Source organism: Vipera berus (assembly GCF_964194415.1).
Source record: "Vipera berus genome assembly, chromosome: 4".
Taxonomy (NCBI): Eukaryota; Metazoa; Chordata; class Lepidosauria; order Squamata; family Viperidae; genus Vipera; species Vipera berus.
In genome coordinates, this window is record NC_138206.1 from 51,740,669 (window position 1) to 51,812,757 (window position 72,089).

The 72,089-nt window shown below is 36.8% G+C and overlaps 1 protein-coding gene across 1 annotated transcript; it reads left to right on the plus strand.

Moving 5' to 3' along the window:
- The first annotated feature begins 11,604 nt into the window (after positions 1–11,604).
- On the plus strand, positions 11,605–59,470 carry MAP3K7CL (MAP3K7 C-terminal like). Its single transcript, XM_081327741.1, has 5 exons — positions 11,605–11,867; positions 16,887–16,995; positions 30,234–30,295; positions 55,235–55,350; positions 57,494–59,470. The coding sequence occupies exons 2-5, from the start codon at positions 16,926–16,928 to the stop codon at positions 57,672–57,674; spliced, it is 429 nt and encodes a 142-aa protein (XP_081183867.1). The 5' UTR covers positions 11,605–11,867; positions 16,887–16,925; the 3' UTR covers positions 57,675–59,470.
- The last annotated feature ends 12,619 nt before the right edge of the window (positions 59,471–72,089 follow it).

Sequence of the window (72,089 nt, forward strand, 5' to 3'; positions counted from 1 at the left end):
GACATATTCTTTAGCTAGCATAACTTAAAACTAGGAAATGCACTTTTTATTCCAGAGTAAATTAGCCAATCGGGTTTTCCTCACAGATGTATTAACAAGCATTTATCCTATCTATATTGTTAGTAGAAAAATATGCTGGCATAAATTGGGCTACCCTCATTCTGGGCATTATGCTGGAAAGAATGCTATTCTGGAACAGTGTTAAATCCATGTTTAAACCCATAAAAATGATATGGAGGTATCAATTGTGAGGTGATTGGGAAGGAAGAGTTGTCCTATTTCAGTTTATAACACTGCTCTTTATGTCAGCTGCATTACTAGGCAGCCCCAACCTCTCCATGGGTGAGACAATGGTGCTTATATGCAGGATATATGTTCAACTCATCTGGCAGCAGACCCAGATCGCCAGGGCTGAGGAGTGCAAAAGAAACAGAAATGGCAGCAGACAAGAAAATGAGGAAAGATTTATGAGAAGAGTAGATAAGGTGATGAAATACTCTCTATTTAGATTGGAAAGTGAAAAAGAAGAGAGATATGACATATAGCTACCTCTGTTAAAAGAAAGCTCCTGATGTTTATCAGAAACAGGACATATTGTATAAAAATCACAGCGGATTGTGCCTTTGCACAGAATCTAAAATGTGTATTCACTATAAGCTGTGAATGCTGAATTAGATAAAATGTTGAAGAATGGTTTTATTAAAGAAGTAATTAAAGGTACAGATTCAGTGTCCAGCATGCTGACTGAACCAAAAAAGATAGTAATGAAATCTATCATTGTATTGATATAGCAATAAACAAAATTATACAGGAGCATTACATAAGAATGATATACGAGGGCAATTTGGAAATATACCTCCATTTGGTTATCAATGACAGACACTCGCAGATGCAGAACTTTTATTATACACAATAGAAAACTACAACATTACATTACTTTTTGACATAATCGCCATTCAAATTGAGGCACTTGTCATAATGTCTTACAAGGTTGAAATTCCTTAGTAGTAGTCGCTCAGTGCCAAATCTGGGCTATGGGGGGAGGGGGTGATCAAAAACATCCCAAACAGAACTGCTTCAAAAGTTCTTGGGTGTGTCTAGCGGTGTGCGGGCGAGCATTATCATGAACCAACACCTCACCAGAAGTGGTGCCATAGACCATCCCTCCAAATGTGAAGATGCCAAAGGAGTATTGCTAGAGAAGTTCATGGAGTGTGGTTCAACCATTAATTCAGAAGTCTACTGTGAAGCATTACAAAAACTCAGACGAGTCATCCCTAACAAGTGTCAGGGCATGCTGACTTTCAGTGTGGTGTTGGTTCAAGATAATGCTTGCCCACCCACTGCTAGACGCACCCAATAAGTTTTGAAGCAGTTCCATTGGGATGTTTTTGAACACCCTCCCTATAGCTTAGACAAGTGCCTCAATTTGAATGGTGATTATGTCAAAAAGTAATGTAACGTTGTAGTTTTCTAATGTGTATAATAAAAGTTATGTATCTACGAGTGTCTGTCATTGATAACCAAACAGAGGTTTATTTCCAAATTGCCCTTGTATACTACATTGCATCCTAGCTGAGATACACAGATTCTTGCTGAATTAGATGCCACTGAGCAGTTTTGTCACAATACCATTGGTAATACACAATGGTTCTCTAAAATTCTTTTTGAACTCTAAAATGTGTCCCTTCTTCTTTTTCTTCCATTTAATCATGTCCTTTTCCTATCCCTGCAGTTTTCTTGGCAAGGTTTTTCAGCAGTGGATTGTCATTGCTTTCTTCCTAGGGCTGAGGAAAAATGACTGGCCCAAGGTTACCCACCTGGCTTTGTGCCTAAGGCAAGACTAGAACTCATCGTCTCCCCATTTCTGTTCTAATGCCTTAATTACTACACCAAACTGGCTCTGAAAATGCTTGTGAGAGTTTTCAACACTCTCACTCTAGACTGCCGGGCCTTCAAGGCACTTTCTGATATATGGATGATATATTGCTTATGCAGCAACTATTGAATAGTTCTGTAATACTTACATCTTATGAAAGAAACCATAAAAGAGGATTTAAACTAAATATAGATACAATTCCAAGAAGGGAGAAGCTATTTTGCATTGCCCAACTCCTGAGAATCTGAATTTGTCGCTTTTTCCCCTAGCTACCTATGCTTATAGTTAATTCTAATTATATACTGTAAATAATTCAGAAGCACCACCAGCTGACTAAAAAAAACCAGTTGTCAGTATTCTGTAGTTACTTTGCATGTCAACTGAAAGACACATTAACTAAGAAATTTCTCTGATTTATTATAATCTAAACCCACCAACTTTTGTAGTGTCTCATGCCAGGCCTGTGGATCTCATAGCATCTTGCTATGAACACTACCAGACACTACCTATTGTATATGCCAGTCATTCACTTTCTTCTCTGAGCATGGGATATCCCTACATTGAGCATAAAATATGGTACTGTATATGTATGGACTGTAGAATTTTTTTTATGCTAGCGGATCATAAACCACTTATTCAGAGACTTAATATTAGTCATCTGTCTTGAGAGGAAGGTTTATATTACATAATAAGAAATATTAGAACCAAGTGAAATATTATGCTGATATCACACAAACAAGAAAACTTGTTTAAAATTTGGGAATCAAGTGTACGTTGCTAATACAGCATGCTAACCTCATAAAATTATAATTTGACATTCTTTGAAAGTCTGTGTGGAGTATGCTTTGAAGCATTTCTGAGTATTCCGTTCAACTATTTAGCATTAAAGATAGTAGTGTTTTCATTACAAATAACAAGCATCTGAAAAAGTTCGGTCTCAAGTGTAGTGTAGTGTGCAGTGAGCCTTTATAGATATTTTATAAGGCAGGATTTATTTCAAAGTGCTTCTACAATTGCTGGTCTCAGATGGGCAATGTCATGCTGATATGTAAATAATAAATAGGACATCTTCAGGAGACAAATGCAGCCGATTATATATAAGAGGCAGAGCTTGCATTGTGATTCCAATTCCAATTCCAATTGTTTCTTCTGAACATCTCTCAATATATCCATGTGAGAATCAGTGGCGTAGCGTGGGGGGTGCAGGGGGGGCGGCCGCACCGGGCGCAACATCTGGGGGGGGCCGCTTGCACTCGCAGCTCTCTGCCCCTGCCTGGCTCACTCACTCTCTCTCACTGCAGTGCTGGCTGTGCGAATCCGATCCGGGCCGCTACCCACTGTGAAGGGGGGGTACCAGGCGTGCGGTGTGGTTAGGAGGCGCAAATTACTTGCCGACAAATTACGTGCTGACAACCCACGCTACGCCACTGGTGAGAATTATAGAACAGGAAAGCAGGGAAAGCAGCATACGCAGGAATAGATAGAGTGAGAGGCAAAAAGCAGGCACTAAAAAGAGGAGTTTTGAAATAATTCATCAACAGATCCTTTTTTTCTCTACGTAACTTTTTCATATATGCTTGCTGTTTAGTGAAAGTCTTTATCCCACTGTGATTGTCAAAATAGATTTTGGTCAGGATAACTTCTGCAAAAATTAATTTGCCTCGAGTGAAATTCTTGATAAACAATATTGCTAGGCTATTCTGGAAAAAAAATGGTTTTGAAGGTTTTTGTTTGAAATGCACACTCATTTTAACATTTTAATTTATGCATACATGACTGTTAATTCATAAGCAAATTTGATCTTTACAAATGAGACCCATGTATTTTTTTAAAAAGTATTCAGAGTTCTTGCTGAAAATAATTAGCTTTCTTTTTGATATCTTATATCAAGAACATATTAAATATGTTCTCTTGGTGGCAGTATTGGAAAGCAGAATGATTTTGTAGGATTCTCTCTCTTTGGTGTCTTATTTATCTGGTAGTGTTAAAGAAACTGTTACAGGTGATAGCAAATATGTGCAAAAAACTGTTTGTTTGGGATTCTCAATTTGTTTTTGAATCTATAAAAGTGTCAAAGGATAGGAGAGCCTTGTTGGCTTTCTAGCAATGTAAACATGTTGTAACATTTTCAGGCAGTGTCCTTCAAACTATTTTGAGGGATAGCCTCATATTCATGACAGCACAAAATTTGGTACTAAATTGCTGCTGGATTAAAATTCCCCATTGATTTCAGTTTCACAGAGAATGAGTTCAAATTGAAAAAAAATCCATATTTTCGGATGATAATAAATTACTTCCATTCTCTGCATTCATATACTTGTCCTGAGATATACAAATCACGTATGATTTTAATCTAAACAATAGCATTTAGCTTACCAGTTTGCTATTATTGTGTTATTGTTAGTCATGATTATATTTTGTTATATTGCTCATTTTTAAGCTTGTGTTTAAGTTGTGTTTGTGAAATAGACAGCTATATAAATTGCTAACAAAATAAAATAAAAAACCTCCCCTTTCTCCCAAGACTGTTAGAATTTTTTTTAAAAGGATATTTAACTGACCTTGACTTATTTACGACTGAAAGTCTTGTTTCTTGTCCTGTATTATGGAACAACTATGAATTATTTCCTCCTCCATCCCTTACTCAAAACTTTATTCTTTGTAACAATCTATTGCAGTAAACAGAGCTTTTCCGTTTCAGTTTTAGTGAACATGGTATATTTCTCACTGAGAGATTCACTGTAGAGCAGCTTCTCCCAATGTAATGTTTCTTCAAGATATGTAGAACTACAATCCTGATCATCTACATGCTAAGCAAAGCTAATGACAGTTAGAATCTAATAAATGTGGAAAACAGCAATTTGTGGGAAATACAGGCTTTCGTGTATTCTTTTCAGGTAAGGGACAGACATTAAGCAGCCTTTTGCGTGTTAGCATATGGTAGCAATAGATTTTTGTACTTAAGTTCAAACTGGGTCCCTGCGGCATCGCCATAATTTCCCTTGGATCAAAATACCTTTTTACTCTGCATGTATGGTAACTAGTCTTACAGTAGTTTTCTCTACCTCATTTTGAAAGGCATCCATGTGTTTAGAGCATTTTAAAAGCTCATTTTACAGGCTAACACAGGGGTGTCAAACTGGCGGCCCGTGGGCCAGATGTGTCAGGCACAGGCCACGCCCACCCCTGCTCCGTAAAGGCAAGAAACATCACAATACATCACATGATGCAATCGAGTTTGAAACCCATGGGCTAACACAACAAACATCATTTTCATGTCAGTGTCTTCATCTGCTTTACCAAAATGCTGCCAATCCTAATGAGGTAAAAGTAGGGCAATTAAATCAAAGAAAAGCAGTTGTTTCTTATATAGAAGATAGTTCCTTTTATGTATATATTCCAGATACTAAATGATTCAGGCTAGGGTAAATAAATGAATAAAGTTACAAGCTTTACAAGCTTTTTCTAACTCTAGGGTGTAAATAAGTTGTAATGTTTCTAATTCAGGGAATGATAACATTGGAATGTGTGATGACCAAAACATGATATGTTGTATATTAGAGAGATAAGTTTCATAATCCGATCCACAATTGAAATATTTTTGCTTGACATTGAATGAGTACAGTGCTCCAGCAAGAAAGAGAACATTCCCATCCTTGTGCTTACAGGGGAAAAAATAGGAACTCGCAACTTTTCTGTCTTTCCCCTAGCAGAAGGCGTTCTCATTTAATTCAATTTATTATATTCATTTAGTTTCTTTAAAAAATAATCTTTAAAAAAAGACCTTAAATGTTCTATTGTTGAACATTCACAATAGAAATTGAACAGGTTTGGAAATGGTTAGATAGTATATGAAACTATACAAATATAAAGTGTATACCAATACTGTTATTTTGAAGCATAAAGGAAAAACTATAGGTCTTTGATGTAGTTAATGCATCAGGCTAGAAACTGGAGACTGACTTCTTCTACCACCTTTGCACAAAGCCAGCTCAGTCCTAAAAAGCAAGCAATGGCAAATCACTTCTGAAAAATCTTGCCCAGAAAACTTCAGGGACTAATCTCAACAGTCACCAAGAGTCAATACCGATGCAAAGGAACAACAAAAAAAAGAAGAAGAAAAGAAAAAGAGAAAATAAAAGAGAATTCAAATGTGGGTATCTTATTTCACATAAAATTGACAGTTTTGTCTTATTTTCTATAATTTAATACAATTTTGATAGAACAAGTAACTTTAAAACTTAAAAAACTGCTCTTAACAGGAATTTAGTTAATAGTCTCTGTACAAAAGTGGAAATCAAGTTTTATATTTCAGAAAAATTGTATGCATTTATAACATCCTCAAACAAGCCTTAGGAAATTGCTTTTAAAGAACCAGGATTATCTGAAGTTGACTTCACTTGTACATTTGTTATTGGTTTTGCTTCTGTTGTTATTGTACTGATTAGCAGGAAAAATTACCTATATTTAACTGTGTTAACAATCTTCTGGAAAAGTCTGGAAATCTTGTAAGTGAAGCTGCTCCAAAACAATTGCTCAAATTATTCAAATTCTTCTTCTTTACTCTTTTGTTGAAAAAATACTGCTGCAAATGCTGACAAACAACACAGATAGCAACTAATTCTGTAATGTAGATTTCCGTTCCAAAAGTAATAATAATAGAACAAGTCATACATTAATATTCCAAATCCTGATTGGCCTCTACATTAAAAGAGCAATTGCATCTATTCATTATTAATAATTTTCTGAAAAGTCTTGTTGTTAGCTGCGAAGTCGTCTCCGACCCATCGCAACCCTATGGACAACGTTCCTCCAGGCCTTCCTGTCCTCTACCATCTTCTGTAGTCCACTTAAGCTCACGCCTGCTGCTTCAGTGACTCTATCCAGCCACCTCATTCTCTGTCGTCCCCTTCTTCTATTGCCCTCAATCTTTCCCAGCATTAGGCTCTTCTCCAGTGAGTCCTTCCTTCTCATTAGGTGGCCAAAGTATTTGAGTTTTAGCTTCAGGATCTGGCCTTCTAAAGAGCAGTCAGGGTTGATCTCCTCTAGGACTGACCGGTTTGATCGCCTTGCAGTCCAAGGGACTCGCAGGAGTCTTCTCCAGCACCAGAGTTCAAAGGCCTCAATTCTTTGGCGCTCAGCCTTTTTTATGGTCCAGCTTTCACTGCCATACATTGCAACTGGGAAGACCATAGCCTTGACTATATGCACTTTTGTTGACAGGGTGATGTCTTTGCTTTTTAGTGTGCTGTCTAGATTTGCCAAGGCTTTCCTCCTCAGGAGCAAGCGTCTTTTAATTTCTTGGCTACAGTCGCCATCTGCAGTGATCTTTGAGCCCAGGAAAATAAAATCTGTCACTACCTCCATTTCTTCCCCATCTATTTGCCAGGAATTGAGAGGGCCGGATGCCATGATCTTGGTTTTCTTAATGTTAAGTTTCAACCCAAGTTTTGCACTCTCCTTCTTCACCCGCAACATGAGGCACTTTAGTTCTTCTTCACTTTCTGCCATTAGAGTGGTATCATCTGCATATCTTAGGTTGTTAATATTTCTTCCGGCAATCTTAATTCCAACTTTTGATTGATCTAGCCCTGCCTTTCTCATGATGTGCTCTGCATATAAGTTAAATAGGTAGGGCGACAGTATACAGCCTTGCCAGATTCCTTTCCCAATTTTGAACCAATCAGTGGTTCCGTGTCGTTCTCACTGTTGCTTCTTGACCCACATATAGGTTTCTCAAGAGACAAATAAGATGGTCTGGTATGCCCATCTCTTTAAGAACTTGCCACAGTTTGTTATGATCCACACAATCAAAGGCTTTAGCATAGTCAATGAAGTAGAAGTAGATGCTTTTCTGGAACTCTCTAGCTTTCTCCATGATCCAGCATATTTTTGCAATTTGATCTCTAGTTCCTCTGCCTCTTCGAAATCCTGCCTGTACTTCTGGTAGTTCTCGATCCACATACTGCTGGAGTCTAGCTTGTAGAATTTTAAGCATAACTTTACTAGCATGAGAAATGAGTGCAATGGTGCGATAGTTTGAACATTCTTTGGCACTGCCTTTCTTTGGAATTGGAATATAAACTGATCTTTTCCAATCCTGTGGCCACTGTTGAGTTTTCCAAATTTGCTGGCAAATTGAGTGTAGTACTTTTACTGCATCGTCTTTTAAGATTTTGAATAGCTCAGCTGGAATACTGTCACCTCCACTAGCTTTGTTGTTGCTCAGCTTTTCTAAGGCCCACTTCACTTCACATTCTAGGATGTCTGGCTCGAGGTCAGTGACCACCTCATTGTGATTATCAGGGACATTAAGCTCATTCTTGTATAGTTCTTCTGTGTAATTTTGCCATCTCTTCTGCCTCTGTTAGGTCCCCGCCATTTTGGTCCTTTATCATGCCCATTTTTGCATTAAACGTTCCCTTCATCTCTCCAATTTTCTTGAAAAGATCTCTGGTCCTCTCTATTTTATTGTTTTCTTCCATTTCTTTGCACTGTTCATTTAAGAAGGCATTCTTATCTCTTCTAGCTATTCTCTGGAATTCTGCATTCAATTGGGCGTATCTTTCTTTTTCTCCCTTGCCTTTCACTTCCCTCCTTCCCTCAGCTATTTGCAATGCTTCCTCAGACAGCCATTTTGCTTTCTTGCATTTCTTTTTCTTTGGGATGGTTTTAGTTGCTACCTCTTCTACAATGTTGCCAACCTCCGTCCATAGTTCTTCAGGCACTCTATCAGATCTAATTCCTTAAATCTATTTGCCACCTCTACTGTATATTCAACAGGGACATGATTTAATTCATACCTGAGTGGCCTAGCGCTTTTCCCTACTTTCTTCAGTTTAAGCCTAAACTTTGCAATGAGAAGCTCATGGTCTGAGCCTCAGTCAGTTCCTGGTCTTGTTTTTACTGACTGTATAGAGCTTCTCTATCTTTGGCTGCAGAGCATATAGTCAATCTGATTTCTGTGTTGACCGTCTGGTGATGTCCATGTGTAGAGCCATCTCTTGGGTTGTTGGAAAAGAGTGTTTGCTATCACCATCGTATTCTCTTGACAAAATTCTATCAGCCTGTGACCTGCTTCATTTTGTACTCCAAGGCCAAACTTGCCTGTTATTCCGGTTATCTTTTGGCTTCCTACTTTAGCATTCCAATCCCCCATGATGATAAGGACATCATTTTTTGGTGTTAGTTCTATAAGGTGCTGTAGGGCTTCATAGAACCGGTCAATTTCATCCTCTTCAGCACTGGTGGTTGGGGCATAGACTTGGACTACTGTGATATTGAATGGTTTGCCTTGGATTCAAACTGAGATCATTCTGTCATTTTGAGGATTGTATCCCAGTATTGCTTTTCCTACTCTTTTATTGACTATGAAGGCTACTCCATTTCTTCTGAGGGATTCTTGCCCGCAGTAGTTATTAAATTCACCCATTCCTATCCATTTTAGTTCGCTAATTCCTAAGATGTCAATGTTCAGTCTTGTCATCTCTTGTTTGACCACGTCCAGCTTTCCTTGATTCATGGATCTTACATTCCAGGTTCCTATGGAGAAAAAATCTTTACAGCATCAGACTTTCCTTTCACCACCAGACACATCCACAGCTGAGCGTCCTTTCGGCTTTGGCCTAGTCGCTTCGTTCTTTCTGGCGCTACTAGTACTAGCCCTCTGCTCTTCCCCAGTAGCATATTGGACGCCTTCTGACCTGACGGGCTCATCTTCCAGCGTCATATCATTTTGCCTTTTGGTACTGTCCATAGGGTTTTCATGGCAAAGATACCGGAGTGGGTTGCCATTTCCTTCTCCAGTGGATCACGTTTTGTCAGAACGACAAGGCAGTAATCCATGAAGGGGAGAAAAGTCTAGTATACCCCAAACCAAAAATGTGTGTTATATTAGTTTTATTTTATTAACTAATTTCACTTTCTTCAAAGCAACCTTCCACTAGGGTATAAGAATCATACCTGTCAGTTTGTTTCCAGTTTAGCATCTTCATAGAGAAATTGATGCCTGAGAGCTGCTTCTGAGATGAATGAAAAGAAAATGCAAATCAGTACTTTAAGGTACAAATATATAGCTTTTTAACACACATACACATTCTTTTCTTCTTCTTCTGTTCAATCATATCCAGTTCTTAGGGTCTGCCTGAAGAAGTTCCCACAGTTTTCTTGACAAGTTTTTCAGAAGTGATTCTCCATTGCTTCCTTCCTACGGCTAAGGGAAAGTAGACTGGCCCAAGGTCATCCAGCTGGATTTGTTGCCTAAGGCAGGACTAGAACTCATGGTCTCTCTGTTTCTAGCAACTTAAATGTTTGTTATAATGATAATTATAAATATATATTATAATTAAATAATTATAAACCAATTCCCAAAATGAACAATTGGATCAAGAATTATAGAATTAGTGTCAGAACAGTAAGGAAAGAAAATGTGGGTTAAAATACAAGACCAGTAGATAGCAAAATTAAAGTGAAATTATTAAAAGAAGCCACTCAATAGTAGACATTGTCCTGAATGTTTCAAAATGTATCAGGAAGCATGGGACTTCAGTTATTCAAATTTGAATACTGTTTTTAAAATATAATCTTGTGTATACCATCTTTTTTCCAACATATTTTTAGGAATATCTATCTATCTATCATAGGAATGCGGTGGCTCAGTGGGTTAGGATGCTGAGCTTGTCGATCAGAAGGTCGGCAGTTTGGTGGGTTGAATCCTGAGTGCTGCGTAACAGAGTGAGCGCCTGTTACTCGTCCCAGCTTCTGCCAACCCAGCAGTTCAAAAGCACGTAAAATGCAAGTAGAAAAATAGGGACCACTCCGGTGGGAAGGTAACAGCGTTCCGTGCGCCTTTGCTGTCTAGTCATGCCGGCCACATGACCACGGAGACGTCCTCAGGCAAGCACTGGCTCTTCGGCTTTGAAACGGAGATGAGCACCGGCCCCTAGAGTCAGAAACGACTAGCACGCATGTGCGGGGGAACCTTTACCCTTTTTTTATCTATCTATCAATCTATCAATCTGTCAATCTATGTATCTCCAAATCACTTGGCTGCATTTTCAATAGTTTTAACATTCTTAGGTGAAATAATTAAGTGTAAGCAATTTATTTTAGGGAAAGTATATAACTTCACTTCAGAACCAAGCTTATATTAGACATTATTCCAAAACATCTATGAATGGGGGCTACTCTATTTGGATTGCAAAAATCCCAGCAAGCAATAGACAACAGCAGAAATAAATAGAAAACCCCAATTCTCTTCTCTCTGTAGATGTAAATCTGATTTGGACATCCCAGGTTTGTTAGCCCTTGTCTTCTTTAGTGCTGCAAAGTCTACTTTCTAATTTACTGGACAGTGCAGTATTGTTGATATCTTCAAGTGTCGGCAAGAAAACTGCTAGTCCAGTTGCTTGGCTTGCAGCAGCAGTGATCTTGCCATAAGCTCGCTTGCCGCTTGTTCAAATTGGCAACCTCACCCCAAGCTGATCGGAGCAGCAGACATTTTTGCTGACTGGAGTCAGGCTATCTTTTCCAGTTTGCTGGAATAGACACAGACACTGATTGGGTCATGCTGAAAACATTCCAGTCCCATGAAGCAAGTCACTTTGTATTTTAGGTTTGGCAGGACTAATGAATTAAACATCTTGGCCTCCAGACAATTGGCTACTTTAATACGGTTCCTGAAAAGGGGGGGGGGGTTGCTCAGGAAGCATGACAATGCTGTAATCTTTCATTGCTGGGAAGGGAAGGGACTGTGGAATTGGGACGGAAAACAGAAAAGGGTGGTCCTGATGGCGTAAAAAGCCTGTGGGAAGTGCAGGTAGCAGCATGTTGTCCTGACAGCTGTTTCAACTTCTCAGACCTTGTCAGTTCACTGCTATGTAGCAGGTGCAGCCTTTTCTTTTCCTGAATCTTTACTCCATAAAGGCAACAACAAGTCAAGGCAGAGGCTGGCCCTGGATTTATACAAGTGCAGACACCACTAAGTGAGGTAAGGCAACAGGTGTGAAAACTGGACTAACTGATTGAGTTGTAACCACACTCGGGTTCGGAAGCTGAAGTTTCTTAGATATAAGCAAAGTGCATGCAGATTCACAGATAAGCCAGCTAAAGAGCTGTTTCCTAGATGACTATTTTAGACAAAGAATACAATAATCAAAGCTGTCTGTCTTACACAAAAGAAAAGATCAAGGTGTATGCTTGAAGCAGTTTTATTTAGTTCATTTTAGATGATACATGCGGATTATATCTTTGTTCTGTTATTTTTATAGCTTCCCTTTGCTTTGTTTTTCTAAGAGGGAAACCTCTTGGATATATGCTAAAATTAGAGAAAATTACATCTGTATTGAAGAGGTCTCTCTGGAAAGCTTAAAAATGGATGTTTGAAAATTCTTTTATGGGTTCATTTAAAAGAACTTGGTACACTATTTCAAGTTTCTGGTTAAAATCTTTGTATTTTTTTAACCAGTTAATAACATAATTTTTCTAAGAATTAATGTAATTAAAAATAGAACTCATGTGTTTTTAATATGCAGTACTTCATTTTTTTTTAATTTTTTGGTAAGTCACATAATTAATGGAATAAATTAGACCCTACATTTGTAGCATCACTGAAGCTTTCATCTGTGATGTGAAGTCAAAAGCTAGACTTTGTACGCAGTGAATAGGAAAGCAAAACATAATTGTATTTTTTCTAATCTAAAAATGATATATGAGGTTTTCTTTTCACAGTTTGAAATTTAGTACTGTATTTCAGATAGACCATTAATCCAAATTTTGTTTATATAATTTTATCTAAAGTATGACAGAATTCATATATTTATTTGAATTTTATTTTATTTGAAAGGCTAGCAAATATAAAATTTTGTCAAACTATTTTCAGAATCAACCGGATCTAAAACTGTACTATTTAGCATCTTTATCTGATTTAGGTATTAATATTCCAGTACCCAACATACATGGGCAGCAAAAGTTCAGAAACCAACTAGTGGCACAAAGAGATATAGAACACTAACTTTTGCTTTCCATCTAGCATCAGCCTGGATTTTTGCAACTTTAGTAGCCTTATCAGTATTTGAAAGAAAAAAAAGGGGGGGGGGACATCAGCAAGCTACTTTAAAAGCATTTTACCACTTCTTGTTCGTTACGCACAAAAAAGTTTAGCATGATACAGTACAATAACATGTATTCTGTTATCCTATGGAGTATAATAAACTATGAAATGATTTCTATAGTGGAAAAATGTCAAATGTATTAGTTCTCCAGTACCTACAAATTACATTAGTATATTATCCTGAATTGAATGACAAAGATTCCTGGATTAAGAATATAATTAATTAATTATTTTCATAATCAGAATTCAAGATAAATTGGAAATTATATATACATTGGCCAACAAGTAAAAAGAGTGTCATGCTCAATTTAAATTCAGTTTACATCTCACTAGTTTTAACCAGTTTTAATAAGGAATACAGAAAACTCTAATTATACACTGTTATTTTTAGCTATTGAGTTATTTTTACACTTATTCTACCAAAACTGTAGAGAAAGCTATACACAATTATATTCTGACACCCATGAAATTGCAATGGCCTGGTCAGCATAGATTTTGCAGAAAAAACTTGCACTTATGGATATAAAAGCATACTTGATATTTAATGATAGGAGCAATATACAGAGTAATATATCTAAGATATTTTTTACATAACAGTTATAGCAGTACCAATTGTCTGTATGACACAGTTTCCAAGACAAAGTTTAAACAAAAATTAAATTGTTGCATTTTAAATTGTATCTCAAAAACTCTCCCTCCCTCCCCCACCCCAAAATATTTTGGGATTAATTTAAAGATCTGGTCTTTTCCATATCCTTCTCCTTTCCTGGAAAACAGTACGTCTAGACATCAAGATAAAAGTGTAATTTTTCAACCCCATTCTTTTTAGATCCAGGAAACCTCACCACTTGGGAAGTGCTTCTTGTCTTATGTGGTTGGAGTGTTCCTGGAGCTGCCTGATCTGGCAACTGTGATTATTTGCTCTAGTCATTTGCCATTACAATTATAACAAAGTGCCCCCTGGGGATGTCTTAAAAGAGATTGGGAAATTACAGCAGATTCAAAATGCAGCAGCAAGACTCTTCTCAGGTATGTCTTGGTGAGAGCATATTATACCTACTCTGCCTAAGCTGCATTGGCTCCCAACTGATTTCAAGAACAAATTCAGTGTGCTTGTTATTACTATAGTATATAAACCCTTAAACAGCTTGGAGCCTGCCTAGCCTGTAGAACAGTTTCCCCCATAATGGTGGTCTTCAGAGAAAAGTGCTGCCTCAGAAGGCTGTAAGATTTGGAGACAATCATTACATGATCAGTCTCCCTTTAGGTTTACTTTGTGGGAAGTACTTCAGGATATAGTTCTGTTAAATCAATAAGTAGATGTTACAGACCAGTCGGAATTTCCAAGCATCAGATAAGGTGTAAAGGCTGCAGTATAAATTCACACAGTTGCATGTACATTCTATCACTTTCCATCTGTCTGACTGGACTGAATTTTGTTTAGGAATTAAAACTGGAAGACCGTACCGCCATCACTTTACAAGATCATTACCACTTTCAAAGTAAAATTACAATATGATGAGTGGGTAAATGATCTAGCATTAGAGATTTCCCTACCTCCATTGTTTCCAGTTGTACTTTGTTTTGTGTTTTGCAGCAGACAATCTCTTGAATCAAGAGCGGGCAGCAAAAGATGCTCTCTAGGTTTTCTCTTCATCATCTGTGACCAAGCTAAATAACTTTCTTTTAAAAACAGAAGTCCAGGGAAATGGATTGTGGAGAAGGAATAGTTGGGCACCTGCCCATCTGTTTGAAGGATATGCCTGTGGAGGGAGAACAAGGAGATACTTAGACTGGACTTTTTTTTAGAACTATCAAGAACTATGGTTATATCTAACAATCAACATATGGTTTACTGCTAGAGCATTTTCATTTCATGACAGTGTAGCCCGGAATGAATATCAACTAAAGATACCTGTGCAGTAAAAGCTTTAGGCTACTTCCAGAAAGTCAGTTTCTTGTGATGCCAATCCAAAAGTCATTTAGCACATGTGTTTTCTCTCTCTTTCTCTCTCTCACACACACAAACCAGAATTTCCATTGTAAGTTGCTGTGGTTGTAAGTCACGTCTGACCCAATTTTATGACAATTTTTACAAAGGTCATCAAGCAAGTCATATGGTCATTAAGTGAATCCAGCTTCTCCAATGGGCGCTTTTTTGCTGGAAAAAAGCAAAAATGTTGCATATTGTGACCACATGAGTACAGGATGCTGCAATCAGTCATAAATGCAAGCTACTTGCCAAGTGCTCCAACTGCAATCACATGAACATGGCATGGTGTGACAGTCATAAATGAAAGCACAGATTGTAAATCCTTTCTTTCAAGGTTGTTGTAACACTGAACCATTGTTACACAGTCATAAGTCAAGGACTATCTGTAAGCTTCCCTAAAATGTCATGACTCTGTCCAGCAGCAGTTAAAATAAAAAGTGTGGCTTTAGTTAGGAGTTGGGAAGAAGTTATTTTTTTACTATAAGTCACTGTTGGAATATGAATTATAATTAACCCTACTGGCATTGTATAAAAAGTGGTGTTAGTCTATGGTAGCCCAAAATCAGAAGGATTTGGTAGCTTTTTTTCAGAATAATTTTTATTAAAAAGGATGTGTTTTCGTGAACTATAATTCATTTCATCAGAATGATTCTGTGGTTTCCTACATTTGTATTAAAGTAACCATGATGAACTTCAATGAAAGTGCATAATTTACATAGGAATTAGAGGCTGTGATTACAGCTTACTCACAGATCAGCCTAACCTAGTAACCTAATTTTTGGAATGGTGCTCCAGAAAAGCTATGCTAGCTGTCTGCATAGTATAGAGTAGGTTTGAAATGTCCTAAGCTTTTTTTTAGCCAGCTGCTATCATTAAGAACTAATGCAAGTTAGTTGTTCTCATGCAATCTGTTAGCCTGTTTATCTATTATAGTTGCATCTACTGTATTTACATGCATACCCATAATACTATTCCCTTTTGGGAACATTATGCAAACTACAGAAATGTATTAAGAAATAGAAAGTCACTCCCTCAAAAGACATAAGTAAGAAAAAGCTACATCAATACCATCCACATTGCCCATTTTCATTCTGCCCTTGATTCTACCACATTCTATCATGAAAGTCAGTATAACAGCTGCTGGGTTGCATTCACTGACTCAGATTACACTTTGTGCTAAACTAAACTATGGTGGTTTGTTTTAATCCTTGCTTCCATTGTAGAGTTAAAGTTAAAGCAAGTCAGTTGCATCAGCACAATGATTCATACGGAAAGTCTTTTCTTAAAAAAAGGAAACACATATTCATAGACAGAAAACTAAAAATTTAAAAAGCATAATTCACAGAATTTGATGAGATCAGCATTTCTATTTAATTCAAATACTTGTATTAGAATTATATCTGTCGCAGTCATTTGATACAGCAGTCTAATTAACAGTTGCTGGAGACAACTGCTTTATTCTGTCTAATGATAGGCTAATCTAGAAAAAAAAGGCTGATCCATTTGTCTTTAATTTTGTAAAAAAAATAAATACGAAAGGTCATTGTGGGAGGAAGGGACAGACTTGTCTAAACCAATAAAAATTTCTGATGATCATCACACACAACCCAATTCTATAACTTGCTCTGCATTTCTGTAGAGTATGTCAAATATTTAAATAGACCCTCTTATCAAAGCAAGCCTGTTTTGCTTTTTAAAATCTCTCTACTTTGCATTTGAATATGACAAAGTAGTATGGGGCTATAATTTCTTTAGGGAAAATGAAGAGAGCATCTGAACTTGTTGAAAAATCTGGATGGAAATCTTTCCTTGAACATCATTTAAAACATGTTATAGGACCTTATCTGATATGCACCATCAATGAATTTGCATGACCTATACAAATTTGCTATTTTATTCTCTAGGTGAAACATACAACTAGGCGCATAGGTTCGAGTGCCCACATGATCACCACAGCAAGGGTACCTGCTGATAAAAGGATACGAATTGCCTTCAGTCTAAATGATTCCCCAGGTAATAGTCTATGGAAGTATTCTTTTGCTTGCCTTTGTTTCTTCCAATTGTACTGTCATTACTCTTCAAAGGAGTACTTGATTTTTCTTAGATGGCTTAAATTATTTGCTTTGTTTTTCTTTCTAATACATGGGGACAGTATTTGGTATGTTTAAGAGGTTTCCTGTAGTATTATTTAAAACATATTCAACTCTAAATTTTCTGAAATGTTTGTTGGGGACAAATCCTGTAAGGAAGGCCAAGCTGATAAACACCCAGGATTATCTGGAGAGTCCCATGCTTGAAAGTGGAATTTGCAAGTAGCCTAAATCCAACCGTCAGACAGAACTCCTTTCTGGACATTGACTGGTTTAAAAAAGACAGTTGAAGTAAAAAAATAAACCGTGTGAATTGTACCAATGAAAAAGCTTGTAGAAAGTATTTTAGGAAGAAGTTATGAATAATAAAAGCAAACCATTCAGAATCCTATGTATGTTTAGAAGTAAGTTAGGAGTGCCTAATTTGAACTGCTACTATTTGAACTACCCTTACAGGGCAATAAAAATAGCCACAGAATTCTTAACTCTTTGTTGCCCCCTGGTAATTTAGTTTAAGCGGTCCAGGTGCACTAAATAGTTGGTAAGATTTGACTCTCTAATAAGAGAGTTTCAGATTCAAGCATTAATGTAAATGGTTGGCAGTAAATTTGGTAGTGTTTTCTGCCATCAACCTTCCTATCTTTAACCATTCCATGAAGTAGCAACTCGGCACTGCAAAATTTGTGTGTTATAGAAAGATGGTCACATGTTGGACCTCTTTTCTGACAAAAACGAGCAACATGTGCCAGGGAATTGACATCCACTCATCCATTTCATTTCCCTTGGATTTTGTTGGCACCATGATTAAACTCCACAGGGGTAATATCTGTTCTGACTTGTGAAACTAGGGCTCTCTTCTAATGGAACATTATATATTTTTTATCATTTTCAGGAAGATAGTTGTTAACACATCACTACACTTTAAATTAGTTATGATTCCTGCTCAGATAGAATTACTATTTGATTCATAAACAAAAAAGTAAGAAAATTTTGTATTAGTTCTTCTGTTATATCTAATGTATCTTAAATCATAACAATATTCCATGCTTAATCAAGGAAATCCAAGATTTATGTAATTATCTTCTGTCAAGGAAGAAAAAATCCTTCCAGGCATGTGCTCACTTAAAACATTTATCAATGTACGTGTTGAAGAAATGTGAAATTGAATAGGGACGCAATAGCTCAGCGGTTAAATACACTGGAAAGCTGACAGCCCAGGTTCCTGAATGTGGCGTGATGGGGTGGGCTCCCATTACTTGCCCCATCTCCTTCCCATATAGCAGTTTGAAAGCATGCAAATTAGAGTAGATAAATAGGTACCTCTTTGGTGGGAAGGAAACAGCGTTCCATGCGGCTGGGCACATATTCATGCTGGGCACAAAACCATGGAAGTGTTTTTTGGACAACACTGACTCCCTTGGCTAAAAACCAGAAATGAGCACCATCCCTTAGACTCAGACACGACTGGATAGGAGAAACCTTTACCTTTACCTTTTGAATAGGATTTCAAATATTCATTTGTCCTTCAGCAAGGATAACATATTTTTATTATATTCTCTCGTACACAAAAGTGTCTATATATTAACGCAAATATATATTGATTTATCATATTCCTGCTCTTATCAATTATTTTAGCTAGGACCAGATCTCCAATAGGAAAAAAAAATAAAAGTTATATTACGCAACAGTTGCTGACAGATGCAGCAAGATACTGGAGAGGACGCTTCTGTGCCAAGAAGCTTGCTTTGCATGCTTGCTTCTTGGTCCCAGCCATCACCTGTGCTGAAAACAAATTCAAATATCATACAGATAGTCCTCGATTTACAGTCACAATTGGGACTGGAACTTTCATCACTAAATGATATGGCCATGCTCAATTTTACAATCTTTTTTGTTGCTGTCATTAAGTGAAACTGGTTTTCCCCATTGACTTTGCTCGTTGGAAGTCATCTGGGAAGGTTGCAGATGGTGATCACATGACTCTGAAGCTGTTATAAATACATGCCAATTGGCAAGCACTCAGATTTTGGCCACAGGATCATGGGATCACTGTGAAGACTGTAAGTACAAGAAACATCATAAAGTCACTTTTTTTTAGCCCCACTGTAACTTTGAACAATCATGAATGGTAAGTCAAGGACTACCTGTAGGGACATCAAGGTTAAATTCTGATAGAAATAGAGGTTTGTATAAACAAGCCATAAGGTAAAGGTAAAGTTTCCCCCGCACATGCGTGCTAGTCGTTTCCGACTCTAGGGGCTGGTGCTCATCTCCATTTCAAAGCCCAAGAGCCAGCGTTTGTCCGAGGACGTCTCCATGGTCATGTGGCCGGCATGACTAGATGCCAAAGGCACACAGAACACTGTTACCTTCCCACCGTAGTGGTCCCTATTTTTCTACTTGCATTTTTAATGTGCTTTCAAACTGCTAGGTTGGCAGAAGCTGGGACGAGTAACAGGCGCTCACTCTGTTACGCGGCACCCGGGATTTGACCCGCCAAACTGCCGACCATCTGATCGACAAGCTCAGCATCCTAACTCAAACATAAAACTTATACAAATACATGCAGAACAGAAGCTCTGTCAGTAATTACTCCAAACATTACTGTGTGCTTTGTTTTAACAAGCCAGTTTTGGTATTGTCTAGGAAAACTGAGAGAAAGTGACATAGTGATTTAGCTTTACAAGTGCAAGTTAGGTTACAACAGGGGTGTCAAACTTGCCGTGTCACATGACTTGTCACGATTTATCGTGACTTTTTTCCCCTTCCACGTGATGCATCCGGCCAAGAGGCCGGCAGTTTGACACCCCTTCGTTACAAGTATAAAACCGGAGCTCTGCATAACCAGAATCCTGGCTTTGCTCATTATTTCTCTTGTGCAAGCCAAGCCAGAACTGTCATTAGTTGCTGCTATAGGTTTTCCTTGGGTAATTTAGCTATTGGCTTGTAGGCAAAGCAGGGATAAATTATGGCAGAGACTTTGTTCACATGTGCAAGTTGCCCAATACCCAACAACCCCCACAAATTACAGCTTTGTAGGGATTTGTGGTCCACTCTTTGAAAATCCTTAGCTTAGCATGTTAGGTAGCGTAAGTATTGTCTCTGGGTGTCATAACACAATTTTCTATGTGTCATTTTTCCACATTAGTGATTAATTCTATAATACATAGGTTGGAAAAACTAAAAAGCAAACCTCAAAATATTTTTTTAAAACAGCTAATTGACATTATAGCTTTTGAAAGTATCAAAACGATGGTATGCAATATTACCATCAGTGCATTAAAAATGTTTTTTGTGCTATTGAGGTATCTGTCTATGACATTTACAAGCAAGCAGTGTATATCTGCTTAAAAGAAAAGGTTGCTACTTCACATTTGTATGAAATGGGTAAAGAAGTTTGGACTGATAGGATGGAGGACATTTGAATGGGAGGCCCTTAACATTAATAAAAGATCTAAATTGCAGAAGCTTTTTCTGGGTAGCACATCTTGTGGCATGCTCCTCAGATTGCCAAAACAACCCTTAGTCCTATACAATTTTGATCCTGTGACTTTGTTCAAGCATTTGACAATTACCAGTCAAACATTATTACAGCAGCTGTCCCATTAAGGAGATTGAGTCATGCTTCTTAGTTCCTTTTGGCTTTTCTAATGATTCATCTTTCTTCTTTTAGAACAATGGTCTTTCTTTAACAAAAAAAACCCTAAAACTGTAGGAGGCCACTGGCATGTAAAGCAAAATATGTACATTCAAGTATAAAAGTATGTAAAGCCTAAACACTTTTGAATACTTTTGTTGAGATACAGACAGAGATAACATCAATTTTGCATAAGCCATTAACATGCATTTTTGTTGTGGCTGTTTTTCAATGGTTGCTCTAGGGACAGGGAAGATAAAATTGAGTGTTTCCTCAACTACCATCATCTCAGTGCAAATGTTTTACATCTGCTTTATTAGCCACAAGTTTTTCTCTGTGGCTAATAGGAACCAGGGGATTTGATTTTCATAAGATTATAATAGAGAGGAAAAAAGCAAATCTTTGTCTTCATTTACCATTCTTCTCTCATATTATATTTAAATGTTTGATAATATACATATTCTATATTAATTCGGTAGACTTACGTTCCGCCTTTCTTGAAATAGAGCACATAGTTCTCTTTTCTTTAATTTGTCCCCAGAAGATTTGGGCTGAGAAGAGTTATTAGTGTAAAGTCAGCAAGTGAGAGGAATGGTGAACTTGAACCTGAAGCTTCTTGTCCTTGAGCCATATCTTAACCATGGCACTACAACTATTAGTTGCATTTAACTGCTAGAGTTACCCTATTGGAACTGCAGAAAAAAGAAGAACCATTAGTTAAAAGCAAAGACAGTGTTTAATATATTATTTCTGTGCTGTTTAGTTGTTGCTATAGTCAATGGTTAGTTATAGTTAGGGACGCGGTGGCTCAGTGGGTTAGGACGCTGAGCTTGTCGATCAGAAGGTCGGCAGTTTGTCAGGTCAAATCCCGAGTGCCACGTAGCAGAGTGAGCGCTTGTTACTCGTCCCAGCTTCTGCCAACCTAGCTGTTTGAAAGCACGTAAAAATGCAAGTAGAAAAATAGGGACCACTCCGGTGGGAAGGTAACAGTGTTCCGTGCACCTTTGGCGTCTAGTCATGCCAGCCACATGACCACGGAGACAAGCGCTGGCTCTTCGGCTTTGAAACGGAGATGAGCACCAACCCCTAGAGTCAGAAACGACTAGCACGCATGTGCGGGGGAAACTTTACCTTTTTATAGTCAATGGGGAAGCAGGTAGAAGGTCACAAATGGTGACCATGTGACATCCTTGCTTAATGTTCAACAGTGATTCATTCAGCCGGAAGTGTCAGAACTTCTGTCACTAGGCTCCATAGTCATGTGACATTGTGCTTTTTTAACCACATAACTTAGTGACAGAAATTCTAGTGCTAATTGCTGTCATTAAACAAGGACTAACTCTATGCTCAATGTCAACAGAGTATTTAGTCCATACATCCTGAAGTCTCTCTAGTTTAACAAAATAGGAATGTGCTAAAATAATCTTGCTTGGTTAGTTTTAAAAATTTTCAGTCACTTCATTTATTCTAGGCTATATAGACTTGAGGATTCAGTATGTGCTTTTTTTCTACAAAAACCTAGTACTTACCAAGTAGAGTTTTATGAACAGTTAAAATGAAACATTCTAAACCCAGGAATTTATCTGAGCACTGAAAAAATGTGATCGTACATTTAAAAAAGTACTCCTGACTACCGCAAACTTTCTTAAATTCAAAAATTCAATTCAGGAAAGAAAATATTTTTGTATAGTTGCTGTGTTTTGCATTGCTAGAAATCAGAAATTCTTGGTAGTGTAATCCTACATCCATAAATCATTTATTTTTATATCCATTTATAATTTAGACAGTGCAATTGTAATTTTTGCTATGTTAGTCTTCATAATTCATAATTCATTATTTCATATCAAAAGTTGCAGAGATTTAATTATCATCATGCTTAAGAGTGCCAGTTGAACTTTTTCCAAAGTATTATTAGGAACATCTGAACATTTATTTTTGGTCAAAATATACTGTTTTCAGACTTTAACTTGCTGCTAAGATTAATCAAACAACCTATCTATGCTTAGTTGTAAGCCTAAAGGTGCTTTTTCATGAGGCATTTTGCTTCTCATGCAAGAAACTTCCTAACAGTGAGGATAATTAACCAATGGAAAAGCTTGCCTTCAGAAATCATGGGTGCTCTATCACTGGAGGTTTTTAAGAAGAGATTAGACAGTCACTTGTCTGAAATGGTATAGATTCTCCTGCTCAAGCAGGCGGCTGGACTAGAAGACCTCTATTCTATTCTATTCTAAGCTGAAGAAGCTTCTTGGATGAGAAATGAAACATCTTCAAAGAAAAACAAGAAAGTCCAGTTGCCTCATGAAAAAGCACCTTTGAGATAACTATGACGTGAATGACTGAGAATCTCCATAGACACTTAGTTGTAAGGCTCAGTTTCCATGTGAGTAATATCTTTGCAGACCAAAGCAAACAGGATGTTAATTCATAAGCAGTGGGAAAATATTCCTGGACCATGTATGGCTTCTGTGGTCTCTTCCTTACAGCCCACTCCTGGTGCTCTTTTTTTACATGTCCAACTGTTGTTACAAGGGCTTCTATCCTACAAAACAGATGATTGAGTGAAAAAGATTTATCCAAAGGAAAGAAATGTGAGGAGAACACTGCTTATGGTCTTCTCTTATGGAAGAACTCCACAGCAGCCTGCTATTCGGTTGCAAGTATAGATGAATAGGGGAGAGGGGTGTCTTCCCCTTTCTGTTTAACAATAGCATTATCATTTCCTCTTCCAAAGGGTCAATACATTTTATAGGCAAATTATTGGTTCAGAGATGCATAATTAATACAATATGGCATAAATTCTTACATACTAAAACACATCCTACTCTCAATATTATCAGAAACCTGAGCAAAGCTTGAAGCACCTCTACTTTTTGGCAGAAGCTTGTAGGAGATGACCAGGCTGAGCCTGAGGGAGGGATCAAACATGTCACAAGTCCTTTTGGGCCTGCAAGAAATCTAAGTCCAGCCACCCTCTCTTATCTTTTCCACATTTCCCTTAATGGTCAGTTGGCCAGATTCTTGTAGAGGGCCTAAGCTTGCAATAAATCTTTATTTGAACTCCTGGTTTCCAGGGCACTTGGCACTTGGCTAAGCTTGTAAGCTGCCCTGAGTCTTCGGAGAAGGGTGGGATATAAATGTAATAAAAATAAAAATAAATAAAATAAATAAATAAAATTGCTATTTTTGAGATGAATTTTGAAATGAATTCTCAAATTTTGACATTTCTCAAATTTTGAGATGATTAGTTCTGATGTGCCTTCCTAAGATACTTCACTACATTATGCTAGTGTGACATGTTTTTGTTCAATAAAGCACTTCCTGAGGTATTATTACACAAGAGCCACATGAATAATAATCACCCAAACCTAAAATAAAGATGTAGACAAAACATATGGTTGCCACATGGAAACTGCTTTTCTAAGAACAGTCATAAAGGCAATTTCAGTCAGTCCATGTCAGTTAGGGAATTGTCAGAATCCATTTATATCATATTCATAAATGTATGTTTAAAACATTGTTCCTGGATTCTGCCATCTCCCGAGGAGGAGGGAATGAATGTGTATTGAGCCTGTATTAGGCATTTCAAAGGAAAAGAGAAGCCTTTTGAACTGGGGGAACAAAAGGGAGGGTTTAGGGTAGATAGCATCTGGCTTGTGTCAAGGAAGAGAGCAATAAACATAAAAGGTCCCTCTTTCCCACAAGAGGGATGATACGAGGTAAATGATGGGGGACTGACCAAATGGAATTAAGGGGGGGGGTTGAACCAGGAACTCTTTATAAGGGTTTAGTTTGTAGAACAATATTAAGTCCTGTCTTGTATTCCTACAACCAAGCATGTCATAGTAAAGATTCCTTTTGGACTAGATTTGGCTCCAAGAGTTTTGTCTTCCTAAGACGTGGTTTGGGGTGGGTCCTGACAGGAATTTAACTTTTTGAAAATCAGGACCATGACTTGTAGCTATAATTAAATAAGAAAAAAAAATCTGATGGATATCCTCCTAAGAAACAGCAGTTTTGAGCTATATTGTACAATAGTGAATATATGTCATCTATTTATCTGTCTGTCTGTCTCTGTCTCTATATCTATCTATCTATCTATCTATCTATCTATCTATCTATCTATCTATCTATCTATCTATCTATCTATCTATCATCTATCATCTATCTACAGTGCATTCAGAAAGTATTCAACCCCCTTTCACTTTTGTCAATGTTATGCTACAGCCTGATTCTACAGTTGTTGGAATTCATTTTTTTTTCTTAATAATCTACACTCAGTATCCCACAATGACAAAGTGAAAACAGAATTTTAGAAATGTCTGTAAATTTATTAAAAAGAAAAAACTGAAATATCACATTAGCAAAAGTATTCAGACCCTTCACTCAGTACTTTGTTGAAGCATCTTTGGCAGCAATTACAGCCTCGTGTCTTTTGGGGTATGACATGACAAGCTTTGCACACCCAGATTGGAGGATTTTCTGCCATTCTTCCTTGCAAATCCTCTCTAGCTCATCAGGTTGGATGACAACCACCTGTGGACAGCCATTTTAAGGTGCCTCCAGAGAAGTTCAACAGGGTTCAAGTCAGGGCTCTGGCTGAGCCACTCTAGGACAGTCACAGAATTGTTCCTAAGTCACTCTTGTGTTGTCTTGGCTATGTGCCTAGTATCGTTGTCATATTGGAAAGTGAACCTTTTGCCCAGTCTGAGATCCTGAGCATGTGGAACAGGTTTTCATTGAGGATATCCTCGTACTTTGTTCCATTTAGCTTTTCATCAACCCTGACCAGACTCCCAGTCTCTGTTGCTGAAAAACACCCCCACAGCATGATGCTGCCACCACCATGGTTCACTGTTGGGATGATATTTGGCAGATGATGAGCTGTGTCTGGTTTTCTCCAGATATAACATTTAGAATTGAGCCCAAACAATTCAATCTTGTTTTCCTGAGATCAGAGAATCTTGTTCCTCACAGTCTGAGAATCCTTCAAGTGCTTTTTTGCAAATTCCAATTGGATTTTCATGTGTTTTGCACTGAGAAGAGACTTCTGTATAGCCACTCTACCATACAGATTGTGGAGAGCTGCAGTGATGGTTGTCTTTCTGGAACTCTGTCTCATCTCTACACGGGATCTCTGGAGCTCAATCAGAGTGACCATTGGCTTCTTGGTCACCTCTCTTACCAAGGCCTTTCTCCCCCAATTGCTTTGTTTGACCAGGTGATCAGCTCTTGGAAGAGTCCCAGTTGTGCCAAATCTCTTTCATTTGAGAATTATAGAGGCCACTGTGTTCTTAGAAACCTTCACTGCAGCAGAAATTTTATTGTAGTCTTCACCAGATCTATGCCTTGTAATAATCCTGTCTCCGAGCTCTGCAGGCAGTTCCTTTGACCTCATGGCTTTTGCTCTGCTACAGTATGCATTGTCAGCTGTGAAGCCTTCTATAGAGAGGCACGTGCCTTTCCAAATCATGTCCACAGGTTACTCCAATCAAAGTGTAGAAACATGTCAGCAACAATCAAGAGAAATTGGAGGCACCTGAGTTTAATTTAAACTGTTGTTGCAAAGGGTCTGAATATTTATGCAAATGTGATATTTCAGTTTTTTCTTTTTAATAAATTTACAGAGATTTCTAAAATTCTGTTTTTACTTTGTCATTATGGGGGATTGAGTGTAGATTAATGAGAAAAAAATGAATTTCAGCAATAATCAGGCTGCAGCATAACAAAATTGACAAAAGTGAAGGGGGTCTGAATATTTTCTGAATGCACTCTGTCTGTCTGTCTGTCTGTCTGTCTATCATTTATCTACCATCCATCTTTCTATCTAGCTATTTTTCTATCCAGATATCCAGGCTTGATGGAGATAACTGGGATTGGCCCACCCCATCTGTGCTGGCAGAGGAGGCCTGCTGCAGGCCCCATTGGCAAGGGTATTCGGTTGATAGGTTTTGGGAGAAGAGCCTTCTCTGCTACCGCTCAAGTCCTTTGGAACATCTTCCCAGGTCTTTAAGCTCTTTAAGCTCTTGTGGAAGACAGGAGGGTTGGAGCCAAGCCCACCAGAGTGAAGTCATCTCCAACCCTCCTGACCTTCCATAAGCACTTAAATACCTGGCTCTGACAGTTGGCTTGGGGCTCCAATAGGGGAGCTTCACATTGGAGGTGGTTGATAGATTCATACATTAATAGCAGATCCCACCTCTCCCCCCTGCTCATCCTGCTTCTTCCCTCCCCATGTTTTAGTTAGGGTTGAGTATTCTCAGTGCTTTTTTTGTAAAAAAAATAATAATAATAAAAAGTGCCAGAACTCACACACGTCATACAACCCGCCTTGCCTACCCTACAAGGTGCCATCCAAAAAAGGTGCCGGAACTCTGTTCTGGGTGTTCTATGACAAAAAAAGCCCTGAGTATTCTTATGGTATTTTATTTATATTATATATATATAGGTTTTGTATGGTTTTATCCTTTTCAGCATTGTAAGCCACCCAGAGTTATCCTTGGTAAAGTGGGCAGCTCATAAATTTAATAAACAAACAAACATATAAAATATGGTACGCTTCCATAGAGAATAATTAAGGAGCACGGGCAGCCTTATACTTATGTCAAAATCTCTGCTGTTACATTTTGTCAATAAAATAGTTAATCAAGTAAATGTTAATTTTTAAAATTACTGTCTTATTGGCATATTTGGAATAAACTATGTTCAATGCACCAAGATTTCCTTTGAGCGAACAAACTGCTAACAGCTTCTACCTCTCTTCAGAAAACCCCTGGCATTAAGAAAAAAAATCTATTTTTTGCCTTGTGTATGAGGAATTTCCTAGTCAATGTTATTTATAAAAATAATTTAGTAAGCCAAAGGAATGATGGTTGAAATACCTTGTTTTATTAGCCAAAGATTAGATACAGTTCCACATTTTTTTTCTGTTCAATCATGTCTGATTCTCGGAGACTGCCAAGACAAGTCCCTGCAGTTTTCTTGGCGAGGTTTTCAGAAGTGATTTGATTAGATACAATTCTGTATAACATGCGTAAAAACATGTCACTGAGGTGTAGATTAAACTAATCACTGGAAGAGTAAATGTAATGCTGATCACTGAACCCATCAATGTTTTCCCCTTACCCAGACTGGTTTGGGCTGCCTGCCATATGGCAACTTGCCAGAGAGCTGCTCATTCCATTCTCATTCCAGAAGAAAAAGAGGATGTTACTATTGGCCAGCTGTTCATTCTTGACATCCCAATAGTCTTTCCTGGTCCTCCTGGAGCTCTTAGGACACTTCAGACAAGGCTTTTTTGTATTGCGACATAATCCCAGAGTAGAAAATACATCTGCCACATATCTTAGTATGAAGTGGGCACATACATATTTTTAGCTCTTCATCTTTTTATAATAAATGGAAATAATGAAGCAAATATGAGGTCACCATTCCTTATTGAAGGAATCTTTATAGTTTCTTCCTTTACAGGAAAAACAACTTTATAGGCAGTGTGAGCAAAGGCAGTCCCAACACCAGGAGAACACATGTTAATGGGAAAGTTATAGCAATGAATTAAAGCTGAACAATGCCTGACCTCACATTGCATATTGGAATGAAACTGTAGAAATAACATTAGGGCTTAGAGTGATATCTATGTACATGAGGCCTATCTTTCCGCTTATGTAAGCAAACATATTTCAACAAGTCATATTTTGGCAAACTGTGTAAATCCAGAATACTATATGGTGCCATTAAGATTCAAGAAGAAATAATATTTAGTTTTATAAAAATTACATAGGCCTCCAGTGTAATTGACTTTTGAGACTATCAAATTTAAATAAAAAATGGCAGCTGGGAGGTTTTCTGAGAGTAATTTAAATTAAATTACTAATATTATATAATGTATATTAATAATCAATAATGGATTTAGGGGGAAAAATCAAGGGACTTGATATATTTTATCCAGGGAAAAGAAGCCTATCTACAGCAATGCAAAACAATAAATGTTATACAGGATAAATGTAAGACAGAAATGTAAGACAAGCTAATACATGGCAAGCAAAGACTTCAGAGTTTTTAGGGACCCTTTTAGTGTCAAAATCAGGGACCAAGAAGTCACCACCTTGGTCAGACATCATGTCCCAGGAATCAGTGGGTTGTTTTTTTTTAACAGATCTCTGTAGCTGCTGCTTCTCTTGATACTCTCTATTAAGATATACTTTATACAGTATATAAACAGAATTTGACTTTTTACCCAACTCGCTAATTATTTGTTTACAAATAATTGCTTGCATTTTGTTTTGCATATTATAAACATAATTGTGGATTATGTAAACCATTATCTTAGAACACATGAACACAGATTGCTGCTTCGCTTCTGATCCTCTGGCAGCATTATTCGGCATTATAATCTCTAGTGTTTAGCATTTGGGGACTAAAGAAATTTTAGTGTTGCATTGTAAAATACATTATAACCAAGGGGGTTACAACAATGGTTTCCCGTGACTGGAGACAGACTTGGTGAATCCTCAAATATGGAATGTTTGTTTCTAGTACCCCAACAACTGTCCTTTCCATTTATGAAGAAGCACCTAAGGCAACCTCTGTCCGCTAAGGTGCAACATCACAGGGGAGCTTGGTTCACCTCACTCCTCTCCCCATCTTTAGTGGATTGCCAATTGTGTAATTGGAATGGAAAGCTTGGTTAATAAGTAATATCAACTACAATGAGAAGAGAGAAGTGCCTAACCTTCTTCCAACACATGTCACTCTGAAATCAAATATGAGTTTCAGGGTGTAACCGGCTGTGAAAAATTCCAATGATGATACTTTCAGTGATCAATTATATTGGATAGACACATGTACATATCTTTGTTTATATATATATATGTGTGTGTGTGTATATATATAATGCTTGTTAACTATTTAGATTACCTTGCTAGGCCCCAAACATGGGACAAATCTTTATTTCCTGTTTTGGCCTAACCGAAGGCCATCCACAGGCAGTAGTCACAACAGTGACAGCTCATATTTGTGTAAATTTTAGATTGCTAACAAAGAATTAAAGGGAGACTGATATGCATTTCAAACTTATTTGTTTTCATCAGTCAGCCATACCCTTCTGAGATTCGAACCTGGGCTGATTGCACATTAGGCAGTTGTTTTAACCTCTAGGCCACAAGCTCTATCTCACTTTGTTAGCTGAGAAGCAAGGGAGATATGTGTTAAATGCTTGTTAAATGCTTGTTAACTATTTAGATTACCTTGCTAGGCCCCAAATATATATATATATCAATATATATATCAATATATATCAAAAAAAATAAAGGGAACACTTAAACAACACAATGTCTTATTTTGTGTTCCCTTTATTTTTTTGAGCAGTGTATATATATATATATATACAGACAGTCTATATATACAGTCTATAAAATGTGATAAAATGTCAATCAAAATGTTATTTCTGTACATATAAGGATACAAAAATAAGCAAACTCTAATCTTTACATCATGAGGTCATAATCCTTATGTTTTTATTTCAGATGATTCACCACCAGAGACTGCCTTTCCTTTGGCTTTTCCAAATCTAGAACAGCAGCTCCAGGTGCCTCTGTTTTGCTTTTTTAATATTCAAAGCTACATTATAGAACATATTTTTAAAATTATCAATAATGTACTATTGTTAGTGGGAATCCACACATATATGCAATTAAGATGTTCTCAGATACAAAAAAATGATAACAATAGAATTTATAACAGGTAAAATATAAGGAATAGAACTTAAGTGTATTCTTCTAGGGCAAAGGCTAAAAGAAACTTAGAACAATTATGAGGTGATACAGTTCTTCCTGAGGCAAATGAATAAATTCTAAGCGTTTCTGATGCCACAGTGATAAAAAAAAAGCACAATTCAGTCCAAGGAGAAAGGGAGCAAGAGAAAGGGATATTAGAATCTCTTAGTTTCAATTGTGTAGCACTATTAGACCATTATTTGACATCATTGGGAAATTAAAAAAAGAGGTCTGTTTGGATTGTGCGTGTCATTTAAATATATGTTGGCAGGTAAGAAAAGGAAAGACAAAGATTTTAAAGAAAGGAACAATAAAGAAACAGGATTTTAACTACAGTTCCATACAATTCAAAATGTTCAAAACATTCTGACCAACAAAACAAGCATAATATGTGGCACATGGGTTTGTACTCTAAGCAAATGATATCCTGCAATGCACAAGAATTTCTTAAGGGGAGAGTCCTGAAAAAATGTTGGAATCACTTTTTCTTGGACTAAAGAACTAATAAAAAATAAATATTTAAAATCTTCTAAAGCCATTAATTGCATAAGGTGCTTTATATCTGATATTACACCATTGTTGTAAAACACTGATCCTAACTGTGATATTAGTATTGCACAATTTGTTCAGTTAGTGCTCTAAATATTGTAAGCAAAACAGACCTTTTCCTCATTGGTCTTTATCTTCTTATTAAAAGTCCACTAGAAGATATTATTTTACATTGTTGCCAAGGTGTGCCAATGCTTAGAATGTACTACCAAGTAGGCATGTACAGGCATATTTGTAGGACTATCAATTTTTTTTGTAAATTAAAATTTCACAAAAAAATTAAAGAGCTGCATATTTCCTCAGGGATTATGATTTTGTAGTAATAGAGTACAGTATTTTATCTTTAAACATATGATGTCTCTATCATTTTTTTTTCATTTTAGTTTGAGATTTGACATATTAATACACATTTTATAAGCTCCAGGAGGATTGTGAACTTTGTTTAGTATAGATGAACTGACGTATACTCAAGTGCTTCATTAAAATATTAAAATAAAATCCAGATTCAGACTGAGACCAAGAAATTTTTTTTTTAAAAAAAGAAATATGTCACCCAACCCTATCTGACATCCACATAAAAAAAACAGACACTTTCTAACAAAGTGCTCTTTATTTATTTAGAAGAATTACATAGCCAATCATTCGGGCAGTTCACAACAATAATAAAACCAACAACTATAAAACCATAATAAAAATATGGTAGTCCTCAACGTACGACCACAATTGAGCCCAACATTTCTGTTGCTAAGTAAGACATTTGTTAAGTGAATTTTGCCCCATTTTACGACCTTTCTTGCCCCTGTTGCTAAATGAATCACTGCAGTTAAGTTAGTAACACGGTTATTAAGTGAATCTGGCTTCCCCATTCACTTTGCTTGTCAGAAGGTCACAAAAAGGGATCACATGACCCCAGGACACTGAAACAGTCACAAATATGAGTCAGTAGCCAACCATCTGAATTTTGATCACGTGACCATGGGGTTGCTCCAATGGTCATAAGTGTGAAAAACGATCATAAGTCACTTTTTCCAGGGCCATTGTAACTTTGAATGGTCACTAAATGAACTGTTGTAATTTGAGGACTACCTGTGGTAAAATAATGAAACAAAAACCTTGTGCCTTAATCTTAGGATGCCCCACAGCAAGCTCCAGTTGCTCTCATTCCATACTTTTAATCTACGCAATCTCTCCCAGCATCTCAGTTAAGAGCCAGATCTCAGTGGCCTTCTGAAAGGCTAAAGGGGAAGGGCCCTGCTGAATTGTCAGAGGAAACTGTTCCATATGCAACATCATGCTTCTGAGGACCCACCAGTTGGCAGGAATTCAGGGAAGGGATGTGTGTGCATGCCTACCCTATCTGATCTCGTGGGATGGGCAGATATTCTCAGGGAGAGTCGGTCCTACAAATAACAGAGTCTTGTGCATTTAGGACTTTAAAATGAAAACCAGCTATTTAAATTGCATCTAAAAGGAAATTGGGAGTCAGTTCAACTCATTCAATAAAGGTATAACATGGACAAATCTATGAGTACCCAATACTATACATACTGCTGCATTCTGGACCACTTGTAACTTCCACGTGGTCTTCAAGGGCAGCTCCCATGTATAAACAAAGGTAAAGGAGTCCCTGGAGATTTTACTTCACTGGTCATAGCTCATCTCTGTTTCAAGGCCATTGTGCCAATGCTGTTCAAAGACATTTCCGCAGCCATATGGCCAGCATGGAGCACTGTTACCATTCCACTGAAATGGTACTATTTATCTACCCGCATTCGCATACTTTTGAACTGCTAGGTTGGCAAGGGCTGGGAAGAGTATGGGAGTTCACCCATTGCGTGGTGCTTAGGTCTTAGGAAAACCTGAGCTGTTGGTTTTCCAGCTGACAAACTCAGCATCTTAACCACTGAGCCATTGTACTACCCCATTGCCCGATGTAAAGCACGTAGCAATAATCCAACCAGGAAATAAAGAAGATGTGGGGTGACTATGAACAAGACTAACTGCTCCAGAAAAGGGTGCAATTGACTCAGAAAATAAATCTGCCCAAAGGCCCACCTAGCTATGGCTGCCACCTGCTCATCAAGCAGGCGCCAGGAGTACAGGGATACCCAACTTGCACACCAACTCAGTGTAGGAGAGTACATCCCCTTCCAATAGTAAAGATAAGCCACCAGACCCAGGAGAGCCAAAAACCCAAAGCCACTCTGTGTTGTTAGCCTTGAGCTGCAGTTGATTTATCCCCAACCAATCTCCAGATACTTGTATAGCACTGCAACAGCATCACCTGCATGGCCAGCAGTAGAGATGCATACCTGGGTATCATTAACATACTCCAGTTGCTCTGCTGGCCCAGCTAACTGGTACATTTTTGGCCATCTACCAAACCAGCCAAGACCATCATACACATACACATATCATCCACTATATCATCAAAGTCCTCAACAAAATGAACCTACCAAGCTGGCATCCATATCAGTACCATGATGAGAAAAAAGGCAATTCCTTCCTACCCTATTTGGGCATGTCAGGCAACCCTTAAGTAGCAATATAAGTCTCAACAGACAAGATTCATTCATTAGATTCATTAGGTTGTCATTTTAGTAAGGCCCTGATACTTTTTGTTTCTTTGCTTTCTTTGATTTTTTTAGTTCATGATGTACTTTTATCTCCAACTCTTGTATGCAATTACCTTGGCTCATCCTTTTTCACTTGCATAGGTTCATATCTTGCTCTAAACTAGGACTTGTTTTAAGAATAGCTAATTGAATAAGCCATAGTTGCCTGATTTAGACATAACAGTAAGCAGTATGCAAAAATGGCTATGTCACAATGCCTAAGTACATCTGTCTTGCCAAGCCAAAGTTAAATAAAGACTGCTGGAATTAACCTAAAACCAAAACAAAAATAGTTGTTCTGGTAATCATGACATGTCACTACTGATTTAGACATTTCTTTCTAACTATTCATATAATGAGAAGTGTCAAGAGAGGAAAGGCAAAAGGAGGGTTTGATGTAAAGTTCTGTAAATGTTTACATAATAATTAATCATCATATCAGTCTCCATTCACAATATTTTGGAAGAATAATAATTAAGGAATATATGAGATTGCTAATAAACTGTTATAACCATCTTTGCTTGTTCTATCTTTTTGGCATGGATTAAGTGGTGCTTAAGAAGCATTTACCATATGGTTTTCACTAATATGGGTTTTGTCTAGTTCTATGATCAATTTTCTCATTTTCCAACAACTTTCTCCTCAAGTAATATCATCTCCTTTCCAGTCTAGTTCTGCATTAATTTCTGTTTTTCCTTTTCTAATGCTGGTTCTTAATACACTTGGTTTATTATTGCTTTTCTTTAGGTGCTAAGTAGGTAGAATAATTAATAAGAGACTCATTCTCTTGTTGTTCTCCTCTTAGTTCACTATTTTGGTTGTAATTGTCCTCCCATTCCTAACCTATCCTCCGAATGCAATAGATTTCAACTCTTAATTCCCAACCAGCATTATTTGAAGAAGGCTGTTCTGAGGACTGTAGTACTTGATCTGGCCTTCTCTATGTGTGCATAATATGCAGGACCATTAATATATACAAAGCAGTCCCTCCGTCCTGTACGTTCCCACAGAGAGGTCAGAGAATGTCGGCTGGTGACCCCCAGGGGGAGAGCATTCTCGGTGGGTGCACCAATCCTTTGGAACCGCTTACCAGCTGAACTCCGGATGCCCCCCGACCTTCGCTCCTTCCGGCGTGATCTAGAAACTTATCTATTCGAACAAGCCGGCCTGGCCTGATGGATTTGGGTTTTAATATTATTTAACTAATATATTCTTATTTTATTGCCCTGTACACCGCCCTGAGTCCTTCAGGAGAAGGGCGGTATATAAATCAAATAAATAAATAAATAAATAAATATAGTTTATTTTAGGAACTAATATTACATACTTATTATACAGGTCAATATTTCCTAATGTGTTTATTTTGGATTAGAATAAAAGGATATTCCAAATTACTCTACATGTCTGGTTTTTTCCCCCCAATTTAACTGTCTATTTCGTATATGATCAAATGTGGTATAAACCTCTAGAAATAGATTTCGTACTAAATATTAAGCATTTCTTGGCCTACTTCTTGTGTGGCATTTATTTGTCCTACACTGAGACAGTTCCTCCAAAGAACAGTGTACATCATCATATGTGAAATCTAGAATATAAATATTTTGTGGTTAATTCAGAGATAAATAAGAAAACATTATTGTATTTTTTTTCATGTTTTGCTATGTGACAGTTTTTCAGTGAAGAAAAAGTAGGGACAAAGGTGCTGCTAAAGCACCTGTACTCCACTTTTGAAAAAGGACACTGAATTATTCACTGGTTTACACCAGGATAATTTCAGAATCATCTGCTACCTATTATCCTGGAAATAGATCAGTATATATTCATATGAAAAAGAAATTAATTTAGAAGGCTAAAGCTAAAAAGTTATATGCTTAGGAGTAATTTTTATTTAGCGCTTTAGGAATTACTTTTATGCATAGTCTTATTTTTTCGAAGATGGTTTTGTCACAGGTGGGAATCTAATCTGAGTGGGATGACTATACGCCTTCTACACCAAGTATAGTTCTGACGGGGCAAACTATACCAAATGGATAACTCTAAAGATATGAGATGTAACATTGGTGGAGACAACTTGAGCTATTAAAATTCTAAAAACTGAATCCATGCAACTGGTTGACTAAAAATGACATTACGGGAATGAGAAGCATGGAAAGAGGGAAATGACAGATTTGTTAGACAGATGGGCTGCCTTACTCTTTATAGAAAGGGAAGAAAAGATAAGAGCTGCTTAAGTCAGGAATAAAAAGTTTTCTAGTTTTGGAAACAGGATTTACAGAGTAGATAACAATAGAAACATTCATGAAAGCCTAAACATGTAAGGCAAGCTGAACATAGTGTGCAAATCAGAAATATACATTTGGTCCTTTTGTAAATGAGGGTAGGGAAAAGATCATTAATCTGAACTTAAAATTAATCAAATTAATTAATACTTTATGAAGCAGCTGTCCCTGAACATTGGGAATCAGGCCTATTTTAGACTGTTGCTCAGAAATTTGGTTGCTTCTGGTTCTTCTGGAAGTCATAATTTCTCTACTATTATGCATCATAGCTACTTCTTTGAATTGTTGGAAGCTCTTTCTGGTATCATCTTGTCTTCTGTGCTCTTTTTCAATTACTTCACCTTTTTCAAAATATTTTTTTCAAATATCCAGATCTATTCCACAAGATGTTGACTCCAACTCCACAGTCATACATTACAACAGGTCCAACCCTTGGCTTGACAATATGGCATCTTTGTTCTCAAATAGTTACAATGAATTTAATATTACTTGCTATAGTCTTCTGTTATAATAGAAATTCTAGTGTGCAAATAGTGAGTGATATATATGCCTGGAGAAGAGTATTGAGCTGCTTATATAACAGATAAGACAAGTCCAGGAAATGTATATTCATGTATTCCTGCCCCTGAATATTGTATCTAATTGACTGCATGTACTATTATTTTCTATTGTTATGTTCTGGGCTATTTTGCTAGAGTATGGACAGATGAGAGAAACCTGCCTAATATTTTGTCTGCCACAATAGATTCAGTAAGTGATACAAATCTGATCTGGTTATTTGTTTGGCCTCCAGTTTGATGTCTTGGCATAACAGACACAGGAAGATGGTGCTCCATCTTCTGCGTTCGTTTTCTCCCTGCTGGGGATCCTATAAAGGGTCAAAGGTCATCCCAGAGAGGCGACGAAGAAGGAGGGGACCCTCATGGATTGCAGAGAGGTGGCAGCCCTTCTGTTTGATCTGAGTAAGCCCTCCAAACCGGCCAGGGAAAGACTGGCTACATTCATGTGGCCAGTCAGAAGCTGCTGACAACCGAAGGAAATAAGCATTAACCAGCAACTTTTGAGCAACGTGGATGAAACTGGGTGAGACTCTATCCTCTCTTTATAAATTTAAGACTTTTTCCTGAAAAAAAACTTCCCAAAGCAAAAAATCTTCCCCAATGAGAGGGAAAGGGAATTTTTGCCCCATTCCCTCAGGAAAAAAGTGGCGAACTAACTGCTTGGGTGAAAACGAAGAAAATTATAAGATTAATTTGGAATCAATATAGATATATATAGCCTTGAAATTTGGGGACTAAAAGTGCTTTTGAGACTTTTTTAGAAAAGAGATTTGAAAAGCTTGCAGTATAAGTTTGAAGCTGGAAGAAGGCGTTACCGACATCTAGTGGCAAACCACAGCATTACAATTTATTATGCTTAAAGGAAATATCGCCTGAAGCCCAGACTCAGATAAGACTTGGGTGTCCTTGGAAACTTTCACTTTTGAAGACTGCAGCTAGAGAAGGAAAAAAACAAAACCGCTTGGGCTGCTTATCTGCGTGGTGGAGACAATAAACTATTTTGAAATTGGCCTGCTTGGATTATGAATATAAATAGTAACTGACTTTTAGAGCTGTGTTGTAGAACTATTCCCCTGTAGAAGAAACAGGCATGACTGATCAAGATGATGGAACACTTTGGATTATAAACTTTCAGTTGATGAATACCTTAATTGTTTCTTTTCTCACTGGAGAGAAAGGATATGTTTTTCATTGGACAGAAAAAGCTGGACTTTGCTTATATTTGTTTAGGGGAGGCCTAAGGATGGATTGAGAGGCTGGCTGGATAATTTGGAGTTCAAATGACAATTAACTGAAACTTTTTAAATCTCAGAATAGATTGGACTATAAAGACCACATACAAAAACAAAATGGATGTTCGACACTTAGTCTTAAATGGTAAAAAACCATCTCCAACATTTGTCTCCAAAACCCCCAACTTCACAAGATCTCAGAACACATTTGAGGATAAGGAAGAAGAGCTAACTGAACGGAAGATCAAGTTGTCAGGAGAACTGTGGAAAATTGGAGAAGGAGGGAGGCTGTTTAATTACTATAAAATTCATTAAAAATATTATGCACCCCAATATACAGTCCAAGACTAAGCCTGCAAAGATTAAAATTTACACACATGAAATTGTGAAAATAATTTACACAGAAGCCCAACTTTTGATCTGTAGTTTTAGCCTATTTGAAGTGGCTAGTAAGTGTTTGTCATTGAACAGAGCCGTCACAGGTATGGCCTTTTTCTATGTTACATAATCAGTAATCTATAGTATGCAAAGCATGCACCCCTCCAGAGATTGTAGGTATCCTGGTGGGTGATGTATTTAAATTACCATTCATTCGAGTCTGGTTCAGTAGTGAACTGGCAGCCAGTGAAGATATTTTGATACATGTAAGGTACTAGCTATAGCTTCTGGAGCAATCTCAAGGGTGACATCACATGGACAGCATTACAGCAGTTATTCTAGAGGTTATTCCATGAGTCAGCAGAGCTAAGCTATCCCTATCCAGGGCTTGAGAATCCCTCATCTGTAGTCCTTTTTTGAAGAAAGAAAGAAAGAAAGAAAGAAGAAAGAAAGAAAGAAAGAAAGAAAGAAAGAAAGAAAGAAAGAAAGAAAGAAAGAAAGAAAGAAAGAAAGAGCCAGGAATTGATCTTCAGCACCTGGTTCATAGGTGTACTCATTGCTGGTCATGTGCAAGCTCTCTTAATGCATATGCTTTAATTGCACATCATTAAGCTGTGGTAATATTTTAGCCTAAACTTTCTAAGAAGCTAGAGCTTCATATAAATATGAAACATAAAAAATACTTCCTTCAGGCATCCTGAAGTAGAAATCCTTTGTTACTTTCTAGAAATTGGCTCACATGAGTGAATGTTCCATAATTGTGTCCAAACAAAACTATCAAAAGCAAGATCAGGAGTGGTGGGGGGGTGGGGTGGAGGTGGGAATCTTTTTCTCTATCTCTCTTCTCAAGTTATTTAGAAAATGTATATAACTGTCCAACTTAAGCAAATAACTCTAGATGCTAACAATACAAAACCAATATAAAGGTATACAAAAGTATAATTAAAAACAAATATAATAAATACAAAAGCTGAGGGAACTTACAAATTAACCACAGCCACGAATTCATATATATTGGGCTGTGCTAATGACTCATCCCTAAAGCCCTCACATTCTTAATCAGCTGAAGTTTCCAAATGCTTTCCAAGGGCAGACCCATGTAGAGAACATTACAGTAATCTAAATGGGAAGTGACTGAAGTATTGTATGAGTGACCCTGAGCAAAGTCTCTGAATAAAGGAATGGGCACAACTGGTGCACACGATGGATTTGCACAAAGACCCTCCTAACCGTTACATCACCTGCTCCTCAGGCAAGACTTGAAAATCCATGAGGATTCCCAGATTGTGCACCAACTCTGTGGAGTGATACTCTATCTGGAGTTATTGATAGAGCAGCTCCAGAACCATTGTGTTCTGAAACCTGGAGACATTCGGTCTTGCTTGGGTTGAAATGTCCATCCCTATCCATGCCCTCAACACTTCTAGCACTGGTAACCTCTTTTACTGAATCATTTGAACAATCGAGTGCAGAGATGTATACCTGAGTACTAACAGCATGCTTGTGATATCCCCCCTCCCCACTCCATCCTGCTGATAGATGATCTCACCCAGCAGCTTCATTCTGTGGGCTGCTCAGTCAAAATCTATCTCTGAGCAGATCCAAGTGACTTTACGCAATAGATATTTAGAATAGTCCTTGGGATGATCCAAGTCAATTCTGTCCCTAAATAATAATTTAAAAAGCTTAGATGAGATAGATCTGTAGATAAACAATATTTTTTATTTTATTTATTTTAATTCCATTTATATCCCGCCCTTCTCCGAAGACTCAGGGCGGCTTACAAGCTTAGCAGTAGCCTTCATTCTATGTATATGCCTGCTTATTAGGGCTTTCATACACCCCCCAAGCGGCATTATTACAAAGTCAGCTTAATTGCCCCCAACAATCTGGGTCCTCATTTTACCTACCTCGGAAGGATGGAAGGCTGAGTCAACCTTGAGCCTGGTGGGATGCGAACCTGCACTAATTGCAGGCAGCTGGTGTTACTTAAGGAGGCATTAGCCCACTGCTCCACCAAGGCTCTTATATGCTAACAGAATTTCTGTAGTTAGGTTACAGCTATGTTTGCAATCATTTCCCCCAAAAGATGGCATTTAACCATGGACGTCAATTATAATCTTTTGGGTCCAGAGAGATTTTACAAAAATTCCTCTTTGAATTTTTCTGTTAGTTTCACTTTCTTTTTCTTGGACTCTAGCACTAGAAGAATCTAAATTACTGGTTTCCAAATTCCATTTTGATGGACTTTTCTGGAACAGTATTTAACAATGTAGATATTACAGATGTGAATGGATGTTAATGGTGGACATAGTACAGTACAACACATTTGTTTACCCTGCATATGTAGAAATATTGGCTTGAGTTCACCATTTAAGCAACTGAGACTTAAATTATATTTTGAGCCAAAATAATGAGCATGACTGAAAAAAGTTCTAGTTCAAAATTTAAAATAGAATATTAATTTATAGGATTTGTAATTAATTTATAATTTAAATCAGTATGTTGAAATGAAAATTGATTATTTGTTTTGATAATTGCTTGTAATTTCCTTGTAAATAACTGCAATAACTATTTGGAGGATCCACTTCCAAAAAACAGATTTACATTTCTTAATATTTTTTAGGGTTATTGCCATTAATACTATAGAAGTTGCTTTGGTTCAACCCTATATTCTGAGAACTGAACACTTTTGTTTTATATTTTCTCATGTTAATTCTTTTTAAAATATACTGTGAATATAGTCTTGGTGATAACTTCCACATCCTTTCATGGTAAGCAGTGTTACACAAAGTAGGGAAGAAGAGAAAGTAAGCAAAAGAAATTAAATTCATGATATGACAGAAAAGGCAATACAGTAAAACCTTGATGTCATGTATTATGCCCCAATTTGGTAAGCTTAAAATTCAGTAGAATGAATTTGAGTTCACACTTTCCCTCCCAAATAATGAACAATGTCCATTATATAGGATGAACACTGTTCATATATTTTATAGAAATGTATGTACGTTGTGTAAATTGAATTTAATCAACTTGGTTTCAATTGACATCTGTACCCTACAAATGGTCCATAAAGTTATTTTTTTATGTCTAACAAAATTTAATTGCATGCAAATCATCCTTTTTTTCTATCAAATCCACCCACCACTTTACACACTGCTGTGTATGTCTCTCTGTGTGTCTTTTTTTAAAAGAATATTGTCAGTCTATCATAACTTTCTTGATCCCTATTCTTTCATACAGTTTTGTAATTTGATCTGTGTTCATTCTCTCTGTACAACTAAGGTGAGGGTAGAGGCTCCTTCTCCAAGTTTGTCGGTTGGTTTCTGAACATTTTGTTACAGGCTAAGTAACATCTTCAATGGAATTTACGGAATGGCAGTGTTGGTGTTTTTCTACTTATAAAGGCTTTGTGTGGTCAGTAGGTCTTGTGATGGGAGGGTCACTTCAAGTGGAGTGATGAGTCAGGTGTGGGTGACGTCAGGTGAGGGTCTTGTGATGGGTCAACCAAAGTGCCCCAACATACATCAACAGTGGGAAAGATAGAATGTGTTGTAAAAAATAAAAATAGGAAGATGACCAATTTCTTCTTTTCATTCTCTGGGATTGCAAAATCTGTAGACTGAAGAAACAGTTTATAACCACTCTATAGCAGTCTATAACCATTAAAACTTCACAAAAGCAGTGCTTTTGCCACATGTATCTCTTTAGGGAGTATTCTTTTCATGCCTGATGAAAAGTTCTTTCCTGTGTATCTGAGATGGAAGTTGGGCCATCTTCAAAAAAAAGTCTTTCCTGCTGATGTAAATGAACCAGGAAGATTCACAGTGTGAAAGAGAGTCCCAAAGATTATTTAGCCTTATGCCATTTATTAATTTATTTTGCCATCAAATCTAGCTGACACATAACAGATTATTTTTCAAAAAGTCAACTCCACCCCTTTAAACTGTGTCCAGTGGGCAATTGGAACTAAGGTTAAACGATATAGAGCCTTGGTGGAGCAGTGGGCTGATGCCTCCTTAAGTAACAACAGCTGCCTGCAGTTAGTGCAGGTTCGCATCCCACCAGGCTCAAGGTTGACTCAGCCTTCCATCCTTCCGAGGTAGGTAAAATGAGGACCCAGATTGTTGGGGGCAATAAGCTGACTTTGTAATAATGCCGCTTGGGGTGTGTGTGAAAGCCCTAACAAGCAGGCATATACATAGAATGAAGGCTACTGCTAAGCTTGTAAGCCGCCCTGAGTCTTCGGAGAAGGGCGGGATATAAATGTAATAAAAAATAAATAAATAAAATAAATATAGAAGAAAAGATAAAACTCTTCGACATCATAGTTTATTCACTAGCGTCTATGCATGTACCAATAGGAACAACCAGTTCTACTGCAAAACAGTGCCTCTGACACCAAAGCATCTTAGAAAGCCAAAAAAGGATACCATGTTCGATGTACTTAAAGTTACTGAGAAGTTTAAAAGAATTAGCAGGATCCTACTCTTTGGATCAGATAATTTTTAATTATAGGTCATTATTCATCAAGACAAAGCAGTGTCTGAGACATTTCATATAACCATAAAACCCATTAAATTATCAGAAAAACATTAATCGGCTCCCTAGAGTTATTGTGAAAAGCAGAGACTTTGATAAGATACTTTCATATTCTGATAAATGTTCTGGAAACAATAACAATTAATGTTTAAATTCAAAAACTGAACTTGGATCCAAGGGTATAAGCAGACACCTGATTTGATCATATTTGTTGTCACAGGCCAATTAGTCAAAATTGTTAGCTGTTCTTTTATTGAAAGTTACTAAAATAACATGCTAAAGGTTAGAGAATAATATTGTACCATTTTAAAAGGGTCAATCCAAGTATAAATATTCTGTGCCACTCCCCACATAGAGACTCTAAGCATTTTCCTCCACAAATAGAGGGATCTAAAACAAGACTACAGGGATAGAAATAGTTTCTTTTTTATAACACAGGAATGCTGGTGCTGATTAACAGGGCCATGAAATTAAACAAGTTTTTATTTTTGATTCAAAAGAGTATGGTAAGAAGTTAATTTAATCATTATAGAAATGTATGTTACATAGTTATAGGTAAAAATAACCTATCCATCAGTTTGGGTCAAATATAGATGGTCAGCCAAATGAAACAAAAATACATCATCTGAATGAATTTATGAAATGATACCTGTTATGGGTGTGTATGCATCTTTGAGGCTTCTGATTAAAAACTTCAGGTTCACAGAGCAGTTTCCCCTTTTTTTATTCACAGAAAAGACCATAAGAAGCAACTTCAGCTATACTTTATTAGAACAGTCAAGCCATTTAACTTTTCTGGCTTGACTAAATGTTTTGTGTTCTTCTGCAAGCAAATCCCTCTCCTGTCTGATACTCTTTTGTAGTATTAAATAGTAAAACTGTGCATATCTAGATTAAAGAATAATATCTAGATTTAAGAAAATAACTTATAGAATTTATAGGCAAACTTTCATCTTGTCTCTCTCAGCATCTGACCTGATGTAGTGATGTTGTTGTTTGTTGTTGTTAGCTGTGAAGTCATGTCCGACCCATCGCGACCCTATGGACAACGTTCCTCCAGGCCTTCCTGTCCTCTACCATCTTCTGGAGTCCATTTAAGCTCACGCCTACTGCTTCAGTGACTCCATCCAGCTACCTCATTCTCTGTCGTCCCCTTCTTCTATTGCCCTCAATCTTTCCCAGCATTAGGCTCTTCTCCAGTGAGTCCTTCCTTCTCATTAGGTGGCCAAAGTATTTGAGTTTTAGCTTCAGGATCTGACTTCTAAAGAGCAGTCAGGGTTGATCTCCTCTAGGACTGACCGGTTTGATCGCCTTGCAGTCCAAGGGACTCGCAGGAGTCTTCTCCAGCACCATAGTTCAAAGACCTCAATTCTTTGGCGCTCAGCCTTTTTTATGGTCCAACTTTCACTGCCATACATTGCAACTGGGAAGACCATAGCCTTGACTATACGCAGTTTTGTCTCTGCTTTTTAGTGTGCTGTCTAGATTTGCCATGGCTTTCCTCCCCAGGAGCAAGCATTTTTTTTAATTGAAAAGTTTTTCAATACATTTTATCTTTAACAAAACAACCCCTCCCCACCCCCACCCCCCTACCCAACCCAACCCAACCCTCCCCCCCTCCCCTTCCCCCCTCCCCTTCCCCCCTCCCCAACTTCCCAGAGCTAAATACAAGGTATAAAAGTAAAAAACAATCATAAACTACCATATGCTAACAACAATAAACTATTAGGTCTATCGCACTTTAGCTCTTATAAAATGATTACAAGCAATATAAATGTCACATCAATACTTATTCAAATGCTAAATGAAACTTTTTAGTCCCATATTTATTCTGGATGTAATCAATCCATTTTTTCCACTCCACGATATATCGTTGTTGCGAATGGTCTTTCAAATACGCCGAAATCTTTGCCATTTCCGCCAGGTTAGAAACTTTTAAAGTCCATTCCTCTATAGTCGGCAGTTCTTCCTTCTTCCAGTATTGCCCTATTAAAAGTCTTGCTGCCATAATTAAGTTCAACATCAACTTAGTGTCCACAACAGTAGTATCAGTAATAATGCCCAGTAAAAACAATTGCGGACAAAACTTTATCCTTTTCTTAAATATCTTCTGCATATTCCACCAAATTTTAATCCAAAATGCTTTAACCTTTTTACAGGTCCACCATATGTGAAAATACGTTGCGTCTTCGCCACCACACCTCCAACATTTAGGCTGGTAATTCGGATACATACTTGCTAACTTTTTGGGATCTAAATGCCGCCTATAAAACATTTTATAAAAATTCTCTCTTAAATTTTGAGGTTGCGTAAATTTTACGTTTCTCACCCAGATCTTTTCCCAAGTATCCATTGTAATAACTTCTTGAATGTTCTGAGCCCACTTTATCATGCAATCTTTAACAAGTTCTGTTTCTGAATCAATTTCTATCAATGCAAGATATATCCGTTTGATATGTGCTGGACCCTGATTTCTAATTTGCTTTACCAGATTTTCATCAGTCATTGAAAAACCAATTTTCTGGTCTTCTTTCCACCTGGCCTGTAGTTGCCCATACTGAAACCAAGTTTGAACAATCTTTTCTCCTCGTAAAAAGTTATACAGCTTCAAACGCCATACATTCCTCTCCAAACTTAAAATTTCCTTATATGTAGTCACATCATGTTTAAACCCAACATTTATATTTTCTATTGTGTGTTTCGGTATTGCCCATAAAGGTATCTTATAATTTAACTTATATCTATACTTTTTCCAAACTTGCAACAAAGCATGTCTTAAAATATGCACCTTAAACACATTATCTACCTTCTTATCATACAATAAATATGCATGCCAACCAAATAACAAATCATGACCTTCAAGATTTAATAATCTCCCTTGTGTTAAGTTAATCCAATCACTTATCGCTGACAATGCAGCAGCTTCATAGTATAATTTAAAGTTGGGCATTTTAAGACCACCTCTTTCACGCGTATCCTGCATAATCTTAAATTTAACTCGTGGCCTTTTCCCTGCCCATACAAATTTATTAATACCCTTTTGCCATTCCTCCAAGTTTGAATCCTTTTTAAGAATAGGTATCATTTGAAATAAAAATAGAAATTTTGGCAAAATGTTCATTTTCACTGCTGCAATTCTTCCCAATAATGACAATTGTAATTTTTTCCAGCTGTCCAATTCTTTTTGAACTTTACCCCATAACTTTTCATAATTATTTTTATATAACTTTGCATTTGAGGGTGACAAATATACCCCCAAATATTTAACCCTTTTGACAATTTCAAATCCAGTTAACCCTTCTAAAACAGCCTTTTGTAATACTGTCATGTTTTTAGACAGCATTTTAGTTTTTTGTATATTAACCTTGAATCCAGAAACTTTCCCATATTGCATTATTATCTCCATCAATTCCACAACAGAATTTTCTGGCTGGGTCACCGTAACAACCAGATCGTCTGCAAACGCCCTCAATCTATAATCCTGATCTCTTATTTGAATTCCCTTGATTTTTTCCGAATTCCGTATTTTAATCAATAATAGCTCCAATGTTAAAACAAATAATAAAGGTGATAACGGACACCCCTGCCTTGTGCCCTTTTCAATATTGCATACTTCGGTCAGACTGTTATTTACTATTATACGGGCTGTTTGCTTTTGATATAATGCCCTAATTGGTTGTAAAAATTTATCCCCAAAATTCATTTTATCTAATATTTTCATCAAAAATTACCAATCCAATTGATCAAAGGCTTTTTCAGCATCCAAAAAAATCAGCGCTGCAGGGATCTGGTTGTTTCTTTCCAGAAATTCCAACAAATCAACTATATGCCTCACGTTATTTTTCATTTGTCTACCACTTATAAACCCAGTTTGATCACCATGAATTACCTGTTGCAGTACCCTCATCAATCTGTTAGCTAAGACCTTAGCAAATATCTTGTAATCCGTATTCAAAAGTGATATTGGTCTATAGTTTCTTGCTTGAGTGACATCCTGATCTTCCTTCGGAATCAAACAAATGAAAGCAGTTTTCCAAGACGGAGGCACCCCTCCTCCCCTTTGAATTGTCTGAAACAATTCCCTTAATGGCTTTATCATCTCAGACTGTAAATTTTTATAATACACAGCAGTCAATCCATCCGTGCCTGGCGCTTTACCCACTTTCAATTGTTTAATTGCTAAAAGAATTTCTTCCTCAGTTATCAATTGATTCATCTCTTCCTTTTGTTCTTGTGTAAGAACCGGAATACTAGCATTCCTCAAATATGCATCAATATCTGCTTCATTAATCTTATCTCTAGCATATAATTTAGAATAAAAATCAACAAAAGTTTCCTTAATAAGATTCTGTTGATACACAACCTTACCCTTATGTTCTATTTTGTCTATATTAGAAGCTCTTTGCTTCTTCCTTAACATATAAGCTAACCATCTACCTGGTTTATTGGCATTACAAAAAGTATTATGTCTAGCAAACTGTAAATTAGTTGCTACCTGATCAGCCATTAACTTATCAAACTGTCCCCTTAGTAAATTAATAACCTCTTTAATCTTCGCATCCGATGGATTCAAAATTAGAGCCTTTTCTTTTTCCCTAATTTCATTCTCTAATTCTTTCCTCCTAAATTCCAGATTACGTCTGTACTTATTATTCATATATATTAACACACCTCTCATATAAACGTTACTAGCATCCCAAACCATTTCCATAGAAGTACCCTTATTCATATTAATTTCAAAAAAGACCTTCATCTGTTTTTTACATTCTTCAACATTTTCCTGATTTCTAAACAGGTTCTCATTTAGACGCCAGGAGCGCCTATCTCTGTTATCCTTATCAATCTCTAGCCAGACTGGACTATGGTCAGACATAGTTCTTGGACAAATCTTTATCTTCTTAATCCTAGAAAAAAAAATCATTAGTAATTAATATAAAATCAATCCTAGAGGAGCAAGCGTTTTTTAATTTCTTGGCTACAGTCCCCATCTGCAGTGATCTTGGAGCCCAGGAAAATAAAATCTGTTACTACCTCCATTTCTTCCCCATCTATTTGCCAGGAATTGAGAGGGCCGGATGCCATGATCTTGTTTTTCTTAATGTTAAGTTTCAACCCAAGTTTTGCACTCTCCTTCTTCACCCGCAACAAGAGGCTCTTTAGTTCTTCTTCACTTTCTGCCATTAGAGTGGTATCATCTGCATATCTTAGGTTGTTGATATTTCTTCCGGCAATCTTAATTCCAACTTTTGATTGATCTAGCCCTGCCTTTCTCATGATGTGCTCTGCATTTAAGTTAAATAGGCAGGGCGACAGTATACAGCCTTGCCGGACTCCTTTCCCAATTTTGAACCAATCAGTGGTTCCATGTCCAGTTCTCACTGTTGCTTCTTGGCCCACATATAGGTTTCTCAAGAGACAAATAAGATGGTCTGGTATGCCCATCTCTTTAAGAACTTGCCACAATTCGGGCAGCTTGTTTTTGATATAATGCCCTAATCGGTTGTAAAAAATTCAATGTCAAGCAAAAATATTTCAATTGTGGATCGGATTATGAAACTTATCTCTCTAATATACAACATATCATGTTTTGGTCATCACACATTCCAATGTTATCATTCCCTGAATTAGAAACATTACAACTTATTTACACCCTAGAGTTAGAAAAAGCTTGTAAAGCTTGTAACTTTATTCATTTATTTACCCTAGCCTGAATCATTTAGTATCTGGAATATATACATAAAAGGAACTATCTTCTATATAAGAAACACCTGCTTTTCTTTGATTTAATTGCCCTACTTTTACCTCATTAGGATTGGCAGCATTTTGGTAAAGCAGATGAAGACACTGACATGAAAATGATGTTTGTTTTGGATGCTGAAAAAGCTTTTGATCAATTGAATTGGCAATTTTTGATGAAAGTTTTAGATAAAATGAATTTTGGGGATAAATTTTTGCAACCAATTAGGGCATTATATCAAAAACAAACTGCCCGAATTATAGTTAATAATAGTCTGACAGAAGCATGTAATATTGAGAAGGGCACAAGGCAAGGGTGTCCGTTATCGCCCTTGTTATTTATATTAACATTAGAGATATTATTGGTTAAAATACGGAATTCGGAAAAAATTAAGGGTATACAAATTAGAGATCAGGATTATAGATTGAGAGCATTCGCAGATGATCTGGTTGTTACAGTGACCCAGCCAGAGAACTCTGTTGTGGACCTGATGGAGATAATAACACAATACGGGAAGGTTTCTGGATTTAAAGTTAATATACAGAAAACTAAAATTCTGGCTAAAAATATGACAGTTTCGCAAAAGGCTCTCTTAGAAGGATTAACTGGATTTGAGATTGTTAAAAGGGTAAAATATTTGGGGGTGCTTTTGTCACCCTCTAATACAAAGTTATATAAAAATAATTATGAAAAACTGTGGGGGAAAATTCAAAAAGAATTGGAGAGTTGGGAAAAATTGCAATTGTCCTTGTTGGGACGGATCGCAGCAGTGAAAATGAACGTCCTGCCTAAATTTCTATTTTTATTTCAAATGATACCGATTCTTAAGAAAGATTCTAATTTGGAGGAATGGCAGCGAGGTATCAATAAATTTGTTTGGGCAGGGAAAAGGCCACGAGTTAAACTTAAGATTATGCAGGATACTCGTGAGAGAGGTGGTCTTAAAATGCCTAATCTTAAACTATATTATGAAGCTGCTGCATTAGTAGGAATAAGTGATTGGATTAATTTGACACAAGAGAGATTATTAAATCTTGAGGGCCACGATTTGTTGTTTGGCTGGCATGCATATTTGTTGTATGACAAGAAGGTAGACAATGTGTTTAGAGTGCATATTCTAAGACAGGCATTGTTGAGAGTTTGGAAGAAGTATAGACATAAGCTAGATTGTAAAATACCACTGTGGGCAATTCCAAAACACGCAATAGAAAATATACATGCTGGTTTCAAACATGATGTGACTACGTACAAGAAGATTCTGAGCTTGGAAAGAAATGTCTGGAGTTTGAAATCATATAGTCTCTTGCGAGAAGAGAAGGTTGTTCAAAATTGGTTTCAATATACTCAGCTACGGGCCAGGTGGAAAGAAGACCAGAAAATTGGTTTTACAATGACTGATGAAAATTTGATAAAACAAATTAGAAATCAGGGTCCCGCACATATCAAACGGATATATCTTGCATTGATAGAAATTGACTCAGAAACAGAGCTTGTTAAAGATTGTATGATTAAATGGGCCCAAAATATTCAAGAAGTAGTTACAATGGATACATGGGAAAGGATTTGGGTGAGGAACGTAAAATTTACACAAGCTCAAAATCTAAGAGAGAATTTTTACAAAATGTTTTATAGATGGCATCTAGATCCTAAAAAGCTTGCAAGTATGTATCCGAATTATCAGCCTAAATGTTGGAGGTGCGGTGACGAAGACGCAACATATTTTCACATATGGTGGACTTGTAAAAAGGTTAAGGCTTTTTGGATAAAAGTCTGGTGGAGCATGCAGAAGATTTTTAAACAGAGGATAAAGTTTTGTCCGCAACTTTTTTTGTTGGGAATAATTACAGACGCTACAGTTGTGGACACTAAGTTGATGTTGAATTTAATTACGGCAGCAAGACTCTTAATAGGTCAGTATTGGAAGAAGGAGGAACTGCCGACTATAGGAGAATGGACTTTAAAGGTTTCTGACCTGGCAGAGATGGCAAAGATATCGGCCTATTTGAAAGATCATTCGCAAGAACGTTATATTATGGAGTGGAGAAAATGGATTGAGTATATCCAGAACAAATATGGGACTAAAAAGTTTCATGTAGCATTTGAATAAGTCTTCCCTTCTTTTCTCTTTTTTTTTCTTTTTTTTATATATTTTATATTAATAGTGTTTGTAGTTATCCTATATGAGCTAGAGAGTGATAGATTTTAGAGTTTACGGTTGTTAGCATATGGTTGTTTATGATTCTTTTTTTTTGTTTTTTATACCTTGTACTTAGCTCTGGGAAGTAGGGGGGGGGAGGGGGGGAGGGGTAAGGAGGGAGGGATAGGGGAGGGGTAGGGGGGTTTGTTAAAGATAAAATGTATGATAAAACTTTTCAATAAAAAAAAAAGAACTTGCCACAGTTTGTTATGATGTAGTGATGACTTTCCCATAAATAAATCTTGCCTACAATCATGTCCATCAGAAAGCTCATTTTTTCCCAGAATGCTCTTTCTTTAATCTTAATGTGTCATTCTCTGTGTTTTAAAACTTCCTTTGGACAACTGTGTATCTGCACTTCTCCTTTCTCCCATACCCACCGTGCCATAAGAGAATCTAAACCACCATCCATTCCTAACTCCTTAGCAGCAAAGCATAGCCTTGAGAATTAGGACAGAGCTATTTGGATATCTGCAAATACCAGCAAGACACTATGGAGGAAATCGGTCTCATCATAATATCTGAATTCATATAGTGTATTTTATAAATTAGAAACACATAATTGATTTTTCTTTATAAAACATAGAGCACTTCTTTATCAAGTAGAATAACTTTATCTCAGGCCCCATGATGGTGGCCTTCTCTTGCCCCAGATCATGATTTAAGCCTATCACAAAATATAACACAAAACAAATAATAGAAAAAAACTAAGACAATGCATTCCTATGTTAACAGCATCTTCCATTTCACACCAATTACATTACATTAAGGTTCAGTAAAGCTAAAACACTCTTGGATTGTGCATGCTTGTGCATGTTTGTGTGGCATGAATTTTAGTGCTTACTATGGAACTTCCAACTAAAACTGCCCTCTTCCAACAGAATATTATTGTGGATCCTATCCAGTACGTATGAATACTAGAATTGATTTCAGCAATGTAAAAACATCTCTTCCATACCTTTATCTTTACAGTATGACTATATAATAGAAAAACCCACAATAGCCAGCAATTGTCTGCATGTAGTATTTATTGTACAAAAGATTAAAAAACTTAAGGCGCTGTTTTTATTATTATTAATAAGCCTACAATGGATCCTCAGAATGATGGCTTCAAGATACTGCAATGAATGTTATCATTCTATCACATCCCAAAATATTCTGTTATTGGAATGTAAAATATGTTACACATCTAACTCAATGGACTCATCCAAGACACTGTTGACATACATGGGACACATTTGTGATGAGAAGAGCTGCTGCCTTCCTGACACTCTAGTAAGATGTATAGCATTTCTGTCTGGCATATTCAGAAGACCAAAAGGTTCATTTTTAGTAGCAGTAATTACACTATGTGGCTCTAGCTGATATTTATTTATTATTTATTAAATGTAATTTAAATTAGCACAAGACTATTTGAAGACTCTGTAGCTTAATGAAGAGAAGAACTAGGAGTGACATGATAGCATTATCCAATATCTCAGGGGTTGCCACAAAGAAGAGGGAGCCAAGCTATTATCCAAAGCACCTGAAGGCAGGACAAGAAATAACAGATGGAAATTAATCAAGGAGAGAAGCAATCTAGAACTAAGAATAAATTTTCTGACAGCTAGAACAGTAGAACAGTTTGCCTCCAGACGTTCTAAAAGCTTCAACACTGGAAATTTTTAACAAGAGATTGGACAACCATTTGTCTGAAATGGTATAGGGCTTCCTGCCTGAGCAGGGGATTGGACTAGAAGACTGCATAGGTCCCTTCCAACTCTGTTATTCTATTCTATTCTATTCTATTCTATTCTATTCTATTCTATTCTATTCTATTCTATTCTATTCTATTCTATTCTATTCTATTCTATTCTATTCTATTCTATTCTATCCTATCCTATCCTATCCTATCCTATCCTATCCTATCCTATTCTATTCTATTCTATTCTGTACATCGAACACTCAGATTTGTCTAGTATAGGGATAAGAGTGTTGGATTACATATGCAGTTTCAACCTCCCACTCAAAAAGAGTGTTCTGGGTAATTTGGAGCCAATCATGTATCTTAATGCCACCCATCTCATAGGACTGTTGTGTAGATAAAATTAGAGGCAGAAATAATTTGTATATTGGCTTGAGCTTTTTCAGGACAAAAGCCAACAGAAAAGAAATGGGACAATAAATCAATGAAAGATAGCGAGCATTATGGTATCACACTTTAGAATGTAGATGTGGCTTATGAAATCAACAATAATATTAAATCATTGCTGTATACAACAATATTGCTGTATTAGATAATTAAATTAGATACCTCTCATCCAGTTTACTGTTTTCCAATTCAGAATCTTGCAAGTCTGAACATGCTTGGAATTGTTCGTGGAGGTTTTTTAGAATGCATTTAATGTACATCTTAATGCACTTCCCCCTCCCTCCCTTTACCTTTATGAGATCTAGAGAGAGTCTTGTGTGAGATTTTTTCTCAGGTTTCAATTTTGCCCTGGGCTCAGGTTGCTTTCATCTGACAGTTGTTTGTAGCAGCAATACCATCTTTGCCTCAAGGCCATTCCCTTAGTGCCTTAGTCAAATACTGCCTCCTTTATCCTTTGGGATGTTGCTCCCTTCTTTCGGTACTTTTTGTGTTTCCACAGTGGAAATCCCCCCCTGTCTCTTCCTGCATTCTCTTGCTTGAGCCTAATACAGTCCCCTCATTGTTATTTTGTTTTATTACCCTTGTTGAATCATCCTACAGGTAGTCCTCAATTTAGGATTACAATTGAGCACAAAATTTCTGTGGCTAACAAGACAATTGTTAAGTCAGTTTTGCCCGATTTTATGACCTTTCTTGCTACAGTTGTTAAGTGAATTACGGCAGTTGTTAAGTTGGTAACATGTGGTTAAGTGAATCTGGCTTCTCCATTGACTTTGCTTGTCAGAAGGTTGCAGACAGTGATCGCATGACACCGGGACACTGCAACTGCCATAGATATATGCCAATTGCCAAGCATCCAAATTTTCATCACACGTGCACGGCAATGTACAATGGCCATGAATGTGAAAAACAATAGGTCATTTGTTCAGTGTCATTGTAACTTCAAACAGTCACTACACAAATGGTTGTAAATTGTGGACTACTTGTAACTACAGTGCCACAAATTGGAGGTAAATCCCATAATGAGACCTAACTGGCTAAGAGCAGGAAAATTGAAGAAAGAGACAGAGGAGCTAATTCCGGCTGCACAAGACCAATTCTTAAGAACAAATGCACACAAAGCCAGAATTGAGAAGACAGCAATAGACAGCAAGTGCTGCCTCTGCAAAGAAGCTGAAAAAACAGTGGACCACAAAGTTAGCTCTTGCAAGAAGTTTGTACAGACTGACTACAAAGAATGACATGATAAAAGAAGCAACAAAGGTGCATTGGAATATCATGAAGCTAAATTGTTCTGGGACTTTAGAATTCAAATGGACAAGCACAGTGCTTTTTTTGTAAAAGAAAAAGGTACCGGAACTCACACATGTCATACAACCTGCCTTGCTTAACCTACAAGTTTCCATCCAAAAAGGCGCCGGAACTCCGTTCTGAGCATTCTATGAAAAAAAAAGCCCTGGACAAGCACCTGCCACATAACTCCCAGACTTAACAATTGTCAGTCAGAAAGCAAAAATGTCTGGATAGCGGACATACAGTAGCAGTATCTGGAATAGCAGAATAGAAGAAAAAGACTGGAGGAAATACAAAGATCTGCAAATAGAAGTAGATAAACTGTGGCAAAATAAAGCAAAGATAGTATGAAAAGTAATAGGCACCTTTGATGCAATCCCAAAACATCTGGAGCACACCATCAGCATGGACAAAATCTTCTTTAACACAATCAAACAACATCTGTATATACCAGGTGCTTGTGAAGCACTTGATAGGTGGATAAAAATGCCAAATCCAGTCTGAACATCTGGCTAACTATGCAACAAACTGTAATGTATTATTATTACATATTAAATTTGTAGGCCATCTGAATCTCAGTGACTCTGAATGGATGCCATCCATTCCTGCCCTCCAGAAGCAGTAAGAGGCCCATGCTGGCAATAGGGCAAACAGATATTATGGATTTGTCCTCACTCTTTGATGGAGATGGGCAGTTCAAAATGTGGGAAATAAAAAATAAAATAAATGGGATGTCACCAGAGAATATTTGGTATCTATATACTTAATATGACCATTTCTAAATAACAACATATAGTGCTTACTTTTTAAATTAAATACATATTTAAAAAACCCACATGGTGAATTTTTACTCACAACTCTTCACCGAACTTGACATACTAAATTATTAAGTACTACTTTTGAAAACAAAATTCTGACCAATAGTGTCAAGTGTGATTCTAGTAATGGATTATTTTATTCAGTTTTTCAGCATTGCTTTTTATTTAATATTTAATATTTGTTCTGTTTTATTAAATGAGGTACAAATTGTTATTCTCAATGAAGGTTAATTACTTTTTTCTGGAAAAAAGGGAGATTTTTCCCCCAGGGAGAAGGGGAAATATAAGCCTTTTCACAAGAGAAGTATCAAATAAAGCATCTCCTGCTTATGTTCAAATGATATCTCCATTTAAATTCTATTTCTGGAGGATCCATTTAAATACAAAGTCTCAGACCTTTTTTTTTTCTTTGTTCATAAAGCCTCTGCCTCCTTGCCATGACTCAAAGGAATCTATGCAGGTGTTCAAACAGCATTGCCAAATAGCAGAAGAATACTATGAAGTCAAAAAAGAAATAGCACTGCTTGAAGAAAGAAAGTAAGTTTCCCCCCCCCATACCTCACAAATAATAGTTTATCACGGAGTCATTAACTGGTTTAGTAATTTAATTAAAGTGAAATAAAAATTCAGTGCATTTATCTCTGTGAATATGTGGAACATGTGACTTGCATCGAAAATAGCAAGAGTCATTTCTTGAGGTGGACGGCCATAGAAATGAAATAAATAAATAAACAATAAACATAAGTGTGTATTTTCCCAATGTTTCATGTTTCTCTGCCAAGACAGCACCTGGTCTGATTTTACTTACAGTGCAATCATTTTCAAAGTGCTTTAGAAACCTGGAGAAATGCTGGCATTCAAAGCATTAAGAATAAATTGAAAAGATACATCCAGTAACCTGGATTTGCTTTTGCAAAGGAGCATGTTTTCATGGGTATTAATTAACTAATAGAGAAACCAGCTTTCTTCAACCTGGTGCGATGTTTTTCGGTTATAAAAATTAGAAGAAACCATTTAAAACAAAATATGATATTCCATGTGATAGTCTCTCAATTTTCACCCATGGGGGAGGAGATATCTGGGATAAAGTCTTAATGAAAATTTGTTTCTTTTTGATAACCAGATATGAATTTGTGTGCTATAGGAACTGATTCACAGTGCAGTAAATTTGAAAACAGTAAGACATATGTGATGAAATGTAACCTATTAGTATTAGGAGGAGTTGCCATGGTTGTTGGATGGAACCAGTAGTACTATGGAGGTAGTTTACACAGGTTGACTTCAAATATTGTTTTAGGTTCAGTTGACTGGACATATCCTTTTAGCTGTATTTTTTCCCCTATCTTTCTAGCTTGCTCCTTGATCAGTAGCAATAAGCATTCTTGTGCAGTGAAAGCCCTGTTGAACAGATAATCCTAGCCAGAGGCTGGTGGGAGGTAGTTCAGCCTGCTTCCTTTCCTCCTCTCTCACGTACAGTACAACAAATCCAAACACACACAGCATCCTCCATTTATTCACACACCTACATGCAAACATGCAAAACAGGTGAAATCATTTGCCGGACAACACAAGAAAGAAGTCATAGCACTTAAATTTTCTCAGTGGTTTCCTGTGTCAAGTAAGGGAGAGACATGGTGCAGGATTGCCTGCCTTCCAGCACCTCTGCCTCACCCTCTCTTTTTCATGGTTGGCACTGCTAATAAAAATTCAGCTCCTGTGTTATTTGTTTCTGCTAAAGAGCCTCACTGAAGGTGTACAGTTAAAAGCAGGGGTAGGCAACCTCGGCTCTTTTATGACTCATGGACTTCAAATCCCAGAATTCCTGAGTCAGCATAGCTAAGCATCGCATAGCTGACTCAGGAATTCTGTGAGTTGAAGTCCATGAGTCATAAAAGAGCCGAGGTTGCCTACCCCTGGTTAAAAGGGAGGAAAAAAGTTATTTTAAGTACGGTATTTAACTGAAAAGATTTATTGTTTTGGGGAAACTATGGTCTATAGACATAAACTGAAAAATAACTACCTGGATGATGGATACAACCCAATTTCTCAAAGAGCAAACCAAATGCTCAGGAACACTGAAAAAGAATTTTTAAAAAATGGCATTGTGTCTCTTAATCAGAGTTTGGCTAAACTCAGCATGAGATGTTTAGTTTTGTCCCTTGGTATATATTATATATAACATATGTTAAGTTACACGCTTAAATTTCAGGCAAGTAATTTGTTACCTAGAACTAATGATTATAAGATCCTTCAGACCTTTCCATAGTTGCTTTCCATTAATAACAATTGCAACAGGGATATCTGAAAGGGGGGAAAAATTAAGAGATTATACAAAGAATGAATATACATACATACATTCATACGTACGTACATACATACATACATAATGAGACAATTATTTTTTCCATTTAATTCAGATTTACCTACAGCTGTTAGTAAAATTATACATAATGGATTTATTACCATCATGAGCATGTTGACTGCTATACTGAACACACTAACTTGAGTCTTTCCAGGAAAAAAAAAATCATACATTTTCCACTAACTGATGTTTTCAGAAAGCAATTCTCCTTTTCCTTCTTTTATTCATGGATCTTTGGATCCAAGCCAAGGTATCTGTGTTCACCTTTAATGTAATCTTGGAAAATAAAGACACTTCATTTTTGTTTTTTCTTTTCAGAAAAGAGTTGATCACTAGGCTAGATGAAGCTGAGAAAGAGAACAGGGATGCTGCACAGCTAACGAAGGAGTATGCAGATCTGACAGAAGAGAATCAGACACTGAAGTTGACCCAGACACAATGTGTCGAACAGCTGGAGAAGCTTAGAATACAGTATCAAAAGAGACAGGGATCATCATAACCTGAATGAACATATCTGGGCCAATAAAAAATGCAAATCTTGAGTCTGCTGGGTAAAGGGATTTTTTTTCTTTCCACGTCTCAGAGATTCCTTCTAAAGAGTTGGAACACTTAAACTCGCAGACTATACAAGCATCTATATTTAATGTAATGCTTTCCAGCCACTAGCTAAATATGGATATTGGATATTTTATTTCAAGTAGCATAGTTAGAGGCTTATCAGTCCCTATTATATATGCAAATGGATCAGGTTTCTGTTCTAAAGATATTTCTTTCAGTTTTAAGAAGGTTTAAGTGCATTAGAAATTGGTATGAGTCATCTCTGTTGGAGGATGGATTACACTAAGATATTATGGCAGGAAGAATGTTAAAATGGGGCAGGCTGCAGCAATACTGTCTTTTAAAATTTGAACTAGGAAAACTGGGAGAAAAATCAGTCTGTTATTTAGCAAGATAGGTGAAAAGGTACTCAAACATGGAAGAATATTTAAAAGTTAGCAACATGCTATCTAAATCACTTTCTTTGTCAAGCTACAGCAAAAAAAAAAAAAAATAGAGAGAGAGACAAATTCCTTGTCTATAACCTCCAATATATTTAATAGGATTTCAATCCTAAATAAATTCTCTTAGAATTTTAGTATAAATTGACACGGTAATATGTACATTGTTAAAACAATAAAGGGACAGGTCTATGTTGTACAACAGTATTAAACTTCTTAAAAGTAAATCCTGTTGATTTTAATGGCATCTTTGGTTTGAAATTTAGTTAGGATGCTACCCAGGCATCATTCCCAAATGAAGCCTTGAGAATTTACTTAATATTTGACATCAAATTCAAAATGTAACATAATTAACTACTATACATATTTTTAGAAACTCTATTGAAATGGTTACCCTTTCTATACACAGAAAGGGTAGTCTTTTAGTTGCAATTTTATACAAAAAGTCATCTCTATTAACACTTGTGCTACATGCAAAAGTGTTACGCTACACCCTAATTAAAAGCAGTGCTCAATGTGTTGTGAGAATCAGCCTCTTTCCAAGAAAATGCATTTCAAACCACATTGGATCAGCTTGTTTCCATTTCTCTTTTTTGTAAAAGTATCTTCAATACCACAAGGCAATCAGAATTATGATGCTAGAAGGAATAGGGATCATTCATCCAACTTGTGCTCTGAAACTATTTTCCAGATCAGGAAAAGCACACAAATATTTCAACAGTATATAAAATGAATAATTAAATATTTCGGGGTGGGGGTGGGTAAATAAGATTTGCAAAAGCCAATTTTATCAGTGGTTTTATTCCATCTTCCTTCCCATGCAGTCAAGTAGGGCTAAGGATTAGCTATTTACAGAAAGAATTCTCAAAATCCTCCCCTACCTTTCCCTGCCAGAACTCTATTCCACCAATGACAACACGATCTATGAACTTTTTTTCTTTCTGATTTGGTGCTAAAACTGAATTATCAATGTGGTTTACACAAAGTAGCATTACAATCATCATTGGAATAGGCAAAAAAATGCCCACTGAACAAAATATTTTTGGCAGTTTTGTTCATGGTAATGTTAAAACTTATGCTGACTTGAAAGTAAATTCAGGTTGGGATTTGCTTTTTGGTAATTTGCTTAGGTTTGTGATGAAAACATGATTTAGTCTTACATCCATATTTTGATGAACTTTCTAGAAGAAAGGGCTGATCTTAGATAAATATTTTAAATGTTTCATTTCCTTCTTTTTCTCCACATACTTGTTTTCCTTGAATCATCTAAAATGTCTTTGTTATATTGCCGTTCTATTCGCACAGTATTTTTTTCATTAAAAAACAATTTAAAAAACAATCTTATTCCTGAATTTCATTACTCTGGCTAAAACATTGAACTATTAACAGCGGATTCTAGATAGATATAGAATCTGATAGCATCTTCAAAACTAGCCCTCTTTATTGGAGTATAAGTATCCACTTCATAATAAGAGTATTCTTCAAAGTGTTATCAGATTCTGCATCTTTTTTGTTATCACACACTTATACAATTCCTCACTTCCCCACCAACGTGTCTGTTCTCCACTATGAAAAGCACCATATTTAGCTGTATGGAGCCCAAATCCATAAATCTTACCAAAGCTGGTCCAGATAGCCATCTGATGAAGTGTATTACTACTAATGTTGCAGTCAAGCTAGTTAGTCTTATGGATGCTACTAGAGCCAATTGTACCACATAGTTTGCTTATACCATTAAATGTTAAATAAAATGGATAAAAATTCTGCATAGTTCTTGGTATCTTGATAGAGTTCAAATACTATGGAGAACATATTCATCTTTAACATACGATATTTGATCCAGAATCATATTAACCATGTTGTAAGTCTAAAATGCAACAATAGGGTAAGACCAAATCATATGGATTAATATTTTATCTTCTCAGTTATGTATTAACAGCAGAGTGATTGTAACCAACTCTTACTGAACATTCTCTGATGCATCAAGTATACATTAAATACACTATCACTGTGGAAATTCAGAAGCACTTATCAAATCTGGGCCAAAATAAACCAAATAACAAGTACTTCAATTGAGTATACTGCCAAGATTACTGGCATATTTGACTCACATGAAAATGTCATTAAAAAAATCTGCAAACATTTTAAAAGAGGTTCCTTAAAACTGATAGCAATGACAATGTGAAATATAAGTTTTCCTTAAAAATGTATTTTTGAATTGGGTTATTCTATATTGTAAAATTTTCATGGCTACATGGGTCTGAGTTGTAATTAAATTCCAGTAGCATCCATATAGTAACATTAAAAGCAAATGTTGAAACATATCTTACACAAACATGAACTTAAAAGCTTATCAGGATTTTAGTGAGGGTGAGAAGGAAGGAAGGAAGGAAGGAAGGAAGAATTTTTATTATTCACATGGGTTAGATTTATCAAGAGTCCCACATCTGTGAAATAGTTTAGACATAGTTACAGAGGACCCAGTGAAATCATAATGGCTGTGAAGTCTTCCTTTGAAGTACTTTTCCTATCAGAATTAATTACAGAAATCTCCTTTGTAGCCTTCTGATAAAAATCAGGCATTCTCAATTGTTAAAGATCACCAATACTAAATAATGAATAGATATGAAAGATAAGAAGTTTTAAACGGAGTGGCTTATAAATATACCAAATATGCAATGAGCTCAGACCTACCATGATACATGCAGCTGAACAAACAAAATAACTATTTCAATTTGAACCTTGGAGCTTCTCATCTATTTATGCACTTTCCTATTTTAAGGGTTGCCATTATTTAATATCAATCTGGAGCAACTAAAGCGTAAAGTTAAAGAAGCTAGAAAAGCATTAAATAAGAACAAAATAAGGCTGCCACTTTTTATAAGAAAAAATGTTTCTTATACGGTAAATAATACTTCATTTTTAAAAATGGAAAGAGGAAAAAAAGATAATGCATGTGTCACTGAAATGAAAGCATAAAAATCTTTCTTATTTGAGGACACTAAATAGTTTCTAAGATACTGTTACAGTACTTTGCTCATTCATAAATAAATAAGAAAAAGGGCGAATTTTGTTAGTTAAACATTTGTAGAATTGTCAATTAAGTATTTCTGGTACAGCAGAAACAACTATAAAGAGTAGTCACTCATGAACCATTTTAAAAAATAATGTGCCATTATAATATCACTAAAAATCTATAGCTAATTTTTCCAATACAAAAAGATAAATTAGCATCCATTTCTTAGAATTAACAGAGATTAAAATAATTTTACCCTAATATTTACAATAAGGTCCAGAGTTTTAAAAATCATAAATATTAGCCTAATCCAGATACAACTGGCATTTGCTGACTCATGCCTGAGCTGTATAATGTTTATACTGAAACATCTACCTTGATACAGATATATATGTACCACACACAACATAAAACATAAGATGATGGTGGTATTAAACTTTAAAGTGCTAAACAGCTTAGCACTTTATCCAATTATCCTTCATTGTGAAGAAGAAATTGGCAGATATCAAAACAATTTATCCTCATTTTTAAATAGGTGCATTTTAATTGTTCAGTTTCCCAGCACATCATTAGGGTTGTTCTGAGAGCAAGGAAGCAAGAAATAAATTACTTGACTTGGTTATGAAATTGTTGCCATGAGTAGCAGAAACTGACTTACACTGTCTGGGTTTAAAAACTAAGCAGTGGTGGGCCTGGTTAATACTTAGATGAGAATTCACTAAAGAATGCTATAGTTATATATTAAACTCTAAAGCTGTAGGAGCAGCTCAGAAAAACCACTCTGTATTGTTGTTAAAAAGCTTCACATGGACATTTCCAGAATGTTACCAGGAAATTAGTTCTGCTAAAAAAATATTTTACATTTTTATGTTTATGCCCAAGTATGTGTGCATATAATGGCCAATATAATAGTAAAACAATTCCTTGCTGTGTCCACAATGTTTGGAGATAGAATTTATTGAAGCAGAATCTGAACAAGCAAGATCATTTATTGGCTTAAATGGACATCCTGCTCTGAGGACATCACAGCTCAGTTTCTCCTGGATACTGTTGGAAGTCAACACCCACCCACCCTCTTAGAGCAGGAAATTTTTTTGGAGGGATATTAAAAAGGATAGAATATTATATTTCCCTAAAGGAATAATGAAAAATCTTAGGCAAAGTCTCCCTCCCCCAAGTAGAAACCAAGCAGACCAGATTTTAGAAATGCAGATTTAATAATCCTTTCAGAAAGACTGTAGCCAGGAAGCTTGGAGCTGATGGGATTAGAAGGAGAAAGATCCCTAGAACCAACAACCCCTCACTCCAAAAAATCCAACACAGGACATAGCCATCAGCCACAGCCCCAGGGTAGCAGGATATGACCTTTAGGACATAATAGGATTAACCCACCACCATCAAAATTCCCAAAAGGACACATTCAAAAGCTCACCTCAAAGTTCATGCCACAGGAATAGGAAACAACTCCAAACACAAAAGCTTAAAAAGGTATAAAAACCCACCACTCCCAGCTACATGTGGTCAGCTTTCCCAGAGCCACATTTCTGTCTGGCTCCGCTCTTCAATTAACTACAACCATTTGTTTATTCCTGGCTTGGACTGGACCCTGATGAAGATTTTTCTTTCAATAATACCATCACTGAAGATTTTAAGATACCAATACTGGTATGTTTACATTTGTCTTACATCTTTGAATGTTTCCAGACTAAAGAATTTAGAATATGACAAATAATGGATATTGATTTATAGAGAAAGAATGTTAAAACCATCTTGTTTTTGTTTTCCAAAAGAAAACCTAAATAAAATTCATCCACGCTAAAAATTTTGATATTTTGATATAACATTTGATATAAAATCTTGATAAAAAGTTTCAGCATAGCTCAATTCAGTGCTTCGGCTTTACTGGAGGGAAGATACTAATATATTCCCTTTGCTGAAAGGTTTTGCTCAGTGCTTTTTTTGTAAAAGAAAAAGGTGCTGGAACTCACACATGTCATACAACCCTCCTTGTCTACTCTACAATGTTCCATTCAAAAAAGGTGCTGGAACTCCGTTCTGAGCGTTCTATGACAAAAAAAGCCCTGGTTTTGCTTCTGTCATTCAGAAGCAGTTGAATCTGTGTCTCATCTGCTGCTATAATGTCCCTTCTAGATGATATTTATTGCTTTATATAGCTTCAGTTCTTAGTAGAGTTCCTGACAGATCATATAGATTTTACATCTCAGTTCTTTCACAGATTCAAATGATGATGTCACTTTTAAAATGGCTAAATTTTAATACATTTTAATTTTGTGATGTGAGAAAACAAATGATTGACAATGTATTTATTTTATTTCAATGCATTTTAAAAGTTGCCCATGGAAGTTATCGTTAACATAATTCTGTATAAATGTTTCCAGTCAATTGACTACCTGCTAAGAATTGATTGTGGGTTGGAAACATGATTTTTTTTATTACAATCATGACCGTAATAAACTATCTGATCTGAATAATGGATTGTCCCACATTCAGAACCTCTCATTATCACTGTATGATTTGCTAATATAGTTTTTCACTATAGAGATACAATCAACCATGTTTTTTATTTCTTTTCTACATGTTAATATGAATAGATTTATACTTAAACTAAATGCTATATTTGAAACCACTTATCCTTTTTCTAACCAGATACTTATCAATCACAATTCTCATTGTTTCTTGGGTCTCTTTTTAATTCAGGTATGTTTTCTATAGGGACGCGGTGGCTCAGTGGGTTAGGACGCTGAGCTTGTCGATCAGATGGTCGGCAGTTTGGCGGGTCGAATCCCGAGTGCCGCGTAACAGAGTGAGCGCCTGTTACTCGTCCCAGCTTCTGCCAACCTAGCAGTTCGAAAGCACGTAAAAATGCAAGTAGAAAAATAGGGACCACTCCGGTGGGAAGGTAACAGCGCTCCGTGCGCCTTTGGCGTCTAGTCATGCCGGCCACATGACCACGGAGACGTCCTCGGACAAACGCTGGCTCTTCGGGTTTGAAACAAAGATGAGCACCAGCCCCTAGAGTTGGAAACGACTAGCACGCATGTGCGGGGGAACCTTTACCTTTACCTTATGTTTTCTATACTCTCTTGTTTTTTCCCCCACCTATCCATTCAAGTTATTTAATATAAGCCTTGATTAAGCAAAGTGCAGCAGTTCCAAACTGGGCATGGTGTAATATTAACTCCAAAGAAACAGATGACAGCAGAAGCAATTCTTTTTCATCTGTGCAGATTCAAGGCTACAATACTAATTGCGTAAGGTGCAATGGTGATTTCAGTCAGATAGAATAAGCCCAACTATCTGCAATTTCAGAAATAAATTAGAATCAAGTGTATAGTATTTCTTCAGCAAAACCTAGCATTTTTATTCTTTATAAAGCATGAGAAAAAAAATTATAGACTCAATATCAAAAATCAATATTAATCATTTCATAAAGAGAAATACAGTTTCTATTTCTTTTGCTGACTAGATCATCATCCTGTTGTCCAAGTGTTATAATGCTCAGGACAATCCAATATAAATGCTTTTAGTTATTATTATTATGGCTTGTCAGAAATTACAAGCCTGTTTTCCGAATTGTCATTTATTTCTTAAAATATGCTAATGTTTCTGCATCTCTAGCCAAAATACCTATGATTTTTTTTATTTTTAGCATTAATAATAACTGACCTCCAATTGCTTATATTCTTCCCTTTGCCTGTTCATTAAAGTTATATTAATTTTAGGATTATCATTCCCGCATCACATCCAGTGATGCAGCACAGATTATATGGCACAGTGGCACTGGAGCTCCCTCCACTGGCAGTTTATTATTGTTTTTAAAATGAAAGGGAAGTTGGATTTTTTTTTATTCCACTCCTCTCATTGGTAAAAGTTTACCATATTCTATGTACATTCTCTAAATAAATATTGTTTGCGAAACATACATTTGTTCCGCTATTTCTTGCTGGTTAAAAAAAATTCACAAAGCACAAAGCAAGCTGAATATTCCAAACTAGCACAATTTGCATATAAGGAGAAAGACCTTATATTCTTTTAAAATATGCGACACAAAGTCTCTTAAATTACTTAAGTGGTACATGAGTGGATATTTTGGGTTTCTTTTCATGAATAATAACACTAATATCTAATTACCCTTAACACTTCATAAATCAATGAAGTAAATGGATCCCTCAATTTTGTTTAACTCCTTACCTCTCCTCTCTAACATCCACCCATCACCTATTCTCCATCCCTGAATTTGGGATGAAGATGGAAGAGGGGGTGAGTTTGGACTGAGAGCCAGGTTGGGAGGTTTAGAAATTGTCAGAATTCACTCAGGTGTTTTTTACATGAGCATTCAAAGCGGTCCATTGATAGCTGGGCTGCTTTTCAATACTGGTTTATTTCTATTCCAGAAGAACAGAAAACCTATGTTCAAAAGCAGTCCAAACAACAGCCTCCCTCTTTTCCACTTTACTGTGCAGTTCCCCAATTACTTCTGTTGGTCATTTGCTTCCCAGCTGATCCAGCTCTATAAACCAAGAATCAGCTTGGAGATCTGGCAGGTATGATTTGAAAGAATCAGAAAGCCTTGCTTGTTGAAAGCAGAATTGCTTTGGAAGAACAGGTCAAGGACAGGAAAGTAAAATATTTCTGTACTAGTCTGAAGTGTTCAACAGATACTGGGTTAACTCCTCTTTATGCATCTCAGCTATTTGCTTTCCACTATGAAGCTGTGTAAGGGACACGGTGGCTCAGTGGGTTAGGACGCTGAGCTTGTCGATCGGAAGGTCGGCAGTTTGGCGGGTCGAATCCCGAGTGCCGCGTAACAGAGTGAGCGCCTGTTACTCGTCCCAGCTTCTGCCAACCTAGCAGTTCGAAAGCACGTAAAAATGCAAGTAGAAAAATAGGGACCACTCCGGTGGGAAGGTAACAGCGTTCCGTGTGCCTTTGGCGTCTAGTCATGCCAGCCACATGACCACGGAGATGTCCTCGGACAAGCGCTGGCTCTTCGGCTTTGAAACGGAGATGAGCACCGGCCCCTAGAGTCGGAAACGACTAGCACACATGTGCGGGGGAAACTTTACTTTACCTTTACCTATGAAGCTGTACCCTCAATAAATAGTGAGTGGATTATCTTGAGCCTGAATGTTTGGATGAAATGCATCCATTTGAATTAAAATCTTGTCAGGATAAAGATAAGAACACTAGTTTCTCTCTACCAGAGACAATATTTAAAAAAGAAACATTTGTTTGAATATGGTTAAAGAAATAGAAAAGATTCTGAATACATATGTCATTCTAAGAGAGATGAATTCCTTAAATAATACTGTATGCTTTTTTCCCTCCTTTTTATTTTATTTCTTGATATAAGTAATATGATACTGCTGAAATGGCCTAGATGAAGGAAATGTTTTAGATAATTAAATGTGTCTGAATTTAGGGAAATTATAATGTATAAAAAAAAGAAAAAATGTTTTGAATAAGAGTACAAGGATTAGATGACTAGGCACATTAAATGGAATATTTAAAGATTAAATATATTTTTAATCATGGTTAAAAAGAATAAGAAATTTTGGGAATGAATATTTATTAGCTTAGGAGGAATATATATTTTAAGTAATATTTTACTTTTTATGTTTCTTTACTCTTGCTCTCTTTTCCTTTTCTTTACTGTTTTTACCTATTCTTTAAGAAATGTAAAAGTGTTGAGATGGTTTATATGGGAAAAATGGATTTAAATCTTTAAATGTAATTAACTGTTGAGAAAATCTTAACCAGCAAGAATACTTTGAACTTTATGGGAGAAACAAATCTAAATAAGGACTGTAACAGGATATAAGATGAGGCAACCAGAATGATTAGATAGAAAAGAAATATTATATTGATATGATCATTATTTCCAGGAATATATGTAAAATATATGTAAAATCATATATGTAACTGTTATTTATCAAAATAATAAGAACTGTATTATTCCAAGATTTGCAAAGAAGACATTTTGGGGAAAAGGGGAAATCAACTAAATGTACTATGTGAATTATGGATTATAGAAACCAATTGTTAATGATTTTTCTTTACAAATGTAAACTCAGCAAACACACTGTTTACCAACTATTAAGTGATTTATGTTTAAAAAAATCAATATGGAAAAAACGAACACTACCTTAATACCTATACAGCTAAGGATAACTTAACTCTGTGTAGGTCTTGGGTTGATTGTCAGCTTGAGCTGGGTATTGTTCACCTATAAAGTACATCATGGCTCAGTGGCGTAGCGTGGGTTGTCAGCACCCGGGGGAATTTGCGCCCCCTAACCCGGTGACGTCATGGCACCGCCGAAAAGACGCGCCCCGCAGCGGCGTAGACTTTCCAAGAAGAGTCGCGCGCATGCGGGATGCTTCTGGGTCCCTCTCGAGGGCGGCTGGGCGGGGCTCCGACCTGCAAGAGCCGCTGCATTCAAGCTCGCACGTGAGCCCCGCTAAATAAAGCCACGCATGCGCACGAAGCTAGGCCAGCCGGCCGGCGGGTCCGTCTTCGCTCGGCCAAGCCTGCCGGGGCGCCTGCGGGGCGCTTGCGGTTGGCCTGAGCCTGGGCGGAGAGTTGGGCCCTTCTATTTATTTTATTCAGTTTATGTGGCCGCCCATCTCACCTGCCGGACTCGTTTCGCTTTGCAAGAAAGAGCAGCTCGAGAGCGGAGCCAAGCCGACTCTGTGCAGCCCTTGGGGCTCCCTGAGCAGCTCAGTGCGAGCGCGCCCCCCCAGATGTTGCGCCCGGTGCGGCCGGCCCCCCTGCACCCCCCACGCTACGCCACTGTCATGGCTTGGCACCTACTGGAATCACCTACATTATGGTTTGGCACCCACTGGAATGACCCATTATATCATGCTTGTTGTGCCATCCTTTCATGATGCCAGGGAGATGAAGTTAGCAGGTGGCTGCTTCACTGTAGAAGCACCAGCATTATGAGATGGGCTCCTCATTGAAATCAAACTGGTCTTTCCATGGTAGTTTTTAGAATGTTATTAAACTTTTAAAAGAGGCTTTCAGTAGCATCAACTGCAACTCTTGTTGATCTTATTATTTTTTTCCTTCCCACTTTGGTTTTGTTTTTGCAATTGGGGTTGTATATTGTTTGTACAATTGCTCTATATTGCTCTAATTCCATTTAATTTTTCTTTCTTTACATTGCTTCAGTTCCTTTGTTGTTGCTTTCACTGTAACATATTGACAGTTGTGAGGTTATGCCAAAATAAAAATTAAACAAACAAACAATCAGTAAACCTGGTTCTCCCTACTCTTAGCCCAAGATTTTATTATAAAGCAATAATATTTCCTTCTATAATAAAATACATGAAAAAGAAGACAGACAGAGAAGCACCTCAGGGTCTTTGTGTTCCCTCTGGCAATGGCAAAAAGATGTTTTGCTAGTGACATACTCTGGAGCAAAGTAGTGAGTATGCATTGCAGTGGCCAGAATCTCATATCCATTCTACACTGGATGGTTGCTGATTAGAGTGAATTGTCTGGTTAAAAATGATAATTTTAACCGACCAGTCATACAGTATATTCTCAAAAATGGCTAAGCATACATTAATACCAACACTTTTCAAACAGCTGTATTTTTGCAAAATTTTAAACGTTAGTATTTGGTCATGGACAAATGAAAGATTGTTGGTTTACTGGACAATCATCTGGCATGTCAAATCTATTTCTGAGAGAACCAATACATCTTTGTGTTACAATAGCCAGTAGATTTAATCCCAGCATATTTTGAATTCAAATTACTCCAAATACTAGAATATTGAGGATTTTGTTTAATTAAACAAAGGTTCAACTCCAGAATATATATTTAAAATATTAATTTTAACAAATTAGTTTAACTTGCAATACAGTTAAACAATGAGTACATAATATATAACCTAAATTGGATGACCTGTCTTTGTTTTCCATCTGTCATCCACTACATAATTTTCACAGAGCATGAATTGGGAAGAAGTCTCAATATCTATATTGCATGTTATTTTGTTTTGTTTTATGTGGGCAGAGACAACTGTACATGATTTTGGCAAAGACTTGTGATATATAGACCAGATGCAGTGAAAGATGGGATTCATTGTCTATACGGTAGTAATTAAGTAAGAGTAGGAAAAATGCATTTCATTAGATATGGACAATGGGAGGAGTTTGTTTACCATATTGTGACAAATAAAATCTTTCCTAATACATTTTTATTTCCAGCAAGTTTATTTTGAAGTACTTAAAATCAAAAATTCCTAGACTAATAAACTGGCTGTTTGGAAAAATGAGAAGTATGTCCATGTATCAAAACAAAAAATTGATCAGAAGTATCATAATCTCCTCCACTTTACCCAAAACCTGATACACCTAGACTTCATATACTGAACTTTGATCCTATATTGAAGTGGTTATGTCTTTTTTCTAAAACACTGTTTTCTTTTCCATAGGAAAGATGTGAAACATGGATGTGAAAAGATGAAATTATATTCTGTTTTCCAAAAGTGTATCAGTTAAAACTTTATTTAATAATAAAAATGCATGAACTGGTGGTGTAGAATATGATAAATTGTTTTACTTTAAAGAGAAAGACTCTGCTTAATTACAGAATTAAGGTTTGGTTTGTTGTAAGGCTACTCATTCTTGTTTTGGAAATGCAAGTCATTCTTTTTCTTTTCACACTTTGCGTTCCGCCCTAACTCCTCCCTCTGTTTATCTTCTCTAAGCCTAGCTTAAGGTTCCTGTTGGGTCATTAGTTAACTGTTTATTTACTTTTAGCAAAATATTCTTTCATCATGTCTCCTCTTCTGCACTCTTCTCCACCCCAAATATAACACTGCTATCCTTCCATGATATGAGGTATAAAGAGAGTACTGTAATCTTACATGCAAATAAAATGTCAAGAAATTTTTTTACATATCTACTTCTGGGGTTTTTTTTTGGTTAATCTTACATTTTTCTGCAATCTAATTTCCCAGCACTGACATCCTTGTTCTGGTTTACACTTCTGAGCTTCTTCTTTCTCTAGATTCCTCTTTCTTCCAATTTGACAAGAGATGTGGGAGTGCTATAGTTTTGTCTTTTTCAATCCCTTCTGGCAGGTATATATCTGTCCACATGCATAGCTTTGTACCATGAAATCCAAAATTTAACAGCTTGGATGTAGTTTTCAGGTTTGTGACTCAGTACAGTAATTTTATCTTACCTAAGCAAGATAAATTTGAATTACTTTAATGTCCTGTCTATATTGCTTTTGCCAATTCTTGGCATATCTGGAACCAGTTTTTCATGCCACTCTTCTTCAGCCATGATTTTATTTCATCAATGTAAGGGATTTTTACTTAATATTTCTGTCTCTTCATCATCTATATCTTCCTTCTTTCTTGATTTAGTAGCAACTTCAGCTTTTTCTTCTGTTTTTACTTCAAGTGATTTCTCAACATCCTTTTGAGAAATAGGTTTTTTTGGAACTGTAAGCAATTCTTTAAAAAACCAAACCAAACCCAAGAGCTCTTTAAATTCTTCCTTCTCTTTAAAATTTATAAACTGTTATTGTGTGGTCATCTCCATATTCTCAACAACAACTATGGATGGCTATTCTGCTTTCTATGACTAATATTCTACCTTCTTACAGCATCTTACAGTACATTTTTTCCTTCCACTGCTTCAACTAAAACTTATATTAATTCTTTTACCATTGAATTTTCTACTGTTGTGTCTGGACATTTTCTGTAGTCAAAATTAGAAGCCTTTCTTCCTTCTCTTTCATTTTTCCCCAATTCTGCATTTACTTCTTCTACAGCCACATATTTTACACAATCTCTTGCCCATCTGTTTATTCAAACCTCTTCTGCCATTACCTTTCCAGATGCTCTGTCTATAATCAGTGCTTTCTCAACAGCAATGTTTTCATTTCTTTCTGCTACTGTTAGCTTTTTTTCTCCGGGTGTTCCCACCTCTCTCAATAACACAATTTTTCCCTGGGTGGTGTCTGAGTTAACATCAGGGTTACAAATACTGGAAGTTTTGTCATCTGAAATGTGCTGAAACGTACATTATATCAACAAATATTGCTTCAGTTATCAGAATGCAAATGAGTGTCATTTTTGTCTCCATCCTGATTTATTTATTTAGATTTATATACCGCCCTTTCCCAAAGGACTCAGGGCGGTTTACAGGGCATTTAAAATACAGTCAATACAAACGTTAAAACAAATTAAAAGAGATTAAATAGAACCCTGAGAAAATTAAAACCCAGTTAAAATTAAAATTAAAAATATTCTCAGCCTGGGCCAGAGAGCTCGAAGAGCCAGGTCTTCAGGTCCCGGCGGAATGAATGAAGGTTGGGGGCAGTTCTAAGCTCCGCAGGCAGCTGGTTCCACAGGGGAGGCGCACCCACTGAGAAGGCCCTACCCCTGGGTGTTACCCGCCGGCAGTCTTTAACCGGCGGCACCCTGAGGAGACCCTCCCTGTGGGAGCGCACTGGACGAAGGGAACTTGATGCTGGCAGCAGGTGTTCCCTCAAATATCCCGGACCCTCGCCATTTAGGGCTTTATAGGTCATCACCAGCATCTTGAATCTCACCCGAAGGGCAACTGGAAGCCAATGCAGCTCGCGGACTAGAGGTGTTACATGGGAGTATCGGGAGACCCCCATCACGACTCGCGCGGCCACATTCTGCACCAGTTGAAGCCTCCTGGTGGTCCTCAAGGGCAGCCCCATGTAGAGAGCGTTGCAGTAGTCTAAATGGGAGGTCACGAGCGCATGAGTGACTGTGCGTAGGGCATCTCGGTCCAGGTAGGGTCGCAACTGGCGCACCAGGCGAACCTGGGCAAAAGCCCCCCTGGTCACAGCTCCTATATGGTCTTCAAAAGTGAGCTG

Excerpts from the sequence above, each read along its gene's own strand:
- MAP3K7CL (XM_081327741.1), top strand. The coding sequence starts at position 16,926 with ATGATCACCACAGCAAGGGTACCTGCTGATAAAAGGATACGAATTGCC. Across the intron at positions 30,296-55,234 it reads ATCTAGAACAGCAGCTCCAG|CCTCTGCCTCCTTGCCATGA; the intron begins GTGCCTCTGTTT and ends TTGTTCATAAAG. Across the intron at positions 55,351-57,493 it reads GCACTGCTTGAAGAAAGAAA|AAAAGAGTTGATCACTAGGC; the intron begins GTAAGTTTCCCC and ends TTTTCTTTTCAG.